General features: G+C 45.8%; 1 protein-coding gene, 1 long non-coding RNA gene and 1 pseudogene across 2 annotated transcripts; 2 read left to right on the top strand and 1 right to left on the bottom strand.

The window, feature by feature from the left end:
* Positions 1-25,550: 25,550 nt before the first annotated feature.
* LOC105914585 lies at positions 25,551-26,338 on the bottom strand. Its single transcript, XM_012846840.1, has 3 exons — positions 26,149-26,338; positions 25,769-26,034; positions 25,551-25,667 (listed from the first exon to the last, which is right to left on the bottom strand). Exons 1-3 carry the CDS (start codon positions 26,336-26,338, stop codon positions 25,551-25,553), a joined length of 573 nt encoding a protein of 190 aa, XP_012702294.1.
* Positions 26,339-26,681: 343 nt separating this feature from the next.
* On the top strand, positions 26,682-29,189 carry LOC101786774 (annotated as a pseudogene).
* Positions 29,190-30,661: 1,472 nt separating this feature from the next.
* LOC101772340 lies at positions 30,662-33,040 on the top strand. The gene is made up of 3 exons (XR_215408.2): positions 30,662-30,795; positions 30,936-31,232; positions 32,740-33,040. It is a non-coding gene; the product is annotated as an uncharacterized LOC101772340 (long non-coding RNA).
* The last annotated feature ends 30,419 nt before the right edge of the window (positions 33,041-63,459 follow it).

A 63,459-nucleotide genomic window follows, 5' to 3' on the forward strand; every position in this document is an offset into this window, starting at 1 on the left:
CGCTGTGGGCGTGCGCCGCCGCCGCGGCCGCCCTCATCGCGGCGCGCCGGGCCTGCGGCAAGGACTCCCGCACGGCGGCTGTCGCGGAGGTTAACTTCGTGGCGTCCGTCAGCGCGATGACCCTGCTCCACCTCGCCTCCCTGCTGCTGTACCCCTGGTCCCCTGCGAGCCTCAGGACCGATGCCGGAGAGGCACTGGTGCGCCGTTTCACCCCCTTCCCATGAATTGGCCCTAATTGATTGCTCCAGTAGTTCATCCATGACCATTCCTCTGCCTTGGGTGTGTGAATTTTGTGGGTCTTGGTGATCATGGCAGATTGGTGAGGGTGGAGACCCCACGGGATCAGCGATGCAGCGATGCCGCCCTGATGAGAGCACCGGCGGCGCACGCGGTCGTCAGGATGCGCGCCGTGTTTCAGTCCCTGGATGTATCTTCCTTGTTGCGTGCGTGTTGCTGATCCCAAGTCTGGTGATGCTCATGCTTGGGCCGGCCAAGGGGTCCTGGATGGAGAGGGTTGGTTCCATGCTTTGTGACATTGGATTGTTCCTTCAGTGTGTTACGTACTGCTTCGTCAAATTCCCAGCAGTTCTGGCCGAACTGAGAGCTACCTGTGCGAAGCTGAAGCGCGGAACGACCGGACTATATTGATTTCATGATCCATGAATCATCCAAGGTGCACGTTTGTTCGTCCCTCTGATATCGTTAGCAGCTTATTGATGTGGACATAACGTTATTCCTTAGCATCTTCTTCTTACTATTGTGCTTGATGCGTTGGCAGCCCTGTTGTGAAAATTGGTGTTAACTGGAGCCTTGTGTGAGATGGCATGTATTTCGATTTTGTTCCATGCTTCTGGTGCGGAAATTTAGCAGTGTAGATCTGTTCTTGTGCTAATTTGGCAGTATCATGAGCTCTAAACCATTTTCTCTGTTACAGTGTTTTAGTTTTGCTATTCAGTGTTTTGTATTCAATGAAGAATGTGCAGTGTGAAAGCCTCACCAGGAAATTTAGTTCACCTGACGACTGGTTATGGGGCCCTCATACTGGGATCATGCATGATACATAGTATAGAACCATAGAGTGCAAACTGTCTAAGCTTTACTTCCTCTGCTTTATGACTTCATCCTGGTGGTTTTATTGTGCATATCTCAATTCTTTTAGTTTTCAATTTAAGCAAAAGTTATGAAAATTTTGAGCTTAGTATTGTGAATTATCTATTTGAATTGTTTAGTTCTTAGGAAAAAAATCTGCTTGGGGAAATATTTTAGGTGAGATTTGTTGTATTGAGACTCAACTATTAGTTAGAACGAAGTCTTCCCTTTACAAGTTTCTATATGCCTATTTCATTTGTGATATATCTAAAGCAGTTATATGATATTATGGTCTCAAGCAAATCACTTGATGACCAACTGAATCCTACATTTGATTTTAGCACGTCGTCTGTTTGAGAATGAAAGCTGTCTATTACTATGTGGTGAACTGGTGATTTCCAAACTCTACTCTGTTTAAAATATTCTCTAGATTATATTTATTTATTACTTATAGTGAGGGCTTCCTATGCAATGAATTGATTACTCATGAGGAGTAATTCTTTTCCATGTCAGTGACTTTCTCCTCATTGTGCAGTCTTCTCCACCTTTGTAAATAGTATATATCATGGTTCTTTCAACCAGTGAGAAATTATGGTTCCAAAATTAATTGAAACTGTAGCGTTGAGTTAATGCAATTTCTGCAAAGGTGATCTTGGACTATATTTGCTGTAGAGTGGAGTTGTATTTTGTTGTATCAGTTGATATTTATTGGTGACTGGAGAATTTTTGGATATCTTCTATACCTGAGAACACTCAGTTTCTAACCCTCTTTGATCAATGGATTTCCCTAAGGCCCCGTTTGTTTCGATGGAATTGAATTCCATCCTAATAATCATAATTTAGACACAAATTAATTAAGCTAATATAATTGTATGTGGAATATAGTTGTATATTATAGTTGGTGATATGGGAGAGATACTTGTATGCTGCACTTCTACTATAGAGAAGCGAGTCTAAGAGCGTGCTATAAGAATTGAATTCCATCTAATAACCATAATCTATAGAATTAATTTCCATCTCCCACCCCATGAATTTAAGGTAGGCTTATATCTAAACTTTGGAAAGTTGTGGAATGCCACATTCCAACATAAATTAGCCTACTCCATTAAATAGATAAATAGATTCCAATTCCTTGGACCCAAACGGGGCCTAATGTTTTTTAGCAGAAACAGTAGGCGAGTCCCCTACCGCGTCATTATATTAAATCCTAAAACTAAGTTGGTGCATCATCCGACTAGGTGCTGTTTTTTATATAAATTTCTATGACATATTGACTTTAAGCTAAAATTGAGCTGCTGTTTGCCATCATTTGTTTTTTTTTCTGAACATGCTGGAGAGCTGTGTATCAATATATTAAGAAGAGAAGGGTTTAAAGAAACCAAAGTTACAGAACAGGTTTTGTTATGGGCAAACCTGAACCAAAAACCCAAGGGAAACTAGTTTTAACCTCACACTCTAAAGAAACCAGGACCGAAACTAGACCAAGGACCCCAACTGCTCTTGTGAGGGCACTAGATCATATGTTGCTATTCTTGTGTTCCTTTGGCTTTGATCATTGCCCCTTAACTTTTGATGGTCATGGATTTTAATAGAAAATGAAAATGGTCATAGACTTGATATCAAGTAGAAGCATTAAGTTCATGGATGAGATAGGGGACCTATATGGCATCATGACAAATTGACGGCCATATTTCCCAGAAGCATCATCTTCTCAGACATTGTTAATGTACAACCAGTTAGTATTTGTTACAGTATGCCTTTTTAATGATCATAGGTTGCTTCCTAAATAACCAGTTCTTGTCCCATTGCTACTGATTTGAGTAACTGAGTAAATAAGAATCTTTTGTTTACTTGGTGCTAGATTTGGACTTCAGTTTTGTCAATTACTGTAGTAGGACCTGTAAATCACAGAATTCTATTTCACTCTAGAGTCTAGACTTGCTCCAATCCATGTGTACCTGACATTTTCCTTGTTGAAATTTCAGGTCTGGCTTGAGTGGGATTTTGCTGGTGTAGAAGAGCTCCGTTTTTCTTCCATGTCAGTGACTGGAGCTGCAAGCTATGGTGATTGCTACATGCTATCATAGTTCTCCAGCTGGAAATAAACCATTGTGGATGTATCATAATCTAGGATGTAATTAAGGAGGTGAAATATCACTTCTGTTATGCAGCAGTTCGTCAGAACTCTGCTATGCTGTAGTAGGCGCATATATGCAATTGTATAATACAAATGTGGTTTGTGCTAAAGATTGGTACATAGTCGCTCAGTTTGAGATTATAGTCTCTCGGCCTGTTCGCTTCAGCTTATTCAACCGGCTTATCAACCACCAAACAGTGTTTTCCTCTCACAACAAATCAGCCGTTTCAGCTTTTCAGCCGGCTTATAAGCTGAAGCGAACAGCCTCTTTGGATTTGAATGTTGTACATATAATTTGGATCGAGATCCGTCGTGTTATGCAGACAGCATAAGTGGTTTACAATGAGATTGAGAAAGCGAAAGCAGAGCCGGGCGTGATATGATGTGGTCGCGCCCGGCCGGCCAGGCAGCCGTTGGAGTTGGAGTTGGAGTTGGAGCTTCGAATGCTGCTCGTGTTGTGACGGACCGAGAATGGCGCGAAGGGGGGCGCGGCACACAAAGGGCGAGCGCCGGTGTGCCGAAACCTGCGTGCAGAAGTGACAGGGGAGACCCGTCATGGCGTCATTCACCGGCGCGAGGCGCACGCTGTTTCTCGCTTTTTGAAATAAACGAGGCTTGTGGATACCCATGCTAAACTTTAGCACCTGTCACATCGAATGTTTAGATACTAGTTAGGTTACATAATCTAATTACAAAACTAATTGCATAGATGGAGTCTAATTCGCGAGATGAATTTATTAATCCTAATTAGTCCATGATTTGACAATATGGTGCTACAGTAACTATTTGCTAGTGATGGATTAATTAGCCTTAATAAATTCATCTCGCGAATTAAACTCCATATGTACAATTAGTTTTGTAATTAACTCATGTTTAGTCCTCCTAATTAGCATCCGAACATCCAATGTAACCCTGCTAAAGTTTAGCACCTCGTATCCAAACACGCTTCTGATCTTTTAGCCATCATGTTTTCTTTTCCCACTAGCTTTATACCGTTATTACTGTCGTTCCAAGGCAATTTTCCATCATTATTTCTTAGGTTGGCATTGCTTAACCTCGCCAATTAATGAGCTCCCCTTTTTCCTTTTTGAAAGTAATGACTCCCTTTTGTTTTATCACTTCTGGTTCCATCTATTTTTATTCAAATTGATTGCTCAAGAGATAAGACCGAAGGAGTGAGCGCTTTTAGCCTACATGGCATAGATTAAATGAGACATGAAAAGACGACTTTAGAATAAGATAAAAGAACAATTCGACGGGTAGGGAAAAGACCGACCTATGGCTTTGAGCTCTTGCTTGCCCGGTCGAGAAAAGGCTGTGAAGGCCAGTTGCCTGGACACGCCGCATGGTGCCTAGGAATATGGACCGCGTGCATCTCGCTGAAGCCAACTGCCGGGGTGGTCACACATATAACACGGAACAGCCGATGAGTGGCTTTATTTAAATAGTCCCGTTTAATTTGCTCTTGCACGGAATCTTCGCTTTTAAATCCAGCCAATGTGTCATCTATATATAATCTTTTGTTAATAAAGTTTATTAAAAAACAACTTATTGTAGGGGATGTCTATAATGTTATCTTGATGTGATATGGTAAAAACTTGGAAAAAGTCTCAAAATTCAACTCGTACAGAAAAAAAATCTAATTAGGGGTAGATTGGACCAAGGTATAGTTCAGGGAGTAAAGTCAGACAAAATTTTATTATGGGGATTAAGCGGATAAAGTGGATAGGTGAGGGGAGTAAAATAAACTTTTTCTTAGAAGAATCATCAAGAGCAACTATTTCAATGATTCTAATAGTTGAAATGTGCAAATACGATAATGATATTTGGGGATGAAAATAGTGATATAGAAAGATATAAGAAATCACATAACTTAGGGTATTTGGCATCGTGTCTCATCATGCATGTGTTGCTGCCTTACATGTGCGGCGTATGCCTGACATTCTTCTTGTTGAAGACCTCAGTTCCGGCGTGCGTGGCATTTTGCTGGAGTAGAAGAACGTCTGTCTTCCGTGTCAATGAGATGTTGATTACTGCAACCGGCCACAAGTGACTGGAGTTGCAAGATGTGATGGTCGCTACATGCTACAATAGCTCACCATTTGGAAACCATGCATTGTGGCCATCTCTGTCTGTTTCTGCATAACGAATGATGCGTAACGCCGACTCTGTCTAGTTCAACTACCATCGGATTTAATTTGAGGACTTGGAAGTACTGGAACTTGCGCTTGAGATAAACTCGCATCATGTTGTAGCCGATTGCATTTTTTTTTACTTGAGAAGTAGGCACTGGCAACTTGAAGCGGCTCGTGTAGAGCAATGAGCAGCGGTGGCCAGCTATACAGATGTGCTGTGTAGGTGAGATGGTAAGTAAAGCTCGCGCGAGGCTTGAGGTCCCGAATTCGAATCCTTGCACCACATACACGCATATTTCATATTGTGCATGTGTGGGAGCCTTCAGCTGTTCAGAAAAATTTTCCTTTATTTTTTTGGCGCAAAGCTATTTAATACCAATTGAGCTGCCGATACTAAAATGCCTTGAAGAGCCTCCCTGCTGTTCAGAATTTTTTATCTTTATTTTTTTGACGCAAAGCCATTTAATACCGATTGGTGTTATCAACCGGTACTAAATGGCCCATTTAGTACCGATTAAACTGCCTGGTACAAAAATACCTTGAATTTAGTATCGGAGAAGCGGTACCGGTCGGGCAACTGGCACTAAAGGGGTTTTCCCGACCGATACTAATAGTCAACCATCGGACATCTCCTTCCAAGTTCCAACTCCATCGGCATGGCTAGACCGGCTGAGTGGGTGGCTGGCATGCGCACAATACGGGTAGTTCCACTCGATGGGGTTATCGTTTATCTCTAGAACGTAATGTCACTACAAGAAATCTGTCGACCTATGACTTACCAAAAAGTGTTATAAACGGGTTTTTCATCATAACCCGTGATTTATGACGCTCAAGTGACGAAAACCCTTCGTCATTACTCGAGCGTCACAAACCACGTCTAGTGACGTTTCTTATTTTGGTACGTCACTAAGATAATGATGAATGAAAATTTGTTTCACATGTCGTCATAAACTGGCTCCTGCGTAGAATGCCACGTTGGACCACAGTCTGATGTGGCATGACGGTTGTGAGAAATTGTTTCATCATAGATTGAATTCGGCGAAGTTCTTGTTGGACCGAGCCCAATAATTGCTGTCGTCATAGATTGATTAAGGCCATATTCTTGTTGTGCCGAGCCAAATAATTAATGTCGTCATAGATTGATTTAGGCCCAATTCTTCTTGGACCGAGCCCAATAATTGATGACGTCATAACATGGTTTAGGTCCAATTCTTGTTGGATCAAGCGCAACATATGCTAACATCATAACTTTATTTAGGCCTAATTCTTAATGGATTTAGCTGAACATTTGATGGCATCATAACTTTGTTTAGGCCCATGAAATAATGGGCCGAGGAGGCGAGCCCACGAAATTTTGGGCTTAGCTATTTTCGGGTGTAGCCCAGTGTTGACGCTCACTATTGACACACTTTTACCCTTGTTTATCTTCAATAATGATATGAATTTAATACCTAAACTATTGATTACACCTAATAAACCGATCATTTTCACATGTGCAACATATTTTGGAGGATGTTCTGTTTTTGCAGGGAATTGTACCTAAAAGTATATTTTTGGATAAAGCACTAAATGAGCATTGAACAGACGAAGACGGAGGACAACGGGCTCAAGAAGGGCCTAGGTCAATTAGCACAGAGGAGCCCAGGCCAATTGGCCTAGGGTCTTCTAGAGCCTTCCGATGCCCATCTTTGGTAAGCAATCCTCCGAGATGACTTAAGAGCTAAGTTTGTGAAGATATGGCAAGAATCACTTCGGGATAAAAGAGGGATCAAAGAAGATCAAGCGGAGATTTGGAAAGTCATTGAAGATCAATCTCATCCTGAGGCAACCGATGTGCCAGGCCTACATGCAAGTGAAAATAGAAGTTCAAAGCACAAGAGGAGACTTGGAGCGAAGCAGGACGTGAGGGGCCAAAAGGAAGGGTCAGGTCGATTAGCCTGGACCCGCCCAGGCCGATCGGCCTGGGGGTTTCCTTCGCCGCCTCACCTTCCAATTTTTGCCACGCGCTCTCTGGACTATAAATACCCTAAAGAATCCACCGAGGCCCATATCCAAGATGATGTACTCGACGTGAAGCAGCAGAGAAGCAGAAGATGCTTGAGGGATACCTCTCTGGAGAGCCGAGGGCCGTGCAGTTGTCAGAGGTTGGTGTAGGTGAACCTCTGCCGGCGTGATCACCCTGCGAGGAAGATCACGCTAGAGTTGTGGAGCTAGAAGTTATCAAGATCAAGGTCGGATTCCGGTGGTGATCTTGTGATGTACAATCATTCATGGTGAAGTAATAGATGTGTTCATGTTCTTAGCTCCTCTAGGCCGATCGGCCAGCCCCTTTCTGGGCCCTTTGACCTTCGTCTTCGTCTGATTCAATGTTTGTTCAGTGCTTTATCCAAAAATATGCTTTTAAGCCCAATTTCCTGCAAAAACACAATATCCTCCAAACTTTATTGCATATGTGAAAATGACCAACTTATTGGATGGAATCAATAGTTTAGGTATTAAATTTATGTCCTTATGGAAGATAAATAGGAGTAAAAGTGTGCCAATAGTGAGCGTCAACAATCCCCCAATGCTTAAACCTTGCTCAACCTCCAGTAATCAGCGTTGTCTTTCGGTGTTCAATCCTGCACTTGATCACACACAAGAAAACGTAATGCTCTCATAGATTTTTTTCAATTAATATTCAAGTTGTAACCAACCTTTTCTAATAGGGAAGGTAGATCATTTAAGCACATCCCACAATAAACTTATTCTTTTGCTCTCAAGTTTAAACAAACCTCAAAAGATTTTCAATAAAATTTTCTCAAAAAGAAACTGAACCGAGATCAACAATTTAAGCTCCATTGCAATTGCTCATGTTCTCTCAGCTCATCAAGTCTCTCAAGCCTATGCTAGAACTTCTTCAACCTATGTGTAAGACTTTATCTGGATCTTTAGGAAAGTTAGTCCTAGCAAAAATATTATAATCAGAGTATTATCAAAACAAGAAAGACTTCTGATGGATCTTACTGAGACTTGTCAAAAAGGTCATTGAAAATAATTGTTTATGGAGAGGGAGAGAATGAACACACACATTTTGATAGTGGACATGTGCAAGGGTTAAGAGTAATCGCAAGGCACAAATGAAGTCCTCGTAATCGGATTGCACATGGTTGGAATAATGAGTATGGAGTAATCCTTATTCTTGAAAGCAAGGATCTCTATGAAGCTCAAAGAATTGAGGAGTATTTTATTTTTTTCTCAATTTTTTCTTTCCTTTTCCTTTTCTTTCTTTCTTTCTTCTTCTGGAAAAAAACTATTTTGTTCCTCTGGAGGGGCTTCCACGCCAAATTTCTGGGGCAACAGAGGGGGAACACCCCAGGACGATCGGCCTGGCCCCTTCTGGCCTGTGTTTCTTTCATTTTTTATTCCACGCACTGGTGATTGCCTCCAGGTCTTGATTTTCATGGAAAGACACTGAATAATCTTCCGAATCTTCATCAAAATATTTTCCATACTTAAATTAGGTTGTGGTCAAGGAGGTAGTCATAAAAATGGTATTTGGATTTAGGTTTGGATGCCTAGCGAAGTTTGCAAAATTTCCAGTGTAGAAATTCATAATGCATGGACAGAAAGGTTAGCAATAAGAGATTAAAAAAAGGAATGACCAACTTCTAAGTCTCATACCACAGAAGCAGATCCTGAATCAATTCACCCAAAAATAAATTTTACAATCTATGGTTCATATAAATATTTGGCTTTGGATAGGTAGAGCAATTGCAAGAAGTATTATTGACAAGGTTAGCATGAGTTGTAACCAAAAACAATAAAAGAGCCTCTAATCCATTTAAAATAGAGCAATAAATAAATATATGGGTCCAAATTATCATAACCTTCACAAAAAGATAAGCTGGTATTTATGTCAATTTCAATTCGTGTTAGAGAGAGCATTAGTTCAATGGTGCAAATCCAAGCACAAAAATTAAACAAGGCGGCAACGATCATCAGCTTTGAACATGACAAGAACTTAAATCATCACAATTAATCACAAATCATTAGGTTCAGGTGATGCATATTTTATTTAGCATGGCATGATGAAATAAACACACAGACTGTAAAATAAAGAGAAAATAAAATAGAAAATACTACACACACTCAACGCACATGCTGAAATAAATAAATAAAAAGAAAAAAAACCACACTTATACGTTTTTTTTCGTCCTCTTCGATCTAGTCCGGGTCATACAGTCGCGGTTGGACATGCCGCGGCGCCCGTCTCCGCCGGGACCACCATGTCCGGCGTCGAGCCGGCGCGCTAGCGGAGCTAGCTCACGGGGTCGCCGGGGCCCCAAAAGATTCGGCCGTTCAAACCTGCTTCCCAGGCGAGCGAGAGAGCCTGCAAAGCCGGCCGTCCTTTCTGAGAAAGGTGAAGTGCATAGTGCACGCGGTCGGCTCAAAGGGAGGCGCGTCCAGGATTGCCAGGGTCCTTTGCAGTTTGGAGCATTGGTTGGGACATCACGTCATGCTAGCCTGCCTGCCTTTTTCTATCGAGACAGACAAACCGGGACACGACACGACCCCGGCCGTGCACGAGGAGAGGAGTATATACGAGATGGCCGCAATCTGCAAGCCGCTTGTTCCAATCATGTGGTGATGTGGACACTTCTCCACCGGTGGGGCGACGCGCAATCCCCACGACGCAGCAGCAACCCGCCAATCCAAAGCCCGAGGAGGATTTGGTGGGCGGAGGCGGACGGTCTCTGTCGCGCTGTCCTTTGTCTGTCACGGTCCGCGGATGCTAACCACGCGGCCGCCATTCAGCATGGACGCGACGCGAGCGCCCTAGCAGACTCGCCGCGGCTTCCTCAGGTGCGCGCGGCGCCACGCTTCGTCGTCGAACACACAACGCACCACGGCAGTGCCGGCCCGTGATCACAGCCAGCCCCGGTCCGGTCGGCTGCTGGCCTCGTGCCACGCCGTCGCCCTCTGCTCTCAACGGGCCGGGGCCCGCTTGGCCGGTCGACCCGCCGGAGCATGCTGCATGCGTCGGAGAAGCGGCGGCAGCCACCGTTGCACGTACACGTAGCGCCGGTGCCACCAGCGCCTGGAGTCGATACTACAGGACAGGAGATTGACAAAGAAAAACCAAAGTAAAAGTTAAACAGCCGTGAGGCCCACAGTGAACTCGTACTTGGCAGTGGCACGCCGCTATCACATGAAACTCCTGTTGACCGGTGGACCTGGCGTCCACGCTGTCCCGGTGAGCCCTCTCCTTAAAGCCCGGGCGGCTGCTGCCTGGCTCTCACCTTCCTTCCTCGCTCCGCCACTCCGCTCCACGCCGAGACCACCGTTTCTGTCTCCCCGGTCGATCCCCTCCCGACTCCAGCTCATCCTCCTGCGCGCTCCACCGCTCCCCGGCCGGTCCCCTCTCCCATGGCGCTCCTCCCCGACGGCCTCGCCTTCTACGCCGTGGCGGCCGCCGCGTGCGCGCTCAACGTCGCGGCCATCGGCGCCGTCGCCAGGGGCTACGTCCGCAGCACCCCGCTGTTCCACACGCTGGTGCTGCTCCTCAGCTGGGCGCTCTACCAGTGCGCCTTCCGGGTGTTCACGGACAGGGAGGCCTCCAACGAGGCGGCGTCGCCGTGGGCGCCGCCCTGCGGGTTCTGCCCCCGCTCCCTCCGCTTCGATCCCGGCGAGAACTCCCGCATCTGCACCGGGTTCATCGGCTCCGTCGAGCGGTGGATGCTGCTCCCGTGGCAGTTCCCCTGGAGCGGCCAGGGCAACGGATCGGCAGCCGCCGTGGAACGTGCTCATCTGACGGGCGAGGCGTTCGTCTGGTGGCCGACGTTCGCCGGGTGCATCATCGGCTTCGCCGTCGGCGCTTTCGCCGACGGCGTAAGGAGGATGATGCGGCTTATGAGACTGCGTGTTCGGAGACGCTTCCGACGGTGGGCATACCGTGCGTGATCGTAATACAAAGGTATTACATGCCTTCACGCCTTCTGACGAACTCACGGATTACATCTGTGCAATTCCCCAAAATCCAGCTACGTATAAACATCGATATGATGTGAATGTGATTGATTTTAACTTCTGCTGTCTAGACCAAATTGAAGTGAATTTGGTGCCTGTTTTGTATCTTCTTCTCTGTTTGGCTGCAATGCTTGTTAATTTATTGGGATACTCTTTAGAAAGGCTGGATCGATTTTCATATCAGTTTGATGCCAGGGCTGTGTTTTAGTTGCTATGCGATATCTGTTTACTCCATAAACATGAGCCCTCATAAGTGAACTTGGGAGTTTAGTACTATTATTATGCATTTTTCATTGGAAGGCCAGCTTGCTAGTTGGGCTTGTAACAAGAAACATTAGATCTAATAAGCACATCTAAACATGCGAAAGTAGTAACATGAGCTAGCTAGCTAGTCAGCTTAAAAGGATTCCATTTCATTAGTTAGTGGGCATTATTTTTGCAAAATTATTGGTATTATTCACTCTTAATCTTGGTTTATGGAAAGTTCGTTTTCCATATATGAGTTGTTCAATGCAGGAGCTTTAATTTAAGCATTAGAGTGCTGTTGAACTTTGGACAGCTTGATTTTCTGGTTATTTGATATTATGCCCACCATATATGAATCATCATATGTAGTTTGCAGTTCTTTTATTTGTTGAGTTTATCCGGTTGTTGTTGAGCAAGCTTGGGCCTAGGGGACACAATGCGCTGTTGGAGTTAATTAGTTAGGTGACACACACTACTTTCTTGCTGAGAACTACTTAGATGCCTGTTATTCAGAACTATTTGGTTAACAATCTCAACAGCTAGTGTAATAATAAATTAGTTGAGTGCATGCCTCATGCAGAGAGACCAGAATAATTTCCTTCATCTAAAAATTTCAGAACTATGGTGTCTTTGAATTTTCCACAGATCCTGTTCCTCATCACTAACCCAGGGTAAAGCTTTTACAAGTTCCAGAGTTGTGAATGTTTTAATTTGTCCTCTGTGCACTTCACGTTCTATTTATATCTTATATCAACATAGCACTATGATGCTCCATCGAGAAGAGACAGGTTTTGCTTTGACAAGTAAAGTAACATAGGATGAAAGAAATGAACTGGGCTTCTAATGTCGTTGGCATGATATGCATTTCCATGTCCTTCTTATTTGCCTATGGATTGATATGTAGGCTTTGGAGTAGTTATAGTGAGAGATTATTTTACTTCTTGTTTGTATGTTTTGCACTCTCTTTAGTACTAATAATGCATTGTTTCAAATGATTAATCGACATGATAAACTTCCATAAATGGTTAGTTAGCCAAGACAAACACAAGCACAAGCACAAATTTCCTTTGTTTATTTGTCAGTTGTTTGTAGATGATTTGTACTGCTTATGGTTGATTTTAGTGCCACTTACTACTGTTATTGGATACTACACTATCCTGACTGCAAAGCCTGGATTAGAACTACATATGCAATCGACTACTGATGTAGATTTCTTATTTCAGTTGTAGACACTAGAAAACAAGTCAATTTGCTGTCCCATTGTTTGATAAAAGTGCATCTCACGTGTACAACAGTGGTGAATCTTCTAGACTGCCTAGTTTTATCTAGTTTGCTCCAAATCCTATGTATCTGATTTGAATGTACATATATAGTTTCAGATTGATTTCTGGAAGTTAAGCCAAACAATAAAAGAAACATATGAGTGCTTGATGCTTGATTAACACTTTTAATTAATGGAAAGTCAGTTATCTAGTAGTGGATGCCGAGTTGTACTATTAATTAATGGACATATAATGCATGCCATTTAATTTTATCAATTATCTTTTATTTTTAAGGTACCAATTAGTATTTGGAACTAAATTTTGGTTAACTGTATATTATAAGAGTTATGTCCTTCCGTTCTCTTATGAATTGATTGTAGTTAGATTAGCACCTCAATCTTCTGGTTGAGATTTTGTTAAACCAATGCAGTACGACTTTTATCATGGACTTACGGAGCTGTAGCTAATAGTCCTTGCTCTTTGGCTTTCTGTCTACTTCTTCTCCCATTTGGTTATTTAATTTCCACCATAGACTGCACAATTTCACAAACATTGATATGATGAAGCTAGATGCAACCAGTGAATTAACTAGTGTAAAGTATGGCCTTAACCACCTCAGAGTGCGTGCCTAAAAAACCAACATATGCAATTTTACTGAAATACACATTTTTGCATCATCACTTTATTATAATGAAATTGGTCGAACAAACTGGAAATTGATCAGTTAGCTCCTGTCTTGGGTCATTTAGCTGCCTAGGCTTTCAGTTTATTTAATGACAGTGCAACTTGAGGATTATGATATTCCATTTCACCCAAGAATTTGATGTTCTGGTATTATTGAATGTGCTGCTTCTGTGCTCTATTCATTTCAATTATCAACCTCCTGCGTTTAAATCTGACGCTGCCTGTTGTTGCAATTTCAGGTCTCAACTGCTTGACAATGCCATTTGGAGTGGAACAGCTTCAGTTCACCTCTGCAAGTGATATATGGTGATTAGTTGGACTACAGCTGCAAGCGGTTGGAGTAACATGACTTGATGCTACAGATTACCGGTTGTGATCTGCAACCATTTGATTAAACTGAGATACTGTGGTCATCTAGGATATCACTCTAGCTAGCTGTTTGGTGATTTTAATTAATATTCGCAGAAGCCTCTTGCCAACTTCAGCTGTGTAGCTAGAAGCAGAAAAGTCTGACAGCTTAGACCTTTATCGTGTGTGTGTGCATTCTACTACTCGACTGATGCAGTGAGGCTTGAGCAGTAGAGAGAAAGATCTAATCGTGCGTGTGCTAATAATAATGAGGACTGATGGTAACCAGTCGGTTCTATGAGATTATGTTTGCCTTTTTCCCATTTACTATGTCTCGTCGTCTATTGCTATATGTTGACGTGTGCTCTGATTCTTATCTGAGATACGGATTTGGGCTGAGCTTTGAACCTTGATCTTGGACAAAATTAACGTACAATGCATCTGCGCATCATGTCGCTCTCGGTGGTTAGTTCTGCTGCATGCTTGCAACCCGACGCTAGCGACTTGCCTTAGCTTACAGGGCCACCTGCTGCTGCATGCGTCGCAATGCCGAGCCCGTTCCAACGTTGAGCAAACAGAATTGGCGGGTAATTCCCGTGACCTGAGCCGTCGTCACGCTGGGGCGCCGGGACCAACAGCCCCGAGCACCCGTACCATGTGTGCGCGTGTGCACAAGTCTTTTCTAAGCAAGCAATATAACGCAACGCAGGCAGAGTCGCACGAGCCGCGCCCGATCGAATGGCCGGCGCCCGGAGCGGTCGAGCGCCGGGCACGATCGATCCCCGGCGTGCTCTACGCGCGCAGCATGCGGGTTTTTTTTTTTCCCACGGGGTGGAACGACGGGCCGGGCAAACGTGTCCACGCCGTCGCTGAAACTGGTAGCTGTGCTGAGCGAGTGAGCTGCGAAGGACGCAAGGGAGAGCGTGCCAACTGACAGCGAGCGCGGCCTGGGCGCACTGAAACGCGCAGGGCGCGGCACCGGATTCTATCGATCGCTAGCTGATTGCTCGCTCCGTGTGGCGCGCCGCGCGTGCGTGCAATAGGCTGTGCACGGCGGAGGAGCTAGCTAGTAACCGTGGGGGGCCTGGGTGCACGGTGGCGCGGGGACACGTGCGCTTCCAACCGAACGCCATTGGCGTTGGTGCTGCCGGTGCACACAGGCGCCTGCGAGCACGGCATCTGCGCCGCCACCGCCGGCAGGACTGCTCGGCATGAGCCCTGTAGTAGGGTCGTCATCGGAGTGGACTGAGCTCTTCTTGCGTACGTGCACACCAGCGCTCAGCAGCGGCAGCCGCGAGCCAACATGTCCGCCACTGCCGCGCGCTTTGTCCAGCATCACTTATTCACCTGCGTGCATGCGCTCGGTACAACGGAGGAAGGAGCGCGTGGGCACCAGCACGGCCCTGGGCCATTGGGTGTGTGGAGCACGTACGTACGCCGGGCGCCTCCCGTGCGCGGCACCAGGCGTCGGGCGGAACGGGAGGAGCGAGCTTGGGTGCGGTTGGGTCATGCTCGTGGCCTCGTTCACGTCGTCTCCGACAAAGAAGAAATTACACACATGTAGGGAATGGGAGAAGTAAGCCATTGCATTAAATCATCCCCTCCTTTGATCGATTTGTAATAAGGTCCTGTTTGGATCGTTTAAAACTAATTTTTAGTTGGACTAAAATTTAGTTAGCGAAAAGTGAAGCAACACTTTTTAGAGGAATAAAGTTTAGCTATCCTGTTTCGATCCTATGACTAAAAGACAATTAGGAGATGCATAAAATCCATTTTACCCTTGCTTTTGGGAGAGGAGAGAGGAGAGAGAGCTTTTGGGAGAGGAGAGAGGAGAGAGAAAGGGAGAGGATGTGGTTGGTAGGATGGGCAAAAGTGACTTTTGCAATATGTTACCTACTTTTAACTCGAATTAGATGATTTTGGTGCAACTAAAAACTAATTCAACTTTTAGTCAAATCATTTGGAGCTCCTGAGCTAATTTTTAGCCTCCTAATATTTAGTTGGAGTCTCCATATAGGGCATAATTCAACTTGACAATGGACATGAAGTCTTGCTAAAATACATGGAATAAACCTCAAATTATAGGGCAGATGAAAATCCAGCTAATTTGTTCAACTTATAGCTACCAAAAGCAACAAGACAACAGAAAGTTACAAGAAAAAATAGAATTGAAACCAGTGCCAAAAACCAAATTTATCTGCACAAAATTGATCATACGGGTGCGCGCACCAGATTCCCGCCTCTCCACAGCTGGCGGCCTGGGGGCGGGCACGCACCCTTTTACACCCAATAGCTCCACAAGCTTCCGTCACCCACTTGGCCACCACAAAACCCCCGGCCGCTCGCATCCCTTTTCCTCCCCCACCTCCAGCTAGCGCCCCCACCCCATCCTACGCCCTCCGCCGCCGCGCGACCACCAACCCACGCCGCCGCCATGGCGCTGCTCTCCGACGCCGCCGCGTTCTACACCTGGGCCGCCACGACTTGGGTGTTCACCGCCAGCGTCGTCGTCGCGATCGTCAGGTGCTGGGCCTGCGGCCGCGGCCTCCGCGTGGAGGACGTCTTTACCGGCTTCCGCGCGCCCCTGCTGCTCGTCGCCGCGCTGCTCTCCCAGGTCTCCCTCCGGCTGTACACCGTCCGCGTGAGCATCCCCGAGGTACGCCGGCGTGCGGGCTTGCTCCCGCTCCCCCGTTCCCCCCTTCCAATTCGCTTCTCGCTTTCTCCTCGGATTTGTGGTGGGTGTGGTGACGTCGTGGTTCGTTCCCCATGGCGATTCCAGCGCCAGCGCGGAGGCCGGGAAGCTGCCGGCGTGAACGCCGCCGTGGAGCGCTTCCTGAGCGACGAGGCGTACGTATGGCCGGTCGGCATCTGCATGTTCTGCCTCGTCGCCCTGCTGATCTCCCGTGCTTACGAGGCGAGGAGGAGGAGGACGCCGCCGCTTCCGCCACCGCGACCGCCACCGCCACCGCCGCCGCGGCGCCGGCGTGCAGTGGCTGGGCAGAGAACTGGTGGCTGCAGCGTGAGCGTCACCGAGCTGGTGCTCTTCCTGTTCTGTGTTTGGACATGCGTCTACAGCTTCCCCGTCATGGTCATCGGCTACATGGCTGCTACGGCGAATGGCAGCGGTTCTACGGCAGCATAGCGTGTGATCATCCAAGGTATAATACGATCTTCTTCGCTCTCTATGCCTTCATCAGTTGTGGTTTGACTCTTGTAAACTCACCACATGCTCGATCGATGGATATATCTGTCACGGTGCCACCCAGTCCAGCATCCAAATAGGTGCAGAGTTTCTGAAAATTGCTGTCCAGTCTTGTATGCTTATGTTCGGCATTACTGCTTTGTTCACAGGGAATAGTCTATTCCACGAATTTAGTGAATCTCACAGCGAATGTACTCTTTACTTGCTTCATTGACTGGTTAAGTCAATATTAAATTTGATTAAAATGACCACTAGCCCTGTCAATCTTCTTGCTCTCTTATTAGCATGTAACGGATGGAATAGTTTGATAAATGGAGGACTGTATTCCTTGCTGCCTCAAGATGGGGCTATGCTTAGTGCTTCCATGCATCAAAACCTGCGAGTGGTTGATTACCCTAATCAAACTTCCACCATAGTTTAGTTTGCTTCTTGGCTGTGTGGTGAACTAAATGTGCATGGCTGCATTCTTTAGCACTTGCTGTGAAGACTGAATTGACACAACATCAAACAATGTGCTGATTTATTTAGTTGTCTAATCACTGGTAGTAATTTTAGTGTAGACTGTAAAAGTGCTGCATTCCATTTCAACAAAGAATTTGATATCAGATTTGGATATAGCTGGATATGTTGCTAGTTATTCGATCCATTGTGATTACCGATTCCTATGTGTAAAGCTGATGTTTTACTGCTGCCAATTTCAGTTCTGGGAACACATGCCATTTACCTTCTGCGATCAAGTGACTTGATGATGATTACTTGATTAGCTCATTGTTCAACTACAAGTGGCTCAAGGCTAGGAATAACAAGGATCCAGGCTACTAATAAACCCATGTTACCACTTACCAGTTGTTCTCTGTGTCGTGAATCTCTTGTGGAGACTGATAGAACGTACTCAGACAGGATATGCCTACATTTCATACAGTTTATGCATAGAAATTAAACATCCCATGAACTTCAGTTTCGTGCTAAAGGGAGGTGAAACCTGGTCGATACTATTCCACTGAAGCTGTATATTTACTCTGCTAAGTGCTAATGCTAAGATTCTGTTTGCTCTGCCCACATGCCTGATGCCAAGTTATTTTGGTGTTCTGTTTTAGCAAATTCCGTTGGTCTTTCAGCAAATTATGATGGTGACTCTTGCTGTGCTCTAGCATAGAACTGTTATGGTCATGGCAGTACATGAACAAGTGAACTAGAAGTCCGCACTTGGACTCATACGAACCTCGAAAAGTCAAAACGACATGTAATTTGGAACGAAAGAAGTATAAAGTGAGAAAATTGAGCTCTCTAGGCGAAGTAAAATAATAATCATCATCATCATCATGGAACATAGGTTAGTCTTTTGGATGTTTTGACTTGATTTGAGTTAGGCGCAAGGCTTTGCTTGAATTATGATACTTGTTGGCTTGATCCGAAGACTGTGATTGCTAGTCAAGAGGCCAAGATTTGCCACCTCAATCTCGGGACCAAATCGACTAGGCCACAATTCAACGGCCTTAGGCCTAATTTAATTAAATCAACTAGTCATCTGATGATGGATGAGAGACACCCCATCTTATATATTACGATTTCTCTCTACAAATTTTCAATGTGGAACTAAACTCTATAAGGTATAATTTTATTATGCTGCATATTATTTATTTTGAATGGACAAAAAAATCATGCACTATTCCAGGATGTTTGCGCAGTTAGTTTGGATTGATATCACCTCGTTTTGTTTGGCTAATTGGTCATGAGAATACGTACGGAGGCATAATTATGAGAATCTGTCGAGGTATTATTGTTCAAAACACATACAAACTAGTTAGCGTGTGCCGAAGAAATTGGGCTCGTTTCGGTTCGGTCACGCCGCGGCCCATGAATCCTATGCTCGAAACCGGCACGACACCTATCGACGTGGACGCGCCCCACCACCAACACCCACCAACTCAGTCCACCACCCACACGGCGACACCAGACACCACAGCCAACTCGCCCGCCGTCCCCCGCGGCCGCTCGCGCGCTCCGCCCCCGCCGAAGCTTCCAGGGCCCCACCTCCCCCTCCCCATGGCGGACGCCGAGGCATCGGCACCGGCGGCGGCCGCTCCACTCCGTGCGCCGGGTCGGGGCAGGCCGCAAGGGCGGCGGCTCGTCTCGGGCTTCTCTCGCTCGTCGCCGACGCCTTGCTCCTCGTCTGGGTTGGCGCCGTTTTGGCGGGCTTCGCTTCCAACGCCACCGCCATCGCCGCGGGCTGGGCCTTTGGCCGGTGCTCCCCCGCCGCGGTCGTCGCGGTGAAGGCCTCCAACGTCGCCTTCCTCGTCGTACGGGTGCTCTTCCCGCTCGCCTCGGCGCTGCTGTACCGGAGGGCCTGGGATCGTGCTCTGGCCCGCGAGGTATTGCCGCGTTTTTCTCTCCCCTTGACGCTGCCGGCCATTTCTCCCGGCCCCCAATTAGTTACTCTTCCTTCGTGATTACGAGCGTATCTGAGCCTCGCTTCCGAATGTTGTGGGTGATGACTGATGATTGCTTGCGTCCCCGTCAGGGTGGCAGCCACGGTCCCAGCTCTCTGGAAGTGATGGTCTACGGCTTCTGTGCCCTGGTCATGTTGCTGGGTCTGCTGATTCAAATGCTTGCGCCTGCAAACGGCTGCTGGCTTGCAATGCTTGGTTCTGGGCTCACGGACGTTGCAAGTTTTGTCGTCTTTGCTACGCCGTGCTTCAGCTTTGTCCCGAGCTTTTTTCTCCATGTGGGAGGGCTTTGGAGGGCTGAATTGTCCAAGGTGACTCCTCACCAATTAATTCACGAGTAGTTCCTTGATTTGTGCATGTTGGAAGCAAATTCTGTTTTATGATGATTGGCATTGCTATCTGCTTACCATGTTCAGTAGTAACTTGATTTAATTGGGGCCTATTGCATCCCAATTTATGTTTGTGGCTTAAATTTGGTGGGAATATGCAAGTATAGAGCTTCGGTTAGTACTAATTTGGTCTCAGATGGTAGTGACATTTCTGATTTGGCGCGCAAATGTTTGGAACAAAGTATGCAAGTATTGGTGCATTGTCTTGTGCAAGTGAGCAACACATTTCTGTTTAGCTTCATCACCTGTTGGAATGACAATAATTTAGTTGAGTCTCTACTAAATTATTGCCATTCCAATAGGTGGGATAGGGAAATGAGGTGTGGGTAAAAACATTTCCCTTGTTTGTATTTTGGGTTAGGGATAGGAGGGAGTTTAGGTATGGGATATGAAAACTTCTTTTCCCCAGACCTTATAACCCAAGGTTGAGGGTGGGATATGAGTAGCTGTGCAAAATTTCAATGCTGCCCCTAATTATGTTGCTTTTGATTGGCTCCCTACTCCTTTTACTACTCCTTTTAGAAGGGCATTATTGTAATTTGATATCTATTGCCTCATCCCATACCTATCCCGTACCAAACAAGGGAATAGGAAAAAACTTATATCCCTATCTTATACCCACCCATTCGTACCCCCATTTTATTTTCATATCTAAAACCCATTAGCAACCCAAACACTACATTAATGTAAAATGCAATAATACAAAGTGATTAACCCTTTACCAACATGCAAACTTGTCCGCTAGCATTCTTGGTGCAGTGTAATTGTTAAACATTTGTTACAAAGATTGGTTGCCACCATTGTCAGCTGTTGGGCATTTGGTATTGAACCTGCATGGAAATAAACTTTAGTTGTCCGTTTGAGTCATGCAGATATATGTGATATAGTCTCCACCATGAGCTTAAGCAAATTGGTGAATAATCTTGACTGCATTCTTTTCTTAAATTGTTCAGAACTATCTGCTCTTAATATACAAAGGATTGAAATATGATTGCCAATGATCCTGACTACATGAGTGCACAGGTAACTCTTTTAATGTAGTTTTAAAGACTAGTGCAGGAATACACTATTCATAGGCATTCAGTCATAGCCGGACGAATCAGTCTATTAGGGACTGGAATTAAATTGTGGTCATCTGTAGATTTGAGGAGTAAAATTCATTTGGATCTATTTTTGGCTCCATAGTTCCCATGCACTATAGTCATCCTGAGGATTTACTACATCAGCCGAGCTGGGTGTCGAGTCTGTTAGACGGATATGCTGCGATGAAGTATGGACTATGTTCTTTAGCTTGAGCAACTGTAGCTAATGATCTTTGCCTATTGATTGTTTGTTTAATTGTCTCTGTCTACTTTAATATCATATTCATGTTACTCTCAAATGTAGAATCAAAATGACACTCTAATAGCTGAATGTAGAATTAAGTGGGCATGTTCTCCGAAGTACATACATGGCATAATCTCTCAACCATTAGAACAATTTTGGTGCGTGATAATTGAGTTAATTATTGCAGGATATTTTTGTAATTACATGCAGGGGTGGCTAAGACGCTTGCTTGCTAATACCCATTAAATAGACTGACTTTGTACTGTGGAGATTGGAATTGATGGCACCAACTGAAATTCTAGTTAGCTCCTAATTCTGGAGCTGTTGCCTTGGATTTCAATAGTTAGCTCCTAATTCTGGAGCTGTTGCCTTGGATTTCAATTTTTACCAACCAAATGAGTCTACTGCTTTCAATGTGCGTAATTTATTTCACCGGTGGAATTTATATATTTGGATCTGTTATTTGTCTACTTGATTTATTTTAGTTATCAACTCCTTTGTGTAAAGCTGACTCTTTATTGCTACAATTTCAGTTCTGGAACATGTGACATTTCGTTGGAACACAAGACCTTCAATTTACCTTTTGCAAGTTACTTGATGACTAGTTCAACAATCTCCAAGTGCTAGTCCTTAAACTACTACACGTTACTATTAGTTGTTTCTGCTCTCAAACCATGGTGAAAAACTAGAAACCAATATACTTATGCTCAGCTGGGATACAAACATCGATCCCATAGTTTGTACATGGAATTCTCTCAGAACTCTACTAGGTGAAAAGCTCGTGGTAGTCCTTTAACCTATCAGCAGTGCCCCTGATACTTTGAGCAGTCAAGCTAGTGATGAAACTGTCGCTCGCTTTCTGAGATTTTGTTTGCGTTGCACACCGTGCACGTCTATTGCTGAGTTATCATTTTGAACATAATTCTGTTTCTGATTATGATACTGTGCAGTATGCTGTGCTCCATCAAGCTGTGTCGCTATATTAATCTGAGTTGTAGATTCTTTCTCTTATTTTGTGAAGCAGTGGTAGGTTCGCAAGCTATCAAAAACAAAACCTGATACGCTAAACATGTTAAACGATTCATCGGAGGTCCGTACCTTTTTGCTCGGTTTTAGATCCGACATGGCAATGGCAACATGGTGCTACGTTGGCAAACATATACTTCTTGACAAAAATATTCATAGGAATTAAGGAGAAAATTTATTCATGCCTCATACGGGTCTAAAGCTAACCCATCTGTGCTAACGTCTCATCTATTTGCAAGAAAAAATAGTATGGAACATCCATCACTTCTAGTTGTACAAAAATTGAGTTGTACGGAACATCCATCACGTAACCGATTTGTGCTAATTAATTCAATGGCAAAATTTTTCAATCTTGGATTGTGGACCTATTTCAGGAAATTTGCTAAAACTCCAGCCAAGTTTATTTATAAAAAAGGAATAATTTTATAAAAATGGGTTAACAAATAATATAAATAAAGTGGTGATAATTTTCCAACATTTCAAATAGACCTGAGCAAAAGAGGCCCGCCCCGACAGCCAGGACTGAGCCCGACGAGCTAAGTCCAGCCCGACAACCATTTAGGGGCGGCGCGCGGTGCTGATTTTCATAGCCCAAAAAAATGGGTGTGCTCGAGCCCGGCCCGAATAATAAAATCAATTACATTTACATAGAAAAAAGATGTGCAGCCCAACCCAAGCCCGAGCCCAGCCCAAATTGGGCCTGATTTTGTCAGCCTTGTGGAGTTAATGGGCGGGCTTGAGTCGAGATTTTAGGTCCAAAAGAAATCAAGATTTTTGCCTACCTTGCCTAGCCGAGGTTTTCTCATGTCTAATTTCAAAGTTACATGTTACAACCAATCAATCCATCCTTGAGAGTGATATTTAATTATTTGCCATCATAAGAAAAACCACTCCTTGAGAGGTAATTATTAGAATGGAACCTACACATTTGCCACATGAAAGAATTTTAAGCAACATATTTTCCATTCTATTCGACGTGGCGTTCCACGTCGGAGTGCCAGCAGGGATCGACCATAGGAAATGACAATTCTACCCTTACCTTCCTTCTACCTACTAGCTCCCTGTATCTTCTTTCCTGCACTTGCTCCATTCCTCTTCCCGCGAGGCCCCAACGAATTCATGGCAGGGCGGCAGGGGTTGCAGAACTGTGGTCTCCAGGCACCAACAGCTCCGGCACATGGCACAACATGCTCGAGCCCACGTGCGTCCACCCCATGTGGCGGCCGCCGGTGCTGCCCTCCAGCCCGACCATGCACGTGCCGTATGCTGCCGCAGCGCTCTGGCCAAGCCCTGTGTGCTGTCTCCCGCCACCATGTACCACCCTCCAATCCGACCCCAAGCTCCTAGCCCTCACTCTCGTCGCCGCCCTTAAGCCTAGCCTCGTGCGTTCCTAGTTGCTTGAGCTCATCGATGTAGGAGTCCGCCTTATTGAGCACGTTGTTGTTGGAGCTGCCGCAGAGGCTGCGCTCACTAGTGAGGACTATGAGGGCCACCTTCTTGACGGGCGGTGTGGGTGAGCGGCAGGTCGATGTCCTCTGTCTGGATCTCCTCGTTCATGTTGTAGAGGACCTCCAACAACGCCTTCGAGAAGGGGTGGGAGGAGACATGGCCTCCTGCGCGCGCTGCACCTTGGCGGCGGCCATGACCTTTATGACCTCGGTGATTTCTGGGTGTTGCGGACGAAATCGATGCGGCTGCGGAGGGAGTGTGTTAAGCTTGTCGGTGGAGGAGAGTCCAGAGGTGGAAGAAGATGAGTTGGTCCCACCAGTCATAGAGATAAAGAGGAAGGAGAGAGCAACGTAATGGGAATGGTAGTACGAGGTGTAGGGGCAGTATGGTCATTTCACATGGTCGATCCGTGCTGGCACGAGGTGGCTTGCCACACCAACAAAAATGGTAAATGAGTTAATTATTTCTCTTTTTTGGCAAATTTGTAGGGTCCATTCTAATGATGACTTCTCATGGAGTAGTTTTTCATAGCGCAGAAAGAAGCTAAGTTTGTTTTTCCACACCCCGTGGGCCCGATTCCAATCCCTTCCCCTTCCTCCTGGAAGCTGGGCTGGCTCCCACTCCCACAACACAAATCCCACCTACTTCTCCTCCAAGTCCATCGCCTCTCGAACACCCCCGCATCGCCCGTCCGCCCCACCTACAAATAAATCCCTCGGCATTTCCTAGCCTGCCAGCCTCTTCCTCCCACCTCCCGCTAGGGTCCCGAATCCTAGATTCCCAGGTGCTCGTAGCGGGGTGTGGTTGGTGGCGATGGAGCTCAAGGTGGCCGCCAAGGCTGCGGCGGTGTCGCCCGCACACCGGGGAGCGCACGGCCGGAGCCGCGTCGGCTTCGGGTTCGGCTCGGCAGCGATCAGGACCAAGGCGCTGCGTGTGGCCAGCAACTCCACGACCCCCGTGGCCAAGTACATACTGATTGGATTCTTCCTTCTAGCTGAGTAGCTAGTAATTGTTTGATTTGTTGCGCTTGATTCCGTGGGGTGGCATGTGGGTTTGGGTTCCGTGGGTTTGTGCGTGCGCGTGTAGGTATGGATGTAGTGTGGTGATTAATTTTCTGTGCTGATCCTGGAACGGCATCTGGGATCTGCGTTGGTTATGAACTAGGAGGAGTTGGTGCTCTAGCGTTTCTTCCGTTTCTGGGATTAGTTCTTCCAGTAGCTAGAAATCCTTTGCTGTGACGAACGATTGTTGTGCTTGGTTCCGCAGGAGGTATGTATGTTTGTGCCTGCGCGTGTGTGGCTGGTTGTAGTGCGGTAATTTCTTGTGCTGATCCTGGAGTCAGATTTGGATTTTGCTGGTTATCGATTGGGAGATTTGGTCTAGCGTTTCCGTTTCTGCGAGTAGTCCTCTTGAATCCGATCATCTGTGCTTTAGATACAGATTTCATGAATTCAGGCATCCAATTTGTGGCTGTTTTGTGGTGATTGAATTGACATTTTTGTGGCTGTTTTAGGAAGAAAATTCAGTGGGGACGGTCCGCAGAGTTCCTCCCGTGCAGACCCACATTGGATGGCTAACACATGGACGTCTAAGCGATCCGACGATTTCTATGGACTCGGCTCCCAGCACTCGGATGGACGCGGCTCTACACAAGGACAAGGCTCGCTCGGCTCTCCAGGCGCGATGGTTCCCCTTCCCTGTGGCTCGGCTCCTAGCGTAGATGAGGGTGCACCTGCGCAGTAATACAGCTCCCATTCTCTCGCCTCCGCCTCCCTCATCCGCTGCTGCCTCAGTCACACTATCAAACCCTGCCACCGATGGGGGTCGCGACGATGGCCTCGTGCGCGCCTGCGTGGAGCGACCCGGCATAGAGCAGTTGCGTCCCTGACAGGATGATGGTGAACGCCTCCAAGGTTCTCTGCACAGCACAGAGAGATAGGGCGATAGGCACATGTAACTGTGCAAGAGAGGAGCAGAGGACACAGAACAAATAAAAGGGCCCTTGGATCCGTGCGTTACCAGGCTCGCGGGCCTCCAACTGATGCTGATCTCCTTGCAGGCCAGCCACATGGCAAGGAGGGTGAGGGTCCAGGTGATGAGCGCGGAGGCAGCGGCGGACATCATGTTGGCTGGGAACCCCTGGCCGACGTCGTGCAGGCCGGTGAGCGAGGTGGAGATGCCGACGACGCCCGTGATGAGCGCGAAGATGACGAAGAACCCCGTCGCCAGGTTGCTGATCGGGAAGTAGATCGGGAACAGGCACACCGGCAGCGATGCTCCCTGCACTGGAACACCCACAGGGGCGAACAACAGATTCAACATGGATGCGGCCACATACGCTTTTTTAAAAAAAAAATCTCAGAGACAATTTGCATTGAGAGCTGGAGGAGGCTTAGTACGTGAGTTCATGCTCTCGTCGATGTTGTAGTTGATGGCCCAGCCAGCGATGGCCGCGACGACGACGTACATGATGAGGTTGAGGAACAGCGGATACTGTTGATACTGTTGACACTCGATACTGTTGGCAGCGGATGAAGGAGGCGGAGGCGGGAGAACGGGAGCTGTATCACTGCACAGGTGCACCCTCATCCGCGCTGCGAGCTGAGCCGCAGGGAAGGGAACCATCACGCCTGGAGAGCCGAGGGAGCCTTGTCCTTGTGTAGAGCCGCATCCATCCGAGTGCTGGGAGCCGAGTCCATAGAAATCGTCGGATTGCTGGGATGTCCATGCATCAGCCATCCAACACGGGTCCGCACGGGAGGAACTCTGTGGACCATCCCCACCGAATTTTCTTCCCTGTTTTAAGGTGATTGTATAGGCAATTTTCGGCTGGCTGTTTTGTGGTGGTTGGATTTATCTCTTAGAAGTTGGGGGATCCCTTGTTGATTTGCCTTCTGAGAACCTAGAGTTTATTACTGTGTAGAAAATGGACATGGTGTTGATATTCTGTGAACTTGAATTATTTGGTGGTAGAGTCAACTTGGAAGTCATGACTCGAGCCAAAAGCGTGCTGTTGCCTGTACATGTTTCCCTTGTTGTAACTAAACTGTGGAAATTTCCAGCTATGTTGTTTGCCACTTCCACCAATAATATGTTTTATTTAAGTGTACTTTGACGACTTGGTGGTAAAGAGTTAAGTGTACTTTGACGACTCATATGTTTTAGTTTCATTGCGACGAAGGTTCGTTGAATTTCGGTGAAACTATTTCAGAAACGTAAGTGGAATCTTGAGGAGGGAATTGACATGGAGCACTCTGGGTGTTAACCTTGTTATTGCTTTTTTACAGAAAGACTTAACACTCTTATGTTATCCTGGATTGCTTTCCTTTTATGAAAGCCAGTTTTGGTTATACTGAAGGAACTGACCATTCTTTTTATTAATGGTGCACTTTTGTTAGGAAGGGAGGGTTGATCGAAGTGAAAAACTGACATTGGATAGCATCAGACAAATTTTGATTACACTAGAAGACAGCATCATATTCGGCCCCTTGGAGAAAGCCCAGTATCGTTACAATGCTGATACATATGATAGCAGTTTTTTCCACATGGATGGTTTTGAAGGATCTTTGGTTGATTATATGGTTAGAGAAACTGAAAAGCTCCATGTGCAGGTGAATCCATTTGGAGTTTTTAAACAAAAACAATTGATCATTACTTGGAAGAATAGAATATGCTAATGTTTTTAATATAGGTTGGGAGATACAAGAGCCCAGATGAGCACCCATTCTTTCCAGATGATCTGCCTGAGACATGTTGCCACCTATGCAATACCCCAAGGTAATGCTTGTTCTTGGTTGTCAAATGCTTCTCTTGATGATTTTGTAGTTTCTTCACCAGCATAAGAAATATAGCCCACCATTATTTGCAGGTTAGTATATCATTTTATTCATATAGGTTAGGTAGATACATGACTTTGCTTTTGGTTACAGTTGTTTAGCACCTGACTTAAAAGGCCTGTAGAGCTCATATATTGAGCAATGCTCAGTTAGTGAACAACGGACAGGCACTATGCTATGGACCTTAGATACATGTACAGAGAGATTGAAAATGTTCCCTGTTTACTAAGATACTCTAGTTTCTCCAATATATCACAGAATGAGCTGTATAGCTCTTTGTCATATTGCTTTGCATTGAGTTGAAATAAGCAAAGGGTCTTTCTTTTGGTTTTTGTAGCTCTAAAATAGATGCCCTCTCATTTGCAACATGTGCTCTTTTGACATTGAGTAAATGCAAAAGCTCCTAACCTAGCTTAGGTGGAGGCGTGGAGCAGAGGTGAAAGTAGCATTGCGTGTATCATTCATTGATGATGACTTAGCATTTGCTTCAATTTAATCCTTTGATGGTTTGACACTTTAACCTGCATGAATCTTGTTATTGTACAAGCACTGTCATTGCGCCATCACAGTCCATCTGTGACATGAAACATCTGTTTATGCTGCATTTGGAGTGTCCTATTGCAAGGCTCATAATGCTATATCTTATGACCATGCTAGTAAACTTCAGATGGATTCATATTTCGCCCTTATATTTTGCATAGGTTCTGCATCCCATTGCAGATTCTATTAATATCAACACAAAGCTTTGGAAATTGTATTTCGATGAACTTCTTCCAAGACTGGCGAAAGAAGGAAGCTAAGGTAACTATGGATCCAGTGCTCTTTGTGACACTCCCTGCTTGCAGGTACATCTGATATTCATGTCAAATAATCCTCTTACTCCACTTACATACTTTGGGTAAACATCTGCTTGTGTTCTAGTCAACTAGTTTATTGTGAAAATTCCTTTAACTCTGCTGCAATTTCCATTCGGCTAAAAGAATATATTTTAGCAAACAAGTCGAACCACATCTTCAAGTAGCAACCCATGCAAGGTTTTCTATTGCCATAATTTCTTGTGATGCCATTTTCACAGTACTATGCTGATGTTCACTGGTGACTTGTGCAATTTTGCATTTGTATAGTCTGGCGCTTATTCGCTGTTCCTTGCTTTGTCATTCAGTCACTCTCTAAAAGAATCCACTATGGGAAGTTTGTGGCAGAGGCCAAATTTCAAGCGTCCCCTGATGCTTACAAGCCAGCTATAAAAGCCCAGGCCTGTGCTTCTGCATCGTGCTAACATGTCCACACCAACTATGTCGATTTTTTTTTGGTTTTACTTGCAGAGTTTCAGGTCAAATAGATAATTCAAATGACTTACTTGCCTATTTTCTTGTCACGTTCTGCAAATTTCAGGACCCCGTTCAGCTCATGCAACTCCTCACATACGAGACCGTGGAGCGCGCAGGGTTGAAGCGAAGGCCAGGATCTTAGGGCAAGATGTGAAGATCGGCGCCCCAGCAGCGTTCAAGATCAACCCCAGCTTGGTCGCCGGACTCTACAGGAGAATCATGCCGCTCACCAAGGAGGTCCAGGTCGCGTACTTGCTTGGGAGGCTGGATTGAGTGCGCGCGCGCTTATACTGCTCCAGACTCCGATATTCGAATTTCCGATCCTGGCACTAAAACTTAGTTGAACCCAGAACCTCGGCTGGTAGTTCGTTCAAAAAAAAAAAGAACCTCGGCTGGTATCCTTTTTTGGGGGAGGTTGGAGAACATACCGTGTGTGGAGTTGTGGCAGGAACATGGAGAACCATCATGTGGAGTCGTCGCGTACTCGCATGTGCATGAAGCGAGCCTAAGTACTGTTAAGACTTGAATGCCGTATGTGATACCGATTCACTTTCGTTCCTGCCTTGCTGGGCTGTTGTTTTGGTTTCCATTGAGCAAATTCTGTTGACGAGTTATGGTATGCGCCTCATGAAATGTACTGTGGCAGTGTGTGGCGCTATTGGGTGCAAGATGGTCTTGGATTCGGCGTTGGAAACTGCTGTTGGATCCAAAACGATCTTGTGTTTTTGATCTCATGTGCAATCTGCGCAACTGATTAGTTGCGGAACAGTGTTAGTGTAGAAGATCTCAAGCTTATGGCCTACACGACCTTTTTGGTTTGGACCTGAGAAGACCTGCCGTGGACGGCCGCACTCTAACAACGAAGCGACCCTTCGCTCCCGTCTGCATGGACGCGATCACCGTGGTCCTGTCATCCTCTGTTTCGACCGAGCACGTACGCCTAGGCCATGCCGCATGCCCGCGCCGCCTGCTCGCATGGCTTATGGACGGACAGGACGGTGTATGTAGCTAGCGTTGTAGCGGACGCGAGGACGCCGGCGTGCCCGGGCGACGTAGGTGCGGTCGGCACCGGCCGCTCCGGCGGGCTGCGCGGGCGTCGACGGCGGCGAGCCCCGACCCCCGGCCCCGAGGCCGCCGATACGTAACGTGGCAAGTTAGGTGATGTTGCCTTGCCTTGAGCCGCGAGGCTAACGTTCGTATCACATGATACGAACACGAAAGCTTTTTGCCTAACAAGCCAACAAAATTCGGCTACTTTCCGTTGGGCTCGGGCGCACGGCACGCGCCGCACGCACCGGACAGGACACCGCGCGACGCGACGCGACGCTCCGGGCTACTCCTCCGGTTCCGGTCCCCACACGCCACGCGAACGCCAACTCACTCCGCAGCCAGCACAAAACCAGCAGCTCCCCACCCGCACTCCCACCCCAGATCGAGGCCACAGCAAAGCAGCCGCTCACGCGCTCCGCCCTCGCGAAGAAGAACCTAGCGCTCGCGCTCGCGCTCGGCGCTCCCCATGGCGGACTCGACGGCACCAGCGGCGGCCACCACTCCACTCCTCGCGCCGCCGGCAACGGTGGATCAGCCCAGGGCGCCGGCGGCGGGGGAGATGGATGCACTACGCGGGCTCCTCCCGGCGGGCGACGACGCCGCGCCCCTCGCCATCGTCGCCGCCATGTGGGCGAACCAGGCCGCCAGCGGCGCCGCCGTCGCCGCGCGCTGGGTCCGCGGCGAGGGCTCCCGCGCGGTGGTCCTCGCGGAGCAGGCCTCCTACGCCGCCTTCGTCGCCATGGGGCTGCTCCTCCCGCTCGCCTACCAGCGGCTGGCCCACAGGTTCAACGTCGCTCATGCTGCTCCGCCGGCCCAGCAGGCACGCGAGGTATTGCCTGGATTGGATCCACCCGCTCCTTGTCAATACTCAATAATACCCACGATCTGGTTTCCTTCATGGATCATGACCACGAGCGATTTCTGAATCACGATTTGTGGATTCATTTTTTTGCTGGCCTCATCGTGCAGCGCCGTTCTGTTCCTGCTCGGGTTGGCCTCGGTCAGGATGGCCGTCTTACTCCCGGGCCTCTGCTGGTTATCCTCTTCTGTTGTATGCTCATGGCGGTTCATTGGCTTGTGCCGGCAAAGGGTTCCTGCTTTGAGAAGGTTAGTACCGGGCTCGGTGATCTTGGAACCATTTTTGCCTCGGTTACACTCTGCTGGGTCATTCTTCCGAACTTGGCCATTATCCTGCTGAGGGCTCCGGCGAACTGAGTTCTGCCAAGTCCATGTTACTGCAACAACTTGGCGCATGAATAATCTAAGGTATCCCTTTACTCCTCGTTTTTACAATGTCACCAGTAGTTCCTTTATGTGAGCATGTCGTAATCAAATTCTCTTGGTTGATGGTTCATAAATTGCTAATCGATCCTGTTCATTAGGAATTGAAGTTAACATGGAAACCTTGTAGGATGTTGCATCTATTTGTATCATATGGTACTGTTGTGTGAAATGTGCACTACCCCTGTGGTGATGACAAGATTCTGATGTTACCTGTATGTTTGGATTTGTGGGTATTTTTTGTATGAACCATGGTTAAATTTCTTTTGCTACAAATTTTTTAAGAATTGATGCATAGGGCAATAACATGTCTGTTGAGTTTCAGTGCATAATTGACAGGGGGAATTCTTTAGTAGTCAGTAATCACTACGTTGTTTTGCTTTATTAGTTTCCATTCCATGCAATCTTCTCTATTTAATCTCTACAATTCTGTTCGCACTTTACCAATTTGTAAACTAATGGCTAGTATTTTTTGGGGCATTGCAACCGTTACATAGTTGCTAGTGAGATTGCTTGCCACCACCATTGGCTCTTCGCCAGTAAATCCTTTAAGGCATGGAGATTAAAGTGGTTCACTGCCCCTTTTTTGTTAGAACTTAGAAGTGATTTATTCTTCATCGTGAACTTATGCAAATATATTCTTCATCTTCATGAACTTATTGCTGTATAATCTTGTCTGTGTGGTTTCGCTTAATTTGCTCATGTCTATCTGCTTTAAGGTAGTTTTTAAGGCAGGGATATAGTATTCTGATAGGCAAACAACTCATGTTATTATTAGCTGCATGAATTATGTACTATCTTTTAGTGATTGGAACTAAACTTGATTCATCTGTATTTTGAAATAGTTGGTGTCTCTTTTTATCTATCCTAAGCGCTAAGGTCAACGTGAAACTAAGATACTTCATGATGTTATCTTGATTCTATACATTATGGAAACTGATACATTATGAACCCTATTGACTGGAGCAGCTGTAGCTAATAATTTTCACCCATTGATCTTCCATTTAAACCATATTTTTTGACTTTGATGTCATTTTTTATTCTACACGGTCAAAGTTTGAATGTAAATGTTATCGATGGCTGTATTTGGCCCCAATATGGCTTGATCTCAAACTTTACGACAACTTTGGTGTGTGATCACTGATCATTTCTTATTTTGTTGCGCATATGGTTGTAATTACTGCAGGGTGGGTGCTTAAAACCCCATGCTTCCTTATTTCCATCAAGTAGAATGGTTTGTACTGACACTATAATTACAGTGAAAATTGCTGCACCAGCTGAAATTTTAGTTAGCTCCTTTCTGCTGTAGCTGTTGCCTATTCAATTTATATAAACCAAACGACTTTCTGCTTACGAAGTGTGAAATATTTTAGCCAAAAACTTGATATACTCATTTGATTGGATGTGTTGCTGGCCTTTTGCTCTGTTTATTTTGACTATCGATTCCTATATATATATGTTAAACTGACACTCTATTGTGTTGCTATTTCAGTTCTGGAACACATGACGCTTCCTTGGAGTAGAAGAGTTCCTATTCACCTGGGGCAAGTGAAGTGATGATTAGTTTAACTACAAATCGTTGCAGTAACAGGGCTCGTGTCATGTTACCAGTTGTCATTTCTGTGATGAAACCATTGTGCAAGTTAATAAGCTGAACGATCAGCAAGGATATGTCTATTCCTCATAAATTTTCTGCACTTAAACATCTAAAACATATCAATTTTGAACATGATGGCTCTTTAGTTATCACCATTGAACATGATGTGTCCAAATAACATCGAGCACTCAAACTAATGTATTTGTGCTACTGATGAGGCAGTCGCTTCCTAAGATTGTTTGTGCTACACTGTGCATGTCTATTTCTCTGTGTTATTCCTTGAGCAAATTCTGTTGCTGAGTAATGGCAGTGGCTGCACTACATCAATCTAATAACTTGTACATAGATGATAGATTCAGGCTTGCAAATTGCACATGGCTCTAAATGGATCTTGACATTGTGGTCCTGTTCGCTTCAGCTTATTCAACCGGCTTATCAGCCATCAAACAGTATTTTTCTCTCACAACAAATCAGCCGTTTCAGCTTTTCAGTCGACTTATAAGCTGAAGCGAACAGGCCCTTGTTTTGGTTTGCCCCGCTGCTTACTAGTTACGACCTGTAGCGTGAATGCGATGGATGTGTTCTGCTTGCTTTGCTGTGTGCTGAAATGGCAAGCAGGATCAAAGTGCTGTTCAGTTTGTATATTCCTTGATCAAAATGCTAGAAATAAAGCTCGTGTCACTTTTCAACATTGCGAAGATGCTAATGCATTCAGTGATTTATTGCAGTTTGCCGGCAAATAGTCTTAAGTCGCCGTAGAGTGGCTGCCTAAAAGGCCAGTGCTGCCTAATGTCAATTGAAATCAGTGTAGTACTGCAATGAAACTGGTGGAACTGAGCTTCAGCTAGCTTCTGTCTTCCGCTGTAATGCTTTAGAGTTCGTTTTTTTTTTCAACCAAAAAGACACACTAGTACTTGCTTGAATCTTTTTCTACGAAAATACTAGTTTCGCAAGATCAATTTGACATACTGATCTGTTGCTTTTTATGCTCTATTTCGTTTGTCAGTTCCTATCATCTGATGTGTCAGTTCTGGAACGGTGACATCTCATTCGAGTAGAAAAGCATTTTTTAACTTCCGCGAGTTACTTCATGATTGTTCAGCTACGTCTGCAAGTGGTTCTACTGCATATTACTAGTTGAGTAGTTGTCTTCTGTGCTGAGAAACCATTGCGAAAACTAATACGGTAAGCCCTACTCAGCTTGCATATGGCTATCCTTTCATACATTTTCTGCACATTTTGTCCTTACATGAAAATCAAATTTTTAAGTGGGAAACATTGTAATAGGTCTCGACACGAAGAGTTTTCAAAGAGTCCAGCAGTAAAACTACATCTTGAGTGCTTCCCAACTTTGTTCTCTGTCCACACAGTGCATGCCATTTGCTGAACTATCCAACGAGCAAAGTGCCAAAAGTCTTGTTGTGAGTGATGGCGTGGCACATGAACTACAGAATAGCAGGACACTGCATTAACCGAAGTTGGAGGTTTAGCTTCAAAGTTGCTCGTGGATGTCGACACCTTGTTTGGCTTTGCTCTGCTTCTTTGCGTGGACGCGATCGCCATCGCCCTGTCATCCTCTGTTTCGGCTGGGCACGCTCTCCGCTGCTATGCCCCGAGGTCACTGATCACAGCGGCATGCGCCGGTGCTGCGCTGCGGCAACCGGCAGTGCAGAGCGTCCAGTCCAGCCGGCAGCCGACAGCCGACAGCCGGCAGTGCTCTGCTGATGGCCACGCCGCGCGGGAGCACGTCGCCGGCCGGCGCGGCAGCGTGTTGGCGGGCACCAACTCCGGCACACGTTTCCTTGGAGCACATATGACTGAGCAACATACACTCAGTGTGAAGGCGAAGCAAACGTAAGAGCAAATAACAATCTATGTTTGGTGGTGGACTGGTGGGTGAACCAAAAACATGCAAGTCGATCGGTATTTAAATATGCAGTGGACTCCGTGGTTTGAACTAGTTTCTACGTGTTTGAACAATAATACCTCGACATATACTCATGATTATGCCTCGTATTCTCGTGATCAATTAGCCAAACAAAACGAGGTGATATGGATCCAAGCTAACTCATGATTTTTTTCCATTCAAAATAACAATTATGTAGCATAAGGAAATTACATTTTATGGGTTTATAGGTTTAGTTCCACGTTCAAAATTTATAGAGAGACATCGCAATACATAAGATGGATGTCTCTCTTCCACCATTGGGCCCATGGCCTTGGTTGAATTGTGGCCTAGTTGATTTGGGCCTAAGATTGTGGGCCCATGGCCTTGGTTGAATTGTGGCCTAGTTGATTTGGGCCTAAGATTGTGGTGGCTAGTCTGGGTCTCTTGAGGTAGTAGCCCACGAGCTCTCGGACTAACAATCACGATCTTGTATAACAGCCCAAAAATTCAAATCTAAAAATCACTCGAATTCAAAAACTTCAAAACCTATTTTAAAATCTAATTTCAAAATATTGCAAAACTACTCTCGAGCTCAATTCTTTTCTTTCCATCTAAACTCTATCTCTAGCTTAATCTCTCTTTCCATTAGTGCAGCTGTTAACTTGGTTCTATCTTTGTTCTCCCTAAGCCAACAATCAATCAGATTAATCAATCATTTCCCTCTAATCCCTCTCACTCATACTTCCTGCCTGTGCCCGCACAAATAGAGACAAGCTTCGCTCGCAAGCAGCTCATGCCAAGCTAGAGACGCAAGCCCCTTGCCATGCACACCATCACCCTCTCCTCACATGCATACTGCCTAGTACGTAACCGGTACAGCTCTCGCGCGTGTGACACGAGCCGAGCAAAAGCCGGAGCTTCGCGTGCCAGACCCCCCCTCTCGCTGCGCTCACCCTCGCTCTGCTCAAACGACAGCCTGACCCCACGACATGACCGCTCGCTGCCACCATGCACCACGCGCGCTTGCCCCTGCTCGCTCCACTCGTAGAAAACCCACCAAGCTCGCACACGCCTTGCCGCCCAGCACCACGTCATGCGGCCCCTTGCCGCGTCCCCACCTCAACCATGCCGCTGCCACCTCGTCGCACGCGCTGTCAACGCCGTGTCGCCTCAGCGCCACCGCCATAGAGTCGCCATTCATGGCGAGTAGGTGAGCCGCTGGCACAGGTCCACCCTCGGCGCCTATAAAAGCCACCCCGAGCTGCTCTCCGACACCATCCCAAAGTCGCCGAGCCTCCCACCTTCTCCCTCCCTAAAATCAAGCTATTTGCTCCTCCACACAAGAACGGGACGCTACCTCGATCTCCTTCTCCAAGCTGCCCCTACCTGAGGTGAGCCTATGCTGAGCTTCCCCATCCACTCCTCTCTCTCCTCGTGCCCTTGATTGGAAAATGGTGGCCGGAATCATCATGCGGTGAAACTCCAGTGAGCTTCGGCCGCCTCCTACGGCGAACGAGCTTGAGGCTCCTCCGTGTCTTTCTCTCTCTGTTACTTCCTTTCTCAGGCCAAAACACTAATCAATCCTGGGCCAGCTACTGACATGTGGGCCCAAAACACCACCAGGCCACTCACGTACAAACAGAAACCCGTGAAGCCTCCGTTCGTTTAACGCTTTTGTCCAGTTATGTTAAACTATTTTTGTAATTAGTAGCTAATCTTTACACAGCCATATCTCACACCTCAAAACTCCGATTCACTTTGATTTTTTCCCCCAAATTCCTCTAAAATTATATTCTATCTATTCCAGTTGTTCTCCTATCTGTTTGAGCTTATTTTATTTTGTGTTTGTGTTTATTTATCTTTTGCACCTGCGTCGCCATAGCTGATGGAGTGACCAAGGAGGAGAACCAGTTTGGAGGCCAGTACCGCGAGCCAGAGTACGAAGGCCAGGACTCTGAGCCGGAGCCGGAAGACCCGTACCGCGAGCAGGAGCTTTCGGAAGGCTTTGAAGATGGCAAGTCCAATCTCACCCTTTAATGCGGATTTATCCTAGTTTTTCATACACAACCTATTGGCCGTTTTTATAAATTGTATATATTGTTTTATTGCTTAGATGAAATCTAGTTGGAGAGCCACCCCTTGATTGCTATGGTTGTTCCTTGATGACCTAGGATTATCTCTAAATATGATATGCTCTGTTTGGATGATAATTGCTGCTAGAATGCTTACGATCTTGTTAATCACTTTATTACAATTCAATCATGACTACATTGTGTTTTATCAATGAATAAATGTGTTGAGTGTTTTAAGGAACATAAATGGGTTTCAGGGAAGGGATAAAAGAAAGTACTTAGATGAGACGGATGGGTGTGCTACCGCTAATGGGAAGTCCGATAGTATTAAAATTTGGATCCTTGTATAGGATCAACCCCAGTCAATTAATTTGATTTATTAAACAATGCTTTGTGAAAAGCCCTTTAAAAACGAAACTTTTGCATGTGGTAAAATCTAGCTTTATCGTAAATGAACCCCTACCTGATCCTTGTTATACCTTATGCATATTCTTGTTATTTCTCTCTATGGGTGTGGTTGGACTTGTTGAGTACTTTTGTACTCACCCTTACTTTGTTGGATAAGAGGAAGATCCGGACTTCCCTGCCGGTGAAGACTTCGAGTAGAAGGGTGCTTCCACACCTGACGTGCTTGTGGTGTTGGGCTTTAGCAGGATGATTCCGCTACCGTGTAGTACCAGGTGCTGCCTAGTGTTTGTTTGGACAGTAGCCTGGGTCGTTAGTGGGTTTGTGTTGCTTCTCGTCCGAGCATATCTTTCTCGCCCGCTCCCTCTCGAGTTATACGATTTCTGAACTATCTATTGAATAAATATGTTACCAACCTTCTAGACTGGTATTTGTATCACATTTAGTCCCTATGCAAATGGGGCACTTCATCTTGGGACCAAGCCGACGAGCGTCATAATTCAAGCAAAGCCTTGCGCCTAATTCAAACCAAACATCTAGCTTAGCGGTGTGTCTTTTGATTTGTTGCTGACCATTCCCAACATGTTTAGAAAGTAGAAAGGCACGCGTTGGTTGAATTCATCGAAAAGATATCTCTACACGGTAGAACCCATCCGATCTGACAACAGTAGTTGCTATGATGCAATTCGATTGTAACGAAGTCATTTTATCAGTATAACTAACTAGAGAACGGGTAGCAACACATACCATTTTATCAGTATATCCAATTCCTGGGTCGAATGGATTAATGCTGTAATTTGCAAGTCACACATCAAACAACAACATAAGAGAAAAGCTAACTGAAATTTCTGTTGATGATGCCAGTTTTGTTGCGATGCAGTAACAAGCACACACTAATCTATTCTATGGAAATTACGAAGCGCTTGCTTTCTAGGATGCATCTCATAGCAATTAAGACTGTATAACTCAGTGGTTGTGTAGCAAAAGAAAACATAATTTTGAGAGATTATTCCCTATACAGGGAGCACATATACCCATTGAGTAGCATTTACGTCCTCAAGCATGCCTCTTCTATCAGATTTTAAGTTCACTTCATTCCCAACTTTAAGTCGAGAATCAAGATGAATATCAAACATACAGAGACTAAACGAAAAAATTAAAGAGCAGAGACTATGATGTAGAGATGCTCAAGTTAGTAATAAAGTCCAGACGTACTGCATCAATTCTAACAAAAACAGAACCAACTTATATAGTTTCAGGGGTATAGCTTTAGTGCTTGTGAAGGATATAGTCAAAAAATTTATAAGGGGACAAGCATGTAAATTAAAATGGATCTACTGATGAGTGATCACTGATAACCAAAATACAATTCCATGTAATGATAGGCCGTGATTGGTACAACTAAATACCATATTAGTAACGCATATCCCTGCACCAGCCTTCAAAAGCAAACTTTAAAAAGAATTATCCACTCACTGATGTGCTTATTCGTTACTACTAATCATATTTTAATCCTATACATCTATATTTAAAGCAGATAGACAGCAACAAGTTTTGTAAAACCATACAGTCCAGAATAATATTCACCAGATTTGCTAAGATCACGTTGAAAATTAATTACTAATGAGGAAGGGGAAAGTGAACCGCCATATTATTAATTTCTATGCCCAAAACGCCCAAATGCCAAGTGCCAACAATGGTGGCAAGCGATCTTCTCACTTAGGGGGTAAATTTGGCTATTTTGCAAAGTTGAGGGGGTTAAATAGCCGGTTTTATAGTTTGGGGGTGAAGTAGTCCAACTTTTTTTTTTTTGATAAAAGCCTCGGGGCAAGCTTTATTGATCGAAGATAGTTACATCGTCTGATAATAATTGAACAATAAAACTAGGGGGATCATCGTCCCAGATACAATTTGTTCTAGAAAACAAAGCTTGCCTAGACGAGGGAGTATTGTAGAGTTCCCCATACAGGTGTACAATTGTACTAAGGTCCTGCTCCCATGTTAACTTCAATTTGTATTGAACGGGATTAGTACTATCTCAGCCATCAACAACGCAATCACTTGTGTATATATCAATGAAGAACAGGTAACATTTCACAGAGAGGATTGAATGAATGCATACCTTGGACAACTCATGTGTTGGCCGTACCGCACTTCAGCACCACAGTAAAGAACCTCGGTTGGATGATCAAGTTGGGAAGAAGGACGAAGCACGCCAGAATAGAGGCCACAAAGCCCGCAATGTCGCGAAGCGCAGAACTCGCCGTCCAAAGACCGGACCCATCCTCGGGCGAGGGCTCTTGAATCAGCCAACCCAGCAACACGACCGAGGCAAGGAAGATGATGAACAACCCAGACACAGGCATGCTGCCACCATCCTGATGGATGCGCGCTCTAGTGCGCGCTCAACATTATAGATTTCCATTTGGCACTAACACTACGGGCCGGCCCGAGCACGACACGAAGAAGCACGGCCCGAAAACGGCCCAGCCCGAGCACGACACGAAGAAGCACGGCCCGAAAACGGCCCGGCCCATAAACCATCGTGCTAGTGCCAGGCACGGCACGACGTTAGTGCCATGTCTGGGCCGCCAATTCGACCCGTAGTGCCAGCACGGGCACGGCACGCTTAATGGGCCGGCCCGCATAAGGCACGACTCAAACGGCTATCAGCCGTCGGATCCTCCTCCCCCACTCCATCCGACCGTTGGATCCGACCGTTGGCAGGGGCGCGTATATAAGGGAGGCCGAAGGCACGCGCACCCCCCATCCGTAACCCTAGCTCATTTGCGCCGCTCCTCTCTCTCTCTCTTCGCTCGCTCTCCTCTCTCTCTCTCTGGCTCTCTGGCTCTCTGCCTCCCTCCCCGGACCCCCTCCCTTCTGCCCTTCTCCTCCCCCTCCGGTGGCCTCTGGCCTCCGCCGGCACTTGCACACAGCACGGCCATGTATACTCCTATCACCTATGGCTATTCTTGATCTCGCATTCTCGCTTCGCGTCATCCTTCTCGTCATCTCCGTGTCAGCTTCGCCAGGTCTCGGCCCCGCGTCGATCTCGCCGGATCCGCATTAGAACTCGCCGGATCCGTAGTCGGTCTCGCTGGATCTGTGCTTCGTCAACATCGCCGGCGACTCCGGTGCTCCGGCTATCAAGGTAGGAAACCCTAACCCTAACCCTTGCTCAATCGACCCCTTATCCCTAACCGGCTAACCCTAACACTTATTTTTGTGTAGCCGTTGAGGAACTGGGGCGCGGGCGTGTGACAATGGCCGGATCCGACGACGACGAGACGGTTCAGGGTGGGTCGAACCAAGAGATACGGCTTTGCGGGTTGGCCGGAGATGATGACGAGGATGACATGCGCGAGGATGCCGCCGAGCTCTTCGGCCGTGTGGCTCAACCTCCCATCATCCTCGAGCCATGCGATGACCAAGCAGTGGACGGGGACGGGGAAGAGAACAATGGTAAGCGCTCACGCCCCTCTACCTCGGCCGTGTGGCTTGATTTCAAGAAGATATTCAAAATGGTGAACGGTAAGAAGGTAAGGTATGGAGCTAAATGCATCCATTGCTCTAAGGAGTACTCTGGGCGCTCTAGTGGTGGCACTGGTCACCTCACCCGCCATAGGGATAGATGCCCTAGAAGGCGTGAGAAAACTCACATGTCTCACTCACAAATCTCTTTTAATCCTGATGGTAGTATTCGTAATTGGGAGTACTTTCCTATAGTTGCCCGTACGCAACTTGTTAGACTGCTTGCTAGGCTTGATGTTCCTATCTCTTTAGGTGAATCTTATGCATTTGAAGATTACATTAGAACTGCTCATAATCCTAAATTTGTTGCAGTATCTAGGCAAACCATCACTAGAGACCTGCTAAAATACTTCAATGATTGCAAGGCTAAGCTTGTTGAGATTGTGAAATCTGCTGGTGTTAATTGTGTGTGTCTAACCTCTGATATTTGGTCTGGTAATGCCAAATAGGACTACCTCAGTGTTGTTGCTCACTACATAAACTCTGATTGGCAACTAGAGAAGAGATTGCTTGGTCTTAGGCTGATTGATTGTTCACACAATGGTAAAAATATTGCTGATCGTGTTGCATCTGTGCTTGATGACTATTGTTTGATTGAAAAAGTTTTTGTTGTTACTTTGGACAATGCATCATCTAATGTTTCAGCCATGCAAAAGCTTAGACCTGTTCTTTCTAAATATCTTGGTATTGAAGTTGTGGATGATGATAGGGATGACAATGCACATTCAGTTAATTCTTTGTTCTTGCATCAGCATTGTGCATGCCATATTATCAATCTGATTGTTAAGGAGGCTCTAACTGCTCTTAAGCCATTGATTGAGAAGTTTAGAATTGCAATATCTTTCTTAAACTCATCTAATCAGAGAATTGCTGCATATAAAAGTTATTGCATTGCCACTGGTGTTAGGCCTAGAAAGTTTCAGGTAGACATGGAAGTTAGGTGGAATTCTACATATCTAATGCTTAAGCATTTGTTTCCTCATAAGGTCCCATTCACAACTTTCATCGTTGCTCAATATCCTAGGGTTGAAGGTGATCAGTTGCTTTTATCTGATGATAGTTGGGCTATGGCAGAAAAAGGTCTAAGATTTCTTGAACTGTTTTATGATGCTACAGTTGCATTGTCTGGTGTGTACTATCCTACATCACCACTTATGATTCATTATCTTGTTAAGATTGCTATGCACTTAAAGAATTATGCTAATGATACTCACATCAGACATGTGCTTCAACCTATGATAGACAAGTATAACAAATACTGGAGGGACATACCTTTACTTTATTCTTTTGCATTCATCCTGGACCCTAGAGCTAAATGAAAGGTTTCAATAGAGTGCTCAGGAGGTTGGGTACCCTTACCAGTACAGATTACAGTGCTTACCAGGTTAGCACTAGAGCTCGACTTACTGATGTCTACAACAAGTATGAGGAGAAATATGGAGGTGTTAGGTTGAGGAGGACTGTACCTCCTAACCTATCTGGTAAGAAAAGGTCTGCTTGGGATGAAATTTATGATGATGATGATGTTGGTTCTGCTGGTGGCATGCATTCTCTAGCTGCTACTCTAAGCATGGCTAGAGATACATCTGCAACTGCCCTTCTACAGGCTGCCAGTTCTTTAGGTGGTAATGTTTCTGAACTTGTTTCTGCAACTGCCCTTCTGCAGGCTGCCAGTTCTTCAGGTGGTAATGTTTCTGAACTTGTTTCTTACTTGGACTGTGACACAGTGAACCATTTAGATGATGATTTTAACATCTTGAACTGGTGGCATCAACACAAACTCACATATCCAGTGTTGTCAACCATGGCTAAGGATATATGAATTGTTCCTGTTTCAACCATATCTTCAGAATCCACTTTTAGTATGACTGGTAGGATCATCGAGGAGCGGTGGAGGAAGCTAAAGCCTGACATGGTGGAGATGCTCACCTGCATCAAAGACTGGGAGGCTGCAGAAGCAAGGCTGCAACACATGGTGGAGGACGAGGAACTTGAAGAAGCTTTTGAAGAACTTTATCTTGATTAGTTATCATTTATGTAATGGGACTGTAATATTAAGTACTGGACTCATGGACTGTGATGAACTTTATAATTGGAGCTGGGCTGCACTCTTTTTTCCTGTCTAGGGTTTCTCACAAGGGTGAGTTTCACCTAGATAGGTTTTTAATGAGGCAGCCACTGCACTAAAGCTCCCAATAAAATGTTATTTTGTTATCTCTATGACTCTGTGTGACTGTATTGTGACTTTGTTACAAGTTTGTGAATACAACAAGATAAGTTCTAAATTGCTTGTGAATCTCATTATTTTTGAATTGTGCTTGTAATTCTGTGTAAAAAGAGTGGTACTATGGTAGGCACACTTAGTGCCAGGGCCGGCACGGGCATTGCAGTGCCGCCGTGCCCTGTGGCACGGCACGGCACGCTAACTGCCTGTTAGTGCCGTGCCTGTGCCGACAGTTAGGCACGGCGGCACTACACGGCACGACACGGCTAAGTAATCGTGCCATATAGTGCCGTGCCAGATAGTGCCCGTGCCAGTGCCGTGCCGGGCGGCCCGTCTGGCCAACTTTACTCAACATGACGCCGCTGCTCCGCATTGTGCCCAAAAAAAACCCACAAAGTTCAGAAATCTGAGACTCAGGAACGCTCAATGGGACGGGAAATGGAGCAACTAAATAAGTAATTGGCAGGGGAGAAACGGCAAGGGAAGGGGGTGAATCCGGCCAACCAGTGGCAACCACCATACCTCGCGGCGGGCCACAGCGACGACGGTCCCAACTATCCAGATCAGCAGCGGCAGAGCGAGCCAGGTGAGCACCCCCACTGCGGCGGCGGCCACGAAGGAGGCCGTCCTCGCGGCAGCCACCGTGCTGGAGTCCTGGCCCTAGGTCCAACGCGCGGCGATGGCAGCGGTGTTGGTGGCATTACCTGCCCACACAGCGGCGACGAAGCAGAGGAGCGTGCCGTCGGCGGCCAGCGCGAGGAGCCAGCGAAGAGCCGCCGCCACCGCCGTCAGCGGCAACCGGGTCGAAGCAGGCGACGCCGTGGCCGCCATGGGAGCGCGGACCGGACCCCTGGGTTCTGGAAGCTTCGGCGAGGGCAAAGGGGGAGCGCGCGGGCGTGTACTGCTGCGCGGGTGTCGAATTGGCGTGGAACGGTGCATAATTCTTTTTTATCCATTCTAAATACTAACTATTACTACGCAGCATAAGAAAATTATACCTTATGAGGATTTAAGTTCCACGTTGAAAATTTATAGAGAGAAATCGTAATATATAAGATGGAGTGTCTCTCATCCATCAAATGACTAGTAGGCCCACGGCCTTAGTTGAATTGTGACCTAGTTGATTTGGTCCTAAGATTGTGGTGGCTAGTTTTGGCCTCTTGGGTAGTAGCCCACTAGCTCCAGGACTAGCAATCATGATTTTAGGACCAAGCCAACAAGCGCCATAATTCAAGCAAAGTCTTACACCTAACTCAAATCAAGTCAAACATTTAGCTTGATGGTGTGTCTTTTGTTTTAAATCTCTTTTTTCCTTACAGAATTACTAGGATTTCGATCATTACTCAAAACTTCATGAGCGAGTTGCTCGTTGCAATTTCAACGTACATAAAAAAAAGGGCTCATATAAAGTTGTTTGAAATGCCATGCAAATAAATTAATCATGTCAATATACCGCAAGTGTCAAGGTTGTTTATTTTGGTTAAACCACCCCAAAATACTAACCTATGTTCCATGATGATGATTATTTTACTTCGCCTAGAGAGCCCAATTTCCTCGCTTTATATTTTCTATTTTCAATCTCTTTGGCGTATCCGCGTGAGGAGAGGGCTTCCTAGCTCGTGCTCATCCGTACCAACCTAACCTTTTTTTTTCATATTGGCCATCGCCAACTTGTTTAGAAAGGCACATATTGATTGAATCCATCGAAAGATATCTGTACATGGTTGAACCCGTTCGATCCGACAACAGAAGTTGCTAGGATGTAATTCGATTGTAACGAAGTTATTTTACTTCTATATATGGATCGGAGAGGATATCCTTCCATCAAATTATCAAGGTTTCTCTTCTAATTGCCTTAATCCATGTGTACTTGAAAAGTGACAGATATTTGTGGGTATATACGGCGCTCCAGACAGCGTAGAGTCAGAAGGTTTTGGTAGATGTTTGTGACAGGATCATCAACGTTAGGATTCAGATTGGATTTGAGAATTATTCACACCACTCTCACGGTCTCACCACGAACGGAAGCACAATACGAGAATGTTTATGGAAACCGGCTGGATTTCGCCATCTGCCGTGCTTATTCGTTTGTTTCGCTACGGGTTTTGACACGCACGCCCGCCCCACCGTTTCGAGCCTCGACGCGAACCAGACAAGGCGACAAGGCCCGGACGCGGCCGGGTTTCCCCCCAGAACCCCCCAAACCCACTGCACAATCCTCGCACCAACTCGTCACCCGCACGCCGCCGCACGTGCTCTCGGTCTCGCCGAACCTTCCAAGCACCCGCTCGCCATGGCGGACTCGGAGGCATCGGCCGCTGCTCCACCCCGCACGCCGCCGGCGACGAATGCTGCAGGGACCGGGGCGGCGGCGGCTCTGCGTGGGCGCTCCTTCACGGTCTTCGAGGCAGCGGCGGCTCCGCCCCACGCCCCGCCGCCAGCAAGGGCGACGGCGGCGGCGGCTCTGCGCGGGGTTCTCGCGCGGGTCGCGGACGCGCTGGTCCTCGTCTTCTGCTGCTTCAGCTGGGCGAACATCGCCGCCAACGGCGCCGCCGTCGCCGCGCGCTGGGCCTGCGGCGAGGACTCCCGCGCGCCGGCCGTCGCGAAGGAGGCCGCCGACGCAGCCTTCCTCGCCATGGCGGTGCTGATCCCGGTCGCCGGCCCGCGGCTGTTCTGGATAATCGAGAGGTGGCCTAAGGCGGGGGAACGCCAGGTATCAGGAATTCATGATTCTCCACCCCGTTCGTGCAATCTCTCCCCCGATTCGCTGCTCCATTTCTGATTCTCGGATTTACAAAATTTGCGGGTGTTGATGCCTTGTCACGCAGTCCGGGAGTGGAGTCACCAGGAGGTCCGACGTGCAGCTAGGTCGTACTGCGAGCGGTGGAGGAGCACGCCCCTGTCAGAACGCTGGCCCTGCCTCTGTCACTTTGGCTCTGGTGGTCGTCTACTTCTGTGTCCCTGTCATGTTGGTGGGTCAGTTGATTCAAGCGCATGCGCCCGCAATGGGCTCCTACCAAGAGAAGTTTGGCTCTGCTATCAGTAGCATGGCAACTTTGGTCGCCACGCTTGTTCTATGTTTCTTCCTTATCCCTGGCATGATTACCCAACTGAGGCGATACGGAATGTGAAGTGGGCTATGGCCGGTGGCAGCTCAACGCATGAATCATCCAAAGGTATTACTTAACTTATCCTTCTCTGTTTAATATAGCCAGTAGTAGCTTAACATAGAAATTAACTTATCCTTCTCTGTTTAATATAGCCAGTAGTAGCTTAACATAGACATGCTTACTTCTGTTTCTTGGCGCCAGATATGTGCCTAGTTGGAGTTGAAGGCAAATGGGCCCTTGTGCAATGTTGGATTTATTTGAGTTTGTTGCACGTTTTTAATTTGAACATGCATTAGAGTGGCGCATTTTCTTTTGGCTTTTGCCACTTTAACTGCATTGGCAATGATATAATCTCTAAATTGCACTCAAACAGTTTGGACTAAGTAGCATGGGGGTTAATTCATATATCCGTGTCAAAATTAAAAAAAAACTTTCAAAAAATGGTATGTACTTGTGCAACACATCTGTTTAGCTTCATTGCCTAGTTGATATGTTACGGTAGTGGGACCAGCCCTAGGCTTGGGCCCACTACTGTAGCGCGTGAAATGTGCCACGGTTTGGATTAGTTTGTTGGTTAGGATAGAGATAAGCTAGATGGGTTTGTTAGGATATTTGCTTAGGGGTCAAGTAATTCCCTCTATAAATAGAGGGGACATGTATCAATTGAGTTTTAGCAGAAAATAGAGTGCATATCAGAGCCTCCTAGGGAAGGCGAGTAGCCGAACCTCCTAGGGAGGGCGAGTAGCCGATCTATCCTGCTATTCTAGTATCAATAATCAGTCCATATCATCTGGTATCAGACGAGATTTTCCTCAGCTCCTCGCTGTCCCTGTGCGCCTTCCCCACCCTCCCCCTGCGCCTGTTCTTCCCTCGACACCGCTGCTGCCCGCCCAGCTGCCGCCATGGGAGATGACGTAAAGACCGCCTCGACACCATCCTCGCTGAACTTTCAGCCATCAAATTCGAGATGTCCACCATGAAGGGCGATCAGAGTCGCCTCATCGTGGTAGTCAACTGCCTGCAGTCGGAGTTCCTCGCGTCTGGCGGTTCCAGCACCACTCCGCCGACCCCCGCGGCAGCAGCGGCGATAGTGGCGCCGTCCCTGCCTGCAGCAACAGCGATAGCCGCAATAGCAGTAGCATCCTCTGCCTCGACTTCGGCCCGGCGATTGCGGCAGCAACATCATCCATCACCGCGACGGCCACGACAGAATCGTCCTCACCGGCCACGGCGCCCGCTTCCACGCCACGCGTGACCCCGGCGGGACCTGCCAGTTCGGCGCAAAATCCCGCACCCTGTGCGGCCATGGCGCTAGCTCCCACGCCACACGCGGGCCTGGTGTACCCTACCGTGCCATGCGCGGCCACATCCTCTTCGGCGCCCGTCCCCAAGCCATCTTCCTCACCTGTGCCATGCGGGACCCAGCCGCCAATGGCCCCGACTGGCACTCCGGCCGCGCTGTACGTGGCCCCAGCACAGTTGGTGTCGCCGCCGTCTGTGATTCCATCGCCACCACCAGCAACAGATCTATAGAGGGGATTACTTGACCCCTAAGCAAATATCCTAACAAACCCATCTAACTTATCTCTATCCCAACCAACAAACTAATCCAAATCGTGGCACAGTTCACGCGCTACAGTAGTGGGCTCAGGCCTAGGGGCGGTCCCACTACCATAACATGATATGTCTATGATTTATTGCTTACTTAGGTGCTACATGGTTTTCTTTTAATTTGCCATGCAATCATCTCTGCTTAATCAGTACAAAATCTTTCACCCTTTACCAGTATGCAAACTCGTGTTTTAGTCTTAGTTGGGTATAATTTCTGCATATTTAAGATTGGTCGCCACGATGTTTTGTTGGCTGGTGGGGCATTTCATATCCAAAACTGCTTGCAAGTTATGTTTAGGTATCTGTTTTAAGGCAAGGATGTTAGGTTTGTTAAATGTCACCATGAGCTTAGGAAAATTTGATCAGCACTGCATTGTTTTGATTAATTTCCTCCTGTCTGTCACTTATGAGTATATTGTAGGATTTAAATAGGATTATCAATAATGTGAAGCACATTAATTGTCAATTAATTTTGGAATGTCATCCTTAGAGACTAGTGCAGGGATATACTATAGGTTAAAATAGGATTGTTGTTTAATTTTGGGATAGCGTGAGATCAATTTAATTCTGTTGCCTAGTCAAAATGGGAGCAAACCTTCCAAAAGTCAGTGCATGTTCATGTGTATTGTGTGTTTGGCTTCAATGCTTGTTCACAGACTGTAGTGCACCAATTTGCTTGTTAGGAAAATGTTTTATGTTTATACATTGATGTTGATTGGTTCTGTCCTATTTTTCATGATATCTTACTTTGAATGGGGTAACTCTTTAACTAAGCATATGCAAAACTTGACTGTACTTGTGTTGACAACTTGGGCTAAACTTGAAGTTGACTATTTTTTGGAGCGCAGTAATTATCCAATGATATTTTTTTGCTTTCCTGTTATTCAAAACTATGTTGCCCGTTGCCACTGAGTTGCACCCCAAGAGCTCAATCTAACTAGGGGCAGAGCTTTGATAAGAACCAGGGTGACAGGGTGGACTTCCAATGTTTGTCCCCCTTTTCTGTTTCCTTGAGAAAAGGCAGGGGGGGTTACTTGGCAGCTGGCATTTCAAATTAACATGTGAAAGAACTGGGTTCTAATCTATATAAATGAAATGGCTGCCCTTGACCCTTTTCTTGAGCTGCTGCTTTGATAATACATATATGTTATTTTGTAGTTACAGCAAGAGATTATATCATGTTATTGGCATTCATGAACGTTGTTTCGAGTGGCTGATTGATCTGATGTGACATTGCCAGAACTAACCCTGCTGATCTTGCTTGGTCTTTAACATGGATTTTGGTTATGTAATAAATGGATAATAGTTTCCTTTTCCTTTTTAAAGACCACGCTATGTTTGTCACGTGGTTAAATTTATAGGTATTATTAACTGATGCTAAACTTTACCATATATCTGGTGGGTGACCTAGTTAAAACTCATGCCTCAATTTGGTAAGGTATTTTGGCTTATTGGCTCTGTGAAGAATTAAGGTGTGCATGCTGTCTTTGTTACCGCTCAGTATTATGAAGGCTGAATAAGCAACATCCAGTTATATATTGGTCTATATTTTTCAATTATAGTTAGCTTTTCAAGCATTCAGAGTATTTCCATTTCCTTCGTTAAAAATGATTTGATCTGCATGATAAAATTAAGCACATGTTATAAATATTCTTGATTCCCCACTTGTCCTTAATCTGGCCCTGTTTATCTGCTTTGAATATTGATGAGTAGAGTTTAGATAGGATAATTAGTGAGCAAAATGGTAAGGAAGTCTATCAATATGTGCATAAATACTTTTTTTTAAGCTTGTTTGTCCTTAAGGCTGGTGCAAGGACATGCTACTTTCATGGGCATACAGTGCATGGTGTTGATTTGTATTGATTAGTTTCTGTTAGTAATGGAAACTGATATTAGAGTATCAGTTTATTAGATGATCTATATCATTTTTTATTGGCATATTTGTTACCTTATGAATTGATCGAGTATGTTTTTTCCTACTACTAAAATCATAAGAACACTGAAACTGGACTGTCAGTTTAGCGAATTACCTAATTGGCTTCGTATTGTATTAAATACTGATGTATATAATTGTACTTTGAACATCTGCAGCTTGTGCCTTGTATTATATGCTCTTTGTTTATCATTTGGTCCATATCTCAGTGTACTTAATTGTCACCTTGATTCTAAACTCAAAATCAGAATTCTGGCTAGTATATGGATGAAACTGCTGTTGAGTATATTTCGCTCATGTGACATCCATTCTGGATCCTAGAAAATTTGTGGCATCATTTATCGACATTATGACGATGCTGATGTGCAATAAGTAATTTATTTGTTGCACTACATAGTCTTAACCATAGTGTGGATGCATTAAAAGACAATGCTGCTTACTGTCAATTCAATAATGCACTGCAATTAAATTTTGTTGCAATGGGCTTTCAGTTAGCTTCTCTCCTGTTGCCATTGCCTTTGATTTCATTTTTTTCCCAACCAAGCAGTACTACTTGCTTGTAGAATGACATTACTACTTGCTAATTGTGGCATTCCACTGCACTCAAGATCATTTTGACATACTGATTAGTCGGATCTGTTGCTGATGTGTATGTTCTATTTGTTTTAACTGAATCCGTTGCTGTTGCAATTTCAGTTATGGAATGCATGATGTTTCACTGGAGTAGAACAGCTTCAATTTACCTTGGGCAAGTGACTGGAGGATTTGATCAACTACATTGGGTTGTTGGAGTTACAAGACTCTATGATAGCTTCTACATGTTACCAGTTGTGGTTTCTGTCCTGAAACCATTTGTGGAAACTGATATACCATGATCCAGTCAGGAATAGGATACTGCTACCTTTCATACATTTCTATATCCGTCAGTTTTGGAAAAGGTGGAAATTTTGTGATCGTTTACCATCAGTAGTAGTGAACTGTTGGACAAGCCAACTGATGCTGGAGCATGCATGCAGCAGCGACTTGAGATCATGTACTTTTCTGGTAAAGATGAGACACGGTTATGGCCCTTCCTGATATTCTCGTTTGCTTTGTTTGCCATTTTACCAGATAGACTAGACTCGTTTGCTTTAATTTGCTTAGTGCTTACAGCCCTATACTATGTATGCATGTTTGTTGCTAGAATCGCGTTGTGCCGTTGTACTATGTTTATCCTTGAAAAATTGCACCCGGACCCAAATGTATCATGGAATAATCTTTTTGCGTGGTTGCGCCGCTGCTCGGATGTTGCAACCTGAAGCGTAGGCGAAGACCTCCAGGCTCCAGCTGCTTGCTCGAGCTCTTGGCATGGCCAAAGCATGTACACATGAACAGCTCGCGACTAACGCCACATGCGTCTAGCTTGCTTACGAGTTACGGCCTGTACTCGTGTAGTGTGAGGCTGTAATCGCGATGGATGAGTTCCGGCTTGCCATACTGTGCTGAAATGGCAAGCAGGATCAAAATGTAGTTCAGTTGGTATATTCCCCTTCATGATCAGCATGCAATAAAATAAATGGTGCTTCCTCCATTCCAAATTGTAGGTCGTTTTAGTATTTTAGAAAAGCTAAAACGACCTATAATATGAAACTGAGGGAGTATCACATTTCAATGTTGTGTGGATTCCTAAAAAGCCAGTGCAGTCCAATGTCAGTTGAAATCACTGTATTGATGTATCGTTAGCTAGTTTATAAACTCCCTCTTCTTTACTCCTCCCTCCATTCAAATTTGTAGATCGTTTTAGCTTTTCAAGATTAATAGATTTTGCTACGCATCTAGGTATACTCCATGTCTAGCAAAAACTATGAATTTTAAAAAGCTAAAACAACGTATAATTTGGAACGGTGGGAGTATAATGAAAAACGTATAATCTTATACCCATTCGTTAAAAAAATCACCATGACCATGCTAAACTGACATAGTTCCGTGGATGTCGACATCTTGTTTGGTTTGCCCTTGTTTCGTGGACGCAATCATCATGGCCATTCCATCATCTGTTTCGACTGGGCACGCCCTCCTGCTGCCAGGGCATCAGGTCTAAATGTTCGGGACAGCCGTAAGAGTGATGCTGCGTAGTAGTACGTCGCCGGCCGATGTTCTGGCAGAGAGTTACCGAACACCAACTACTGCGCTTCCGACGCGTGAATCTGCGTGTGACGCCGCACGGCGTGTGATGCGCTATCATTCAGCGCGGTGTCCACCATGCGATCAATTCTAGCCCCTTCCTCCACCGGCTGTCGGTGGCAGGGACGGAGCCTGGATTGAACTGAAGGGGCCAAATAAAGATAGGATGACCTCTTTAATTTAATATAAAATATTTTTTCTTAAGAGATTTTTTAGGGATAATTAGATAGGCGGACTTTGTTTTTTCTCACACTTGTTTATATTTTCAAACTTTTCATGAGCTACTGAGAAAATATGCGCACATTCGTATGACATATCAAGATGCACATACAATGATTATGCTCAGACTACATCGAAAGTGATTGTCACAGTGTTCACACAATGATTTATCAAAGCATTCGAGAGTGTGATATATTAAAACTAGATGTGTGGAAGAAAGTTAATGAAGAAGTACATAAATATATAAAAAAAGGGATAAAATGTACTAGCTTGCAGCATAAATTGGATAAAATTAAATTGGAAATAAGTTAACATGATCAAGCTCAATCTTGCTCGCATTTGGGAGCTTATTAGGTTGACTCAAACACCTAATTTTATATTGAAATTAACTACTACTTTATCCCGGACATGACTATCCAACTGAGGCGAAGGATGTGAAGTGAGCTGTGGCCGGTGGCAGCTCAAGGCATGAACCATCCAAGGTATTCCTTTAACTTACTCTTCTCTGTTTAATGTCACCAGTGGTAGCTTGATATAGACTTGTCACTTCCGTTTATTCGTGCTTGATATATTGCTAATAACGTCCACTTGGAGCTGAAGGTAACTGGGCCCTTGTGCGACGTTGGGTTTATTCAAGTCTTGTTGCATAGTTCTAATTTGAACATGCATTAGAGTAGAGCATCTTTTTTTTGGCCTTTTACCAATTTAATCGCATTGGCAATTATATAACCTCTAAATTGGCATTCAAATGTTTGGGCTTAATTTATATTGTTGTATACTGTAGCAAGAGGTTAATTTCTGTCCGTATCAAAACTAAAAAAAGTTTTAAACTGTATTACTTTTGCAACACGTCTGTTTAGCTTCGTTGCCCAGTTGATATAGTTATAATTTATTACTTACTTAGGCGCTACATTACTTTCTTTTAATTTGCCATGCAATCATCTCTTCTTAATCAATACGAAATCTTTTACCCTTTACCAGTATGTAAACTCATGTTTTAGTCTAAGTTGGGTGCAATTTGCCACCATATTTAGATGGTTGTTGGGTATTTTATATCTTAAGTCTTAACTGCTTCCAATTTATGTTTAGGTATCCATTGCAGGCATGGAGGTGGTTAGGTCTGTTCACTTTCCTTTTGTTTGTTAAATGTTATCTGGTCTTCTTCACGAACTTAAGCTAATTTGATTAGCAATCTTTACTGCAAGTTGTAATTAATTTGCTCCTGCCTGTTACCTATGAGTATATGTAGGATTTAGATAGGATTATCAATGATACGAAGCACATTAATTGTCAACTAGTTTTGGAATGTCATCTTTAGATACTAGTGCAGGGATATACTATAGGTTAAAATAAGATTGTGGTTTGATTTTGGCATAGCGTGAGATCAATTTAAATTCCTGTTGCCTAGCCAAAATGTAGGAAACCTTCAAATAGTCAGCACATGGTCTTGTGTATTGTGTGTTTGGCTTCAATGCTTGTTCGTAGACTGTAGTGCATCAATTTGCTTTTTAGTATAATGTGTTATGTAGATAGATTGATGTTGATTGGTGCTGCCTTAATTTTCATGATATCATATTTTGAATGGGGTAACTCTTTAACTAAACATAAGCAAAACTTGACTGTATTTGTGTTGTCAACTTGGGCTAAACTTGAAGTTGACTATTTTTTTGGAGCGATTAATGATGACAACCTTTTGCGTTCCTGTTATTCAAAACTATGTTGCTAGTTGCCACTGAGTTTCCCCCCAAGAGCTCAATCTAACCAGGGGCAAAGCTTTAACAAGTACCACAGTGGCAGGGGTTTTCCGATATTTGCCATCTCTACCTGTTTCCTACTTTCCTTGAGAAAAGGCAGGGGGATTACTTGGCAGATGGCATTTTGAACTAACATGGGAAAGAGTAGGGTTCTAATCTATATAAATGATAAATGAAATGGCTGCACTTGTCCATTTTCTTGAGCTGCTGCTTTGCATAGTACATATATGCTATTTGGCAGTTACAGCGAGAGATTATGTATTGTTTGAGTTTTCTTTATGAACATTCTGTAGACCTGACTAATACGCTATTTCAAGTGGCTGGTTGATCTTATACCACATTGCTAGAACTAACCCTGTTAATCCTGCCTGCTCTTTAACATGGATTATGGTTATGCAATAGATGGATGATAATTTTCTTTACCTTAAAGACCACACTCTGTTTGGCACATGGTTCAATTTACATGTATTATTAACTGATGCTAACTTTATCAGCTGGTGGGTTAACCTAGTTGAAACCCATGCCTCAATTTGGTAAGGTAATTTAGCTTATTTGCTCTGTTGAATTAAGCTGTGTATGCTGTCTTTGTTACCACTCAGTATTATGAAGGCTGAATAAGCACATCCAATTATATGCTTGTCTAGATTTTTTTTCAACTATAGTTAGCTTTTCAAGCATTCAGAGTATTTCCATTTTCTTTGTTAAAGATGATTTAATCTTCATGATAAAATAAAGCGAGCGTTATAAATATTCTTGATTGCTCATTTGTCTTTAATTTGGCCCTATTTATCTGCTTTGATTGTTGATAAGTAGAGTTTAAATAGAATAATCAGTGAGCAAAATGACAAGGAAATCCATCAATGTGTGGATAAACTCTTGTTTGGTTGTTCATTCTTAAGGCTGGTGTAAGGACATGCTACTTTAATGGGCATACGGTGCATCATGTTGAATTGTATTAATTACTTTCCACTAGTAATGGAACCTGATATTAGCTTATCAGCATATTAGAAGAGTTACATCATTTTTTGTTGGCATGTTTGTTGTCTTATGAATTGATTGAGTATGTTCTTTCTTACTACTAAAATCATACTGAAACTTGATTATCCATTTAGCAATTAAAGTACCTATTAGCTTCTTATTTTGCTAAATACAAATATAAATTTACTTGAGCATCTGTAGCTCTTGCCTTGTATTATATACTCTTTGTTTATCGTTTGGTCCTTGTCTCTGTGTAGCTATCTTGATTGTAAATTCGAAATCAGAATTCTGGCTAGTATATGGATCCATACTGCTGTTGAGTCTATTTCCCTCATGTGACATCAGTTCTGAATCCTAGAAAATTCGTGGCATCATTTATCAACATTATGACAATGCTGATGCACAATAAGTGGCTTATTTATTGCAGAACATAGTCTTAACCACCATAGGGTGGATACGTTAAAATAAATCCTGCTTAATGTCAGTAGAAGTCAACGTGAAATTAAATTTTGTGGCACTGGGCTTGAGCTTCAATTATTTTCTCACTTCTGTTTCCATTTCCTTTGATTTCAACCAAATGACAGCACTACATGCTTGTAGAATGACATTAGCACTTGCCAATTGTGATGTTCCATTTCATTCTAGATCATTTTTACATACTAATGTAATTGGATCTGTTGCTGGTGTATTATATGCTCTACTTATTTTAACTGAATCTGTTGCTGTTGCAATTTCAGTTATGGAAGGCATGATGTTTCACTGGAGCAGGCCAGCTTCAATTTATCTTCGGCAAAGTGACTGGATGATTAGTTCAACTACAAGCGGTTTGTGTAACAAGACTCCGTGATAGCCACCACACATTCTCGGTTGTAGTTTCTGTCCTGCACTACGGGAAACCTCAAAGTCGCCGAGTGTAATTACTTCACCGAGTGTATTATTGTGGGCACTCGGCGAAGGACCGGTATGCCGAGTGCAATACTAAAAACACTCGGCAACACAAGGGGTCTTTGCCGAGTGCCTCCCGTCTGGCACTCGGCAAACCCGCCGTTACCCCCGACGCCGTCAGCGCGTATTTCGCCGAGTACATCTTTTCGCCGAGTGTTTTTTGGCCGTCGGCAAAATGTTTGCTGAGTGCTCGCGTTTTGACACTCGGCAAACTAGTCTTTGCCGACACAAAATTTGCCGTGTGCTCTTTGCCGAGTGTTACACTCGGCAAAGCCTTTGCCGAGTATTTTTGAGCTTTCGCCGAGTGCTTCTGGCACTCGGCAAAGCTTCTGTTTCCCGTAGTGCTGAAACCATTTGTGGAAAATGATATACCATGATTCGGTTGGGAATAGGATGCTCCTACCTTCCATGCATTTTTGTATCCCGTAAGTTTTGCAAAAGGGTTAATTTGTGCGACCGCTGTTTACCATCGGGATAGTGGACTATTGGACAAGCCAACTGATGCTTTTTTATTTTTTGGAAACGAAGCCAACTGATGGGTGCTTGAGCATGCATGGAGCTGTGACTTGAGATGCGTGTACTTTTCCGCTAAAGATGAGACACACGACGCTTCCTGATGCTCTCGATTGATTTGTTTTTCCTTTTTACCAGGTAGATTATGACGAGATTCATTTGGTTTGCCTAAACAATGTGTGTGCATGTCTGTTGCTAGAATCGCGTTGTGCCGACGCTTGCCGTTGTGCTCCATGAAGTATATTGAGGTAGTGAGAGATGAGGAAGAATATGTATACCTGTCCTTAAAAATTGCACCCGTACGTACCCAAATGCAAATGTACGTGCCGCTGCATGGTAGTTGCAACCTTAAAGCGTAGGCGAAGAGCTCCAGCCCCTCCAGCTTACAGTGCTTGCTTGAGGTCTTGGCAAGGCCAGTACACATGTACAGCTCATGACTTCTTGCTGAATTTTTGTTGGCCCCTTTGGGGTTGCCGACTCCCTGTGCCGTTTAGCTGCTCGTCAAAGCTTCCCAGCACCATTCAGGAAGACAGCTACTAGCAGAGCAGAGGAACTCCGTAGCATGCTATCCTAGTTGAATCTTGGCCTCTTGGGTGTCAATGGGTATTTCAATTTGTACCCTTGAAGGCTTGAGCTATTAGCCCTTGTCCAAAGGTTGAGCCAGCTGCCGGCTCTTAAGCCTTGCGTGGCGGCTCCACGTAGATGCAAGAGATCACACGTCCATCGGTTTGGCTCATCGCATATCTCTCAAAGTGCCTGTGGGGCCCACGTATATGACTTTTTTACTCAAATTCTCTTTTCTCTCGGCTCCTCGCTCTCGTTTCCGGCCGGCTGCCGCGAGACCCTCATCGCGAAGTGCTGCCTCGCCTCCGGCGCCGGCAACCAGCGCCGCTCTCTTTTCCTCCTGCTCTGGCGGCGTGAGCCCGGGCCTTTCTCCTCCGGATGCCCGACGCCCTGCTCCCTCGCCGTCGCATCCAGGCGGATGGCTACCCGAGCTCATGCGGATTCATTTGCCTTCGCGTTCGCAGATGGAGCTGCGAACGACGCCGAGTCGCCGAGCTCGTTGATCTCCACTACGATGCGGCGGCAAGCTCGTCCGCCTCCGTCAACGACGCGAGCTCGGACTCCCTTTCCTCTAGTGGGGCGAGCGCATCATGCGCGCTGCCACCCCGCAGCCCCGCCACCGGTTGTCCGCGGCCTCGCCTACGCCGATCTGCACACCGCAGCCCAGAAGCTCCGCCGCCGACTGGCCTCGCCTGCGGCTGTGTGTCGCGGCGGCCTAGCCGCTCCGCTGCCGATTTTTCACACGAAATATGCACGTGCGCGCTGCATGAGATTCGGACCCACAACCTCCAGCCTCGCGCGTAGCTTCGTTGCCATCCCACCTATACACCACATCTGACTATATAGGGATGCTATCCTTTTGTATTAGCTCTCCCGAGTCCCACTCGGACGGCGTCCATCGACATATATAGCCGCGTTCCAGGACTGGACTCGGGACGGCGCCCATCGACATATATAGCCGCGTTCCGGGACTGGCATAAACTACTTTACTTTCTAGCGTTCGTGTAATCCGACGATCGATCATGGCCCAACCCGACACCGACACCCACGAAAGAAGCCACGCCGTCGTCATCGACATCGCTGACGACGAGCCCCCCAGATGCTGCTGCGTGTGCACGGACCCCCTGGACTGGGTGGCCGTCGGCCGGTGCGCCACCAGGATCTATCCGTTTCTTCGGTGGCGACCGGCGATTCTGCGTCTGCCGGACGCGCTGCCCCACCGTCCTTGTCACCAGGGCAGCCGCCGCCGCCACCGACGGAGCTAGCAGGCAACGGGGCTTCTACTATTACCATGCCGGCACGGGGCCTCGCTTCAACGACCGGCGCCAGTACAGGAAGGCGGTGAAGATGTGCGTGAAGCCGTCGTGCCCGGCGCTGGCGGCAAACAATACGCCACAGATGATTTGTGTTGACACCTAAATTTTTGAGGGCTGGCGGGTAGTCTAGAGGCCGGCACGTTAACGTTAAGAGTTTTTGTGTTGACGGGTGATATAAGTACCTGCCAGCACAAATGACCTCCATTTTTGCTGACGGGTGACATAAGCGTTCCACAGCACAAATGCTTTTCAATTTACAACAATTAAAAAGACCAACATGTTTCTAACTAGCCAAAACTTTTATCTTACATATCCAAATATATTTTAACATGTATTAGACTACGCGCATATTGTTGTATATTGTTTGTATAGGAGTTTAAAAAAATTTAGAAATCATTTACTATTTTCTAAGATTTAAATGGTTATAAGCATGCTTATTGAAATCAATTGATATTTGAACTATTTTTTTACAAATAAAAATAAAAAAATTACACATGTTAAATCTTAGCTAAAATCATGAAAGTACATTAAAGATTCAAATCTTTGTTAGGTATAATTGTCACTTCTATTAAAATCTGTCATGAAAACAAATTCTAATAATATCTAAATGGGGTCTGAAAATTATATAAATTGGTGGGGAATCATTTTAGGAGTGAACAACTTTGACATAAAAATTTCAATATGTTTTAAGAAAATTGGACTATACATTGTTCACAAAAGTATAGTTTATTTACAAAATTTCATATAACTCAAGTCAAACTTCCGAGATGAAATATAACTTCTCAAAAACAATTATCATATATGTCCTAACATAATATTAACATGTATAATATTATATATGTTCTTATGTAGAAGTTTCAATAACTTTGGAACTGATTTACTTGCATTAAAAATGAAAATCAAAAATAGAAAATGTAAATGTATTTGTACCGGTGGGACTAATGAGACCCGCCAACGCAGATGATGTTCACCGCCAGTACGATCACGAAAAATTTAGTGTCAGGCGCGCGGGTTCGTGGACTGAAATTTCATGCGCCACGTGTCTTTTTTTAAGAATCCTTTGGGACGCACTCACACATGCTGCCATCCACACATCAATCTTATCTTATCTTATCTTATCCTCTCCTCTCCTCTTAGCTCTCTTGCTTCTCTTAGTTCTGCTTCTCTCATCTCTCTAACTCTTGTGCCTCCCATTTGCAGGCAATGAAGAACGCGGGGCAGCAGTTGTGCAGGGGCGCAGGCGGCTAGCGGGCTGGTGCAGTGGAGGCCTTGCGGGCCCACTCTTAGGCACGGCGCGCTCGGCTATGGCGGCGGTGTTTGGCCATGGCACGACCGGTGCAACAGACTATTCCTAGTGCGAGCTATGGTCTCAGCATTGCAGTTGGTGGATCTCTGTAGGTGGCTATAGGAGATGGCGGAGCAGCGGCTCGCGGCGCGGGCGACAACGAGGGTCAGTGCCAGCGGAGGTGCGGCTGCCAAAGCCGGCTGGCCTGGGCGACGGTGAGCAGCGGCCAGCTGGGGAGAAGCAGCTGTAGTTGTAGGGGATGTAAAGCAGCGGCCAGCCGACTGAGTAGCAGCAGCCACACGATCGGCGCGGGCGGAGGAGCAACGGTTATCCCGGGTGACAGCGAGCAGCAGCCGACCGGTGGCGGCAGCCGTGATGGCGAGCAGCAGCCGGCCGGTAGAGGAGCGGCTGGAGCGTAGGGGCCGGCGCGAGGATGGGTGGCCAGCGAGCGCAGGGGCCACCTCGGCTACCCGGTGGGGATAGCCTCCAGCGGCCTTGCAGGCGGCAGGCCAGCCACACATTCTTTTACAGGGGCCACCTCGGCTACCTGGTGGGGATAGCCTCCAGCTGCTGCGTTTTCTTTTACGCCAGAAAATCATCAGTGCTGGCGGGCGATGGGAAGGACCTGTCGACATAAATTCCATATCTACTGGCGGCCAGGCACCCACCAGCGCAAATCCTCATTTGTGCTGGCTCAAGCATGCTGGCGGGTACTAAATGCTGGCGGGTACTAAATCCGTTAGTACAAATGTGCACAAATATTTTATGGCATAGTGAAATGGAGGGGGAAAATTACCTGCAGCCGGGCTGCAGACTGGGCGCAGTGCAGTCTGTCGGAGGATGCACGACGTGTGGATCCTCCTAACATCTGACGCCCTTGCGCTCGGCTCCTCCGCGGATGCTCAAGCGTCGGCTCCTCCACGGATGCCCTCTCAGCTCGCAGGCGCGCTTGGCTCAGCTTGGCTCACAGGCGCACAGGCTCAAAGGATCGGAGGCTTGATGCCCGCTCTTCCCCAACGGATGCTATCCCCTTCTTCACCGCGGCCCGCGACTGAGTCTTCGGCTCGACGGTAACCTCTCCTGGTCCGTTGCCGCCAACCGCCGCCGACCCACCGGATCCCATCCCCTTCTTTGCTGCCATCCTCCCCCAACATCACCTCCACGCTTCATTCCGATGACCTTCTGGACTCTCGCGGTTGCCGTCCACCGCAGTCGAACCACCGGAGTGCATCTCCTTCTCCCTCACCGCTACTCTCGACCCCATCCTCGAGCGAGCTACCTCCTGCCTGTGCATGAGTGAGCTGACGAATCCGCCGCCGCCGCCGGATCCCATTTCTGAAGTTGGCACCTTCAGACATCTAACCTGAAGCAAACCCGTCTGAAGAATAATGAATAAAAGATGTGTTTACTCTTCTTGGATAATGTACTCCATACCAATTGGCATCATATCTGATCCTGTTAAGCACGCCAAAGCTTGTAACTGTACTAGCCTTTTGCTCTGAATGAAAAGTGCTACTTGCTATCAATCTGTTGTGTGGCAAAGATTTGGTGTTCATAAATTGCTGAATGAGAAGCGCGTTCTTGAATGAACTCTATTGCAGCTATCCTTGGATGTGAAAAGGCACATATTTCATCCAATTATTGAATCTTCCAATTATTGTAGCAATCACATTGTCAAACAAGAAAGGAGGCGGTCCATAAAATTAAACTGCCAATACTGAAAGGCTCGGTTGCAGCCATATTCTCAAATAATATAAATGAGTTACATGTCATATATAGATAACAAATATATGATCCCAATACAGCACAAATGAAAATAAAATTCTATGTAACACAGCAAGGTCACTTGTTTTCTTGATTTGGCACTCCATCAAAATTTAATTTCTTAACAGCGGGATGTAATATGGTAGCTTGATCAACTCCAAGAAACAGATTTTTATATCCTCCTTGGATATATGGAGCACCAACAGTAGAGAATTTGCCATACATTCTAAAGTGCGGCATTGGGGTATTGGCATATCCTTCTTGGATTAATGGATCTGCCATGGAAGAAGATTGTCCGTACACATTATTTGCAAAGTTTGGCATTGTGCTGCTATCATCAATGGTACCATCGTTAAGATCCTGTAGGACATAATATGAAATTATTTATAAAAAGTTGTATATAAGCAAATCAAATATGAAAAGTGAATATAGTCCAAGTCATATGACTTACGATAAATTGCTCTAGGTCAGCACCTTCATATCCTTCATATCTATTATTTGCTACATTTATTGAATCTTGCCCTATATTCAAACATATGAAGTTAACTATACACGCATCAAAAAAGGAAAACATCCTGGAATGAGTAGGATCATTACCTTTCTCTCTACCACTTTTCTTTTTCTTCCCTTTATTCTTTTTAAGGGAGATGGTCCCTTGTTTACTCTTTGGACCTTTTACCACCCGAGGAATTCTAAATGATATTTCACAGTCAATTAAAATTGGAGAAACCTCATTGGCTTTTTCTTGCATCTTGGTTAGAGAATTATCTACTTCCAAATCCAAATTACCTATTACATTCTCCAAATAATTAAGAAGTTTTTTTGACCGTGAACACTTCAATGCTATGGATGTTGCCTTTCGTGAGATACGTGCAGCTTGGGTTTTCAAACTTTCCTTCTCGGATCCTTGTTTCAAATATTATGATCTCACTTGAATTTTTTATTCAAGTTTCTTCAATTACCTCATCTGGCGTTTCATTCGCCATTGCTTCTGTGGTGATTGAGTCAGTATTCTCTGTATTATGTGCGACCTAGCATGCGCTCACGCGTGTAAATGTGCTCACGGATCAGAAATAGGCAGAGGGCGCGTACAATCATCAAACCATAAAAAAAGCTAACTGTACCTGAGTTATCTGCTGCTCATTCGCTCCAGGTTCTCCGACGATTCTAGAGGAAGATGGCATCTGATGAGAGGAGGGTGCAGTAGGCGTCTGATCCTCCTAGCCTTCTCCTGCCATGGCGACAGGATGAGTTGCGCCACGTTATTTTGTTTGTTATTTGAATTTTTTTATTGTTTCTTATCGGTTTATATGTGACAAATGATCCTCTGGATCGATCAGAGAAATAGTGTGGTGAGCCAGCCTCTGAAGATTTTTTACACTGAAATCTCAGGCTCCTGTTGCAAGTTGCATTATTGGTCTCAACTCTCTAGTCTGAAAATCCGCTCATGTTATCATGTTGTGTGGCTGTGGTAATACGAACACGTTGTTAACGTTCCTCTCCTTCTTCAGTCTTAGTCAAAACGTCAAGAACGAAAGCACACGTCACACAAGAGCTCCTCCTTATGTTCCAAGAACCAGAGGATAAGATCTCGGAAACATATTAATTAGGTCCTGTTTGGCACGGCTCCACTCCTAAACTCCAGCAACTCCATAAAAAAATTCAGCCAAACACCCCAACTCCAAAACTCCATGGAGTTGCCAACTCCATGGAGCTGTAGTGCAAATGGAGGTGGAGTTTTGGAGTACCTCTTTTGCTGCTCCAGAAACCTCTCTTTTGAACCTCCTCGTGGAGTTGGTGGTTAATTACCCACAAATACCACTGGTTACACAAAAAAACGTTTCATTCTATTCTCCCTTCTATTCTCTCGAGCCCCACTCGCCGCCAAAGCCCCGCCCGTGGCCGGTCGGCCTCGCCGCCCGTCGCGGACAGCCGCCGCCCCAACCGCCCGTCGCAGCGCCAGCCGCCCGTAACCGCGCCAGCCGCCAGTAGCCGCGCCAGCCGCCAGTAGCCCGTCGCCGCCAGTCGCCGCCAGTCGCCGCCCGCCGCCAGTTGCCGCGCGCCGCCCCAGTCGCCGCCAGCCGCCTCCCGTAGCCGTACCCGTCGCCCGACGTCGCCCGCCACCGGTTGTCGCCCGTAACCGCCCACAGCCTGTCGTCGCCCGTCGCCGCCCAGCCCTACCCCCGTAGCCGCCCACCCCGCCGCCTGTCGCCGCCCAGCCCGCCACCCACCCCGCCGCCCGTCGTCGCCTGTCGCCGCCCGCCGCCCGTCGTCGCCTGTCGCCGCCCAGCGCTGCCCCCGTCGCCGCCCACCCAGCCGCCCGTCGCCGCCCAGCCCGCC

This window comes from Setaria italica, chromosome VI (genome assembly GCF_000263155.2).
Source record: "Setaria italica strain Yugu1 chromosome VI, Setaria_italica_v2.0, whole genome shotgun sequence".
Lineage (NCBI taxonomy): Eukaryota > Viridiplantae > Streptophyta > Magnoliopsida > Poales > Poaceae > Setaria > Setaria italica.

Coding starts and splice junctions, on each gene's coding strand:
- LOC105914585 (XM_012846840.1), bottom strand. CDS start 26,338: ATGAGGGTGCACCTGTGCAGTGATACAGCTCCCGTTCTCCCGCCTCCG. Junction 26,035..26,148: donor CGACGAGAGCATGAACTCAC/GTACTAAGCCTC, acceptor TGGGTGTTCCAG/TGCAGGGAGCATCGCTGCCG. Junction 25,668..25,768: donor GTTGGAGGCCCGCGAGCCTG/GTAACGCACGGA, acceptor TGTGCTGTGCAG/AGAACCTTGGAGGCGTTCAC.